At 40.5% G+C, this 70310-nt stretch overlaps 7 protein-coding genes across 9 annotated transcripts in view; 4 read left to right on the top strand and 3 right to left on the bottom strand.

Moving 5' to 3' along the window:
* Positions 1–779, top strand: part of LOC141646654 (chromatin assembly factor 1 subunit FAS1-like) — a 7463-nt gene extending 6684 nt beyond the window's left edge. For both annotated transcript variants that reach the window (XM_074454544.1, XM_074454545.1), the window contains exons 10-12: positions 1–33; positions 155–200; positions 284–779. The exon at positions 1–33 is cut by the window's left edge and continues 105 nt beyond it. In XM_074454544.1, coding sequence (XP_074310645.1) covers positions 1–33; positions 155–200; positions 284–444 — 240 coding nt within the window. In that variant the 3' untranslated portion in view covers positions 445–779. The remainder of the gene's footprint in view (positions 34–154; positions 201–283) is intronic.
* A 9576-nt stretch (positions 780–10355) lies between these two features.
* LOC141646652 (stearoyl-[acyl-carrier-protein] 9-desaturase, chloroplastic-like) lies at positions 10356–14574 on the top strand. Its single transcript, XM_074454541.1, has 3 exons — positions 10356–10726; positions 12757–13261; positions 13797–14574. Exons 1-3 carry the CDS (start codon positions 10596–10598, stop codon positions 14355–14357), a joined length of 1197 nt encoding a protein of 398 aa, XP_074310642.1. The 5' UTR covers positions 10356–10595; the 3' UTR covers positions 14358–14574.
* Positions 14575–15070: 496 nt separating this feature from the next.
* LOC141646653 (uncharacterized) lies at positions 15071–16026 on the bottom strand. Its single transcript, XM_074454543.1, has one exon. The coding sequence runs from the start codon at positions 15926–15928 to the stop codon at positions 15335–15337; it is 594 nt and encodes a 197-aa protein (XP_074310644.1). The 5' UTR covers positions 15929–16026; the 3' UTR covers positions 15071–15334.
* A 1984-nt stretch (positions 16027–18010) lies between these two features.
* On the top strand, positions 18011–25476 carry LOC141646650 (uncharacterized). Its single transcript, XM_074454539.1, has 13 exons — positions 18011–18252; positions 19337–19459; positions 19599–20017; positions 20814–21017; positions 21104–21196; positions 21446–21484; positions 22329–22418; positions 22506–22608; positions 22761–22841; positions 23179–23255; positions 24316–24396; positions 24807–24898; positions 25035–25476. The coding sequence occupies exons 1-13, from the start codon at positions 18213–18215 to the stop codon at positions 25156–25158; spliced, it is 1566 nt and encodes a 521-aa protein (XP_074310640.1). The 5' UTR covers positions 18011–18212; the 3' UTR covers positions 25159–25476.
* A 1643-nt stretch (positions 25477–27119) lies between these two features.
* On the top strand, positions 27120–32931 carry LOC141646651 (beta-glucosidase 42). Of its 2 annotated transcripts, XR_012545588.1 has the most exons (14): positions 27132–27413; positions 28869–28935; positions 29030–29088; positions 29342–29417; positions 29529–29603; positions 29689–29776; positions 30164–30389; positions 30867–30982; positions 31155–31369; positions 31451–31485; positions 31991–32093; positions 32227–32335; positions 32438–32736; positions 32835–32931. XR_012545588.1 is itself a non-coding variant. In XM_074454540.1 (13 exons), exons 1-13 carry the CDS (start codon positions 27189–27191, stop codon positions 32631–32633), a joined length of 1590 nt encoding a protein of 529 aa, XP_074310641.1. In that variant the 5' UTR covers positions 27120–27188; the 3' UTR covers positions 32634–32931. The 2 variants fall into 2 exon arrangements, 1 of the variants encoding a protein (XP_074310641.1); XM_074454540.1 differs by having other exon boundaries at positions 27120–27413; positions 32438–32931.
* A 1346-nt stretch (positions 32932–34277) lies between these two features.
* LOC141646648 (uncharacterized) lies at positions 34278–42984 on the bottom strand. Its single transcript, XM_074454538.1, has 15 exons — positions 42811–42984; positions 40168–40852; positions 39779–40091; positions 39055–39201; positions 38868–38956; positions 38612–38704; positions 37632–37758; positions 37287–37351; positions 37024–37198; positions 36551–36748; positions 36414–36461; positions 36149–36283; positions 35933–36015; positions 35398–35513; positions 34278–34710 (listed from the first exon to the last, which is right to left on the bottom strand). Exons 2-15 carry the CDS (start codon positions 40782–40784, stop codon positions 34631–34633), a joined length of 2286 nt encoding a protein of 761 aa, XP_074310639.1. The 5' UTR covers positions 40785–40852; positions 42811–42984; the 3' UTR covers positions 34278–34630.
* Positions 42985–60519: 17535 nt separating this feature from the next.
* On the bottom strand, positions 60520–63926 carry LOC141646647 (probably inactive leucine-rich repeat receptor-like protein kinase At5g48380). The gene is made up of 2 exons (XM_074454537.1): positions 62562–63926; positions 60520–61809 (listed from the first exon to the last, which is right to left on the bottom strand). The coding sequence occupies exons 1-2, from the start codon at positions 63399–63401 to the stop codon at positions 60793–60795; spliced, it is 1857 nt and encodes a 618-aa protein (XP_074310638.1). The 5' UTR covers positions 63402–63926; the 3' UTR covers positions 60520–60792.
* Positions 63927–70310: the final 6384 nt, after the last annotated feature.

Below are 70310 nucleotides of genomic sequence, written 5' to 3'. Positions count from 1 at the left end.
GAGATAGCAGATTTTGTCCATAACCGTTGGCAGGTCAGTAACTTTTTTTGTTTTCATGTTGCCTGGCGTGGTTACTAAGAAGTAGCATATTGTCATTCGAGATGTTGTATAGCTAATGATCAGTTTATGCTTAATGTTTACTCGGATTATGCAGGTAAAAAAAGAGATCTTGGACAAGCTAGGATTGACTACTACACCAGGTAGGCTTTATGCTTCTCAAAGTTCCCTATTTGTCGACATTGATCTTCCATATCTTCTTGTAACTTTTAGACTGAATTTACAGAGAAAAGCGGGAAGAGAACAAAAGGCATTGCTACATTCTTCTCGAAAAGATGCTTACCACCTACCGGCAAAGCCACCAACCTCTGTGAATCGTCTCCCGAGTCTATGAAGACTGGTTCATCTTCGCAGCAACAGCCGCTGGATTCCACGAAAAATGTGTAATGTCCTTTCTATCCCTTTGTTTTAGGATTTTTGTTCCCAGGTATGTCCTTATTATAACAGCCTCTTTGTGTTGCTAACATAAGGGTAAGGCTGCGTACATCCCCCTACCCCTCAATTTGCGGGAACCATTGAGGCACTGGGGTAACGTTGTTGTTGTCGTCTTCGTTGTTTGTCCCTATTATATACTAGGGCTTGTATCTAGAAATCTCTTACTGTGTAGATCCAAGTGATGATTCATTTTGTTCCTTATGATAGTTACCAAATCTGTATTTGGATTTTCCTCGCTGATACCGGCAAAAACAAAGGTAATGCAGCTGTTCTCCAGCTTTGTTTTTTACTCTTTTAACTTGCACAATTGACTAAAATCTCATACAACGGTCTAATTTCATGCTATATTTCTCATAACATAGTACGAGTAATTAATAATTTTCTTTCATGCATACAACGGCCTTTGTCAATTTTCATTTTTGTATTTGGTATTGTCAGTGTTTACCACTACCTGTTTTTCGGTAAGATTATTCGACAAAGTCGAATGCCAATTTTTTGGTATTGCACCATGTGAAAATTAACATTTGGTGAACGCAGTTTCTGCTACATTTATGTTGTATGCATGTGTTTTTATTTAATTTTTCTCTTTGTATTTTCAATTATGGTGACATAAGTATTTGAGACACTGAGATATTGTTAAAAATTTTAAAGTACTGTGTACAAGATTATCATACACCCCAATTAATGAGAATTTTCAATTTTTATATTACTTTCATGAGAGTTCTGTTCTTTTGGACTTAATTTCAGCTCATTTAAATTCAGTTCAGCTTTATTCAGCGCTGAGCTTAGCTCATATCTTTACATTTTACAAATTAACTCTTACTTCAGTTCATTTTCATTAAGTTAAGTTAAGTTCAATTCAGTTCTTTTCAGCCGAAAAGAATAAAGGCCTTGAGTCCTTGACTAAGTGTTCTAAGACCATTCCCAAGCAAGGTTAATTGCTAAGTCATGACCTTGCTTGGTCACACTAATCAACAATTAACCAAAAAATTAGGGTGATCTTTGGAGAGAAGAGGTCAATTTGTGACCTTTGGTGGAGCAAATTGACCAAACTCATGACCTATATGTGGCGATATGTGATTGATTGACAATATTAATAATTAATAAAAAAATATATATATGAAAAGGTGATATAATGTGGAGAGATATAATTGGTTGGAAAGTGAAAAATAATTGGGTTGACGACCTAGGTCGTGACCTTCTGCTTAGGAGGGTGAAAGTAGGTTAAGATAAATATAGTGAGATTAAGAGTAAAATAGGGTCGTAACCTAATTAGCGCGACCTTTATTTGGGGATGGTCTAAGAGATTTGTCTTCTACTCCTAGAATGTAAACTATTGAAGGAGTCATTAATAGCTGTGTTTTGAAGCAAGTGAAATGCTTGTTTTTACTTGGCCGACATTCATTTTTTACCCTGAAAACAACTTAAAAGATTTTACAGTAACACTCAAGATTATGCTATTCAAGTCAGGGGCCACTTTTGCCACGCCTATTTCATCCACCATCACCTGCACATCCACTGTGACGACAGTATCCGTCATATAATCAAATAAAATCCATATGGGTAGATAAAGTCATATCATTTGCGATTTTAGCAGATTGATTTTTGTCTTATCTATTTATATGTGATATTTGACCCGTCTATAAGAGACTTATTGATGTTAATTAGCATATTGCGCATTATATTTCATCTTTAGTCATACTCTTTGGGTCTCAGACACTTTTAGAAGTATTTGACACACGGGTGCTAGTCTAAGTGTCGGACTCGGCCTATAGTCTGACACTTCTGAGTGTCATACCCTTATCGGAGTGTCGAGTATTGGACAAGGGTACGCCATAGAATAAGAAAAGTCGGAGTAACATAGGTCATACTCGTAAGAGTATTACTCTACCATAACAATGGAGGGTTAATTAGAACTTAGAAGTCGAGTTTCCACGTATGCGGCCTATAGTCCGACACTTCTATAGTTAAATATTACTTCGTACTTCTTTCATTCCATTTATATTGTCTTATTTTCTATTTTGGATGGATAAGAAAAGTTAATAAAATAGAAAAGATTAGTGATTTGTAGTGTAAATACTTGCTAAATTGAGGGGACAATAAAATTGAGATAGAAGAAGTATATTTTACTTATAATTGAAGTAAATAAAAACATATAGTTTCGCAATTGTGCTAGGTAATATGGGAAGGAATTTTCTATCTTGTTTTCATGTTCCTTCTTCTGTCGCATTCTCTTTTTCTTCTCCTTATATGAGATTGCACAATTCTCTTTAAAGGATTAACAACGATGAGTCAGATGATGAGCTAATGCAACATAAGATGGAAATACAAGAATTTGACACAGGATTAAAACTTGGTATTATAAAACACGAATTTTTGTTTTAGACGGTCATTTTTCGCCTCAGACGGGTGTATGTGATCTATGGTTAAAATTAACCACAATGATACAGCCGGTGTTAGAACTTATGGTAACTTGTTTTTCAACAGTGATCACATTTGACTGAAAAAATGGTTACAAAATCCCGTCTTATTGTTTCAGACTAAAATGACCCGTTTAACGCAAGACTAACTGATTATGAAATAGGTTGGTAGGTTAACTTATTTTTTACTTAAATTTAGATTTGTATTTTAATAATTTTATTTTGGAATCCACATATTTTGTTACCAAGCTATCCAGCTTGTCGTAACTGTGGTCGATCCACATGTTATCTATGTATGGATTTTATTATTTTATTTTTAAAGTTCAGGTAGAAAAGCTGATAGAAAAACTATGGGTGGTGTGTGGAAACTGTACAGTGGGCTTTCATTGCTATGGTATATTGCGTGGTATCTATGTGCGGTTGTCAAGATCTAGAAACTTTTGTCTGAAGTATTTCTTCTACTAAAAGTCTAGGTCAAAAGTCAAAGTTTGATATATCCCCAAAATTCATGTCGATTAGCCTGAGACGGGACAAAAAAGATGTGACCATTTTATGATAAATAAGAATTTATGGTTGTTTTTTAATAATAAACTGATCTTAAATCTGCGTATTGCCTATAAAGGTAGAGTTTAGTGGTTAAAGCCTGAGTGAAATTTCCGGGAGATTTAGGTTCAAGCCTTTTTAAAAGTAAAATTTTGTGGAGCATTCTTGACCTGTGTCCATGTCTCATAGACTACGAGCCCATCCTTGAATAGCTTACATGTAGCCATTGTTGTCAGAATCCCGATTCGATTCTACGATCTAAAAATGGTTGACCGATCCTGGATCTTACGATTCTATCATGGTTGTAGAATCTTACGATCCTAATCATTTGAAAATTTCTAGAGGTAGAATCATAATACGATCCTACGATCTTACGATCCTACGATCCGATTTTATAGTAAAAAAAAATAAATATATATTTTTATATAATGACATCGTAAAACTCAAATTTCGGATAAGTTGTAGAAACATGTTCATATAATAATATTAAAATCATTAGTTATCAATATTTATGGATAAATATTAATAAATAAGTATTTTGATCTTTAATAATGTGTTTTAACCAAATAAAAAACTATAATCGGTGAGTTTGTAGAATCTTACGATTCTACGATCCGATTCTACCGATTCGATCCTACCCTCTACATCGATCCAAAGTAGAATTCCGATCCTGACAACATTGCCTGTAGCTGCTACGAATTCCCTCGTCACCAAAAGAAAATGTAATATAAATTAGTTACATAATTCTTTTAAAGAGAATTACAAGTAATTTCAAATAGATTTGTTAAAACTGAACTACTTATAATCATTACCAGAGAATTACATTTTCTCGTCACTATACTATACTTCATGTCTACTACTTCTATATACTAGTACGAGTACAAAATAATGGAGACAAATGCGTTAAAGTGGGAGCAACAAATGCCAAAAATTTGTGAACCTTATTTGTTGAAAATAAGATACCAAACACGTGTCACCCTCTTCCTGTTGGCCTTTTGATTTTTCCACTAAAGTCTTAAGTCTTAGCCAATTCACAAATTCTCAATATAGACGGACACTATTCGTCTATACGTAGAAACGGATATCATTTTTCCTCACAAAATACCCATTTACCATAAAGTGAGAAGCATATGGGGGTGCCCCACCTTGTCCCCCTTACCCATTTTATTAGAGGTTTTTACCCGTCAATATGCCTCACCCGTCTATACCAAGACCTATTGTAACCAATTACAACAGGGACGATCCAAATGTTCATTAAATAAGTCACTATTCACTAATTTTATGCTTAATAATAATAATATTTCCAACGCTTTAAAAAATTCAGAAATCGTTTGACTCGATGTTATATTAGTGGCATTTAAGCTAGAAAATTTTGATACCAGTATAAAAAAGTTTAAGAATAATTGGTAAAATTATAGGAGATTTATATATAACACTTAATTAATTGCTTTCGGTATTTAGTTATTTCTGTTTAAGAATAATTGGTGAAATTATGGGAGATTATATATAACACTTGATTACTTGTGAGTATTTAGTTTTTTTTCTTTCAAAATTCGGGGAGTATTAGTGGCATAGTTAGAAAATTTTGACACTTAATAAATTTTGACACTCCATAAATTTAAAGAATAATTGGTTAAATTATGGGAAATTATATATACCACTTAATTGCTTACGGAGTATGTAATGACTTTTCTTTTCGAAATGCAGGGAGAAATAGAATTATCATATTTTACATGATCATTCAAATTTAATTCCCTTAGAATTACGTATCATGTTTGCTTCTTTATTAGCTGACGCAACGTATATTACAGTATCTCATAAGTCTTGTTTTTATTACATATATTGACTTAACTTCGTTAGTTCATGAATAAAATACAGAGAATTACTATCTACCTTCTTTTTTCTACCTTCTCCTCTCACAACCGATTAAAATATCGTTTCTTTTGCTTCATTCACTTGCTTTTTAACCTCACACGATATATACTAAATTAATCAATTATGAAAGGAAAAGGGAAAAGATAGAAGAGAAAGTTGGAAAGAGAAAGTTCATAGCACCCTCTAAAATACGTAATTATCTAATAAAAAGTTTCTCAAATCACATACTCCCTCTGTCCCGGTCATTTGTTGTCCTTTTTCATTTTGGGGTGTCTCAGTCATTTGTTATCCTTTCTATTTTAAGAATGAACTTGATGAGTAATTTGATCATTCTCATTCAATTTGTTCCACTTGTCATTTAGTTATTGGCCTTTTCCTCATTCCTTAGTCTTTGTGCCAAAATGAAAGGATAACAATTGACCGGGACGGAGGGAGTATAAATTTTGATCATTTTATCTTGATATTTTTTTTTTTATAAATTGGTCAAGTATGAACAATTAGTCTTGCTGAAGACGGGTCGGAGCAAGTGACGGGTAATGTCACTCACAAAACGAATAGGGGGGACAAGGTGGGGCATCTCCATATGCTTCTCTCTCCTCTATTTGGGTCATTTGTGAGAGAAAATGGTATCCGTCACTTCAAAATGACGGATACATGCCGTCACAAATGAGATTTTGTGAAGTATGAATTGCATGTCTCAAGCTAACGTGCTCACTAAGGTAACGTCCATGACAATATGACACCCACACAATAATAATTGTTAGGAAAAAAAAGCATTACAAAAAAAAGACAACCACACATTTAACCAACGTGATATTAACGTTTGATTGCTTCTAACCTAAAGTAGTTTCATATGCTCTTGCATTACGTAATTACCCAATTTCTGCTCTTATTAAGGGTTTCATAACATTCGTGTGTTTGATAATGTAGTGATAGAGCTCGGGAGGTTTATAGGAGCGCTTATTTTCACTGACAGATAATTTTTTTTAAAAGATTTGAGTTAATAAAACTATTTAAATACTCTGTGTTTTTCAAGTGTCCTTTAAATCAATATTAGTTTGGCTTCGCATAAATTTTTCATCTCGCCTAAATTTAATCATAACTCCCCACTGATGAATTGATGCTGATGATGTAGTAATACTCCGTATACTGTACGGAGAAATACGGAACTAATACCAATAACTATAATTTGTCAACATTATCAATGTAATTAAGGCTTAATAGTGACCTCACCCTACTAAAATTACAACAAGTCTCTCTTGTGACGGGTATATCCGTCACAAGTTTGCGGCGGGTCAAATATTATCTATATGGAGTAAATAAGACAAAACAAAATGCTACTCCCTAGAAAATTTGCTTTTGTCTTGTCTCCTCATGTGAGTTGTATTTGGCCCGTCGCAAGCTTACGACGAATATGTCTGTCACAAATGAAAATATGTGCTAAAATTAATGAAAGTAATTATGTATCGATTGTGATATCATTTGTTTATGCCATACTTATGCGATTGGTTGTAACTTGTAAGCTATGCAATTGTATCATATCATATTATGTTGAATTTCTAATTTTTGTGATGTCATTGTATGGATATAATATAATCGTCTCAAATAAGGTTAACCGAAAATCTATAACACTTGTCTGTGTCAAAAAATATCATCTCGTAATTTAATATTTGTATCATTTATTTTTAAAAGTTATTTCATAACAATAATCCATCCTATTGATGGTTTGTAATAATCATTTCATCCTATCAATAATCCCAATTAAATTCAACCTAAACATCATACCTTTTAATAACGAAACAGATATTTTTTTAAGTTTATGTTGGAATATTTGATAGTTTTTTGACAACCTAGTTGGTATATGTGATGTTTATGTGTAATATTTTCAAGTGATGAATCAGGTACTTGGTTTATTTGATACATATTAACATAAAAAAAATCAGCGGGTTCGTTATTAGAATGTATGGTGCTTAGGTTGAATTTAATTGAGATTATTGATAGGAGGGAGTGATTATTGCATATCACCAATAAGATGGATTATTGTTATGAAATAACCCTATTTTTAATGGTTAAGACTTAAATACATACTATGAAGTAATTCCTATAAGATTAGGTATCTTAGAAAATCTTTTAAATTTCATGCCGACTTTGACAAGCACCCTTCCCCCCACAAATAGGATTATACATCCAGTTGTACCATGAGCATTGTACAACCAAAGTATAAGAATCCGAGCTTATATGTATTCTTTCTGAGCTAATTCAAAATTCATGTTTTTAATGTGTAAATGGATGAGTTCAATACTTTCTAATAAAGCTCATATTCTTTAACATAAAGCTCAGATACTTTATCAAAAACTCATATTCTACATCGTACAACATATATAACTAGTTGTATAGTCCATGAATTACCCTTCCCCCCATTTTTTTTTTGCACGAAACCGATTTTTCTTAAAAAGGAAGGGAATCCATGTATAATCTCCTTATTTTGTATAGCAATGCGTAGTGATTTGGATGAAACTCCTTAATTTTGCTTCAACGACATATTTTGATAGCATATTAGTTGAAATCTACTATTTTTGATTATGTTTCTAGTAGAAGCATATTGTAACAACATATTCAATTTAAACATGAAAACAATCAAATTGTCCTATAATTTATTAATTACCAAACACCATTTCTTAATCCTACAAATTTAACTTGATAGTCAAATTAGCTACTAAATCTGCAAATCGTATTCTGCTAACGTTATCTGATATGGCCATGTTTGGTAAATTTCGGATTAATATTGGTAGAAGCAAATTGTAATTAGCAGATTTTGTTGACAAGTTTGACTAGCATATTCGATTAGCGGATTTTGTTAAAAGTGTGGTAATTAACAGATTTAAATCAACATATTATCTCAATCCTTTGTAAAATGACAAATAAGGACATGAATGAACTATGTAATAACACAAATTCTCATTGAAAACATTACATATCCGTCACAAGCTGAAGACGGATACCATTTACCTCACAAAGTACCCACTTTTTCTCTCTCTGCAACACTATTCATGTGGTCCCCTTTCTCCACTAACCCATTTTGTTACCATTTTATCTCACAAAATATCCGTCACAAATGGTAACCCGTCACAAGGAAGACCAATTGATGTAATAAAGGCAGGGTTACATTTTCCAAAGGGTAAATAGGTGAATTTATTTTTTACCCCAATCTACTCACAGAATATACTGATGAAGCAGCATATTGTAAAATAGTAAATCCAACCCCTATCTACTATCACAATATTAATTGGTCAAAATGTTAAAAGTCCCAAATATGCTAATTTTTCGGTATACCAAACACCCTCATTATAAATCAGCTTTCACCGTTTACACAACAAAATTTTAATCCGTTTTAATCTTAAGACGAACACTGTTTCTGATCAATAAGTACTTAGAAAAAGAAAACATTTCCATATATAATCCAACCGGAAATGGATCCTCTCCATTTCCCATCTTAAACTCATTTAATAATATTTTTCCCATCAAACCTCATTATCCCTTTTATTTTTACCTATAAATTTTGAGCTGTTAGACAATGCCAGAATACGATCTTACCATCGAAAAAAAATGGTATTTTCATTTCTTTTTAGGAAATAGAGAGAAATCCTCCTCAATCCACAATTAGTAGTGTTCCGGGTGTAATTCCAGAGCAAGTATCGTTACCACCCTTGGCTTGTAGAATAATGTCTTGAGTTGAACCCTTCTTGCTTCTATCTTTCCTCACGGCCTCTCCTGCAACACTGAACGAACTGAGGGCTTGGATTTGGGCCAAGCGTACTCACTCCGACGCTCAAGTCAGTAAACTTAAAGGATTAAGTTGTGTTACTTGGCTAGGTATGTATTGTAGAGAGATAAAGAGGATATTACCAGATGAATAGTGTATTTAGGTTCAGTTGTGGGGATCCTTTCCTTAATGAAGGTTGAGGAGTATTTATAGGCTTTCACATTTTGTCACGTAGTGGCCAAGTGGCCAAGTGGCTAGCAGGTGGAAAGACCGTTCTACCTTCGGCCGATGGACCTACGGCAGGCCGGCCGACGGGTCTTGGATATGAGTACGCGGATATGTCTCCGCTAGCTAGGTGCCGGTAGGGACCAGTGTGACAGCCGATGGATTGCGTCGGCTAGGCTGTCTGATATGTTGACTTTGCTGTGGATGTCTCTGACCTTGCTCAGTGTGTTGACTTGGTCAACGGTGCAGAATATGCCCCATCAAGTAGATTATACAACCAGTTGTATATAGTTGTACGGTTTAGAATCCGAGCTGTGTATTAAAGTTTTCGAGTTTTGTTTAAAAGAATCTGAGCTATGCTGTAAAGTTTTTGAACTCACACACTTAAACATAAAAAAATAAACTCTTATAAAACTCAGAAAAATTACACATAAGCTCGGATTAATGTATATGGTTGTACAATACTGATACGAAAATTGCGCGGAAGCGGTTTCAAAGAATAGCGAACAATAATGGAAAAGGGATATTTGCTTCGAAATCTGTCTTGAAATCGAAACAATGGGATATTTGCGCGATCTAGACCTATAGATCGAACAATGGTGATTGAATCGCAAGACCTATTGCTATCAATCGGGTTAGAGTTTGAAAACGCGTCAAACAATAACAGTTTCGGAACAAAAACGCGTCGATCCTATGTTTACAGAACTTGCAAACACAAACAAAGCAACAACTTTGATTTTATTAATTCTCAATCTATATCAAAAATAACATACAACGACCTCTTATTTATACTAGAAAATAAACGACCTAGTGCTGCCTTACCTCACAAGTTAATTTTTTCCTAAAATTGACTTTCCTAAACCTAATATAATTACCTTACTTATTCTAACTGCAATTAGGAAATAAATAAACTAGTAATAATCTAATTAGGAAATAAACTAGCCCTAATGATTTATGGAAATCCTTTATTTTGTATCAAATACTTATTATACAACTGGTTGTATAGTAGTATTTGTGCTCAATCCAACCTATCCTATGGGCCACAAGTCTAAACCCACATTTCCCCTCCTCAATTTTACAATTCTCAATGTTCCTTCCTCGTTGAAATCGTCTTCACTATATTCTGATTTTTCCACTCTATAAATTACCAATCTCATTCACCACCATCAAATAAAACACTATACTAAAATCTACCACTTAAAACACTTGCATTACATACACCATCAAAACAAACAAATAAATAAATAATAAATAATATCAAATTATACAAATTAAAAATGGCTTTGAAAATTCAAGCAATGAAATTTCAGTTGCCAAATGATTCAACTTCATTGACTCTACCTCGATCTCATCGTTTCAGATCTCCTCATCGTGTTTTCATGGCTTCTACTCTTGGCATTACCTCAACGTTTGTATTTTTTCCTCCTCTTTTATTTAGTTATTTTTTTTGTGTATTATCATTCCGTGTCAAATGAAGCGCAAGACCAGTACATAGTACAATATATGGGGAATGGGGATTCGAACCTGTGACCTATTATCACGATACCCCTGTTTTAACCACCAAGCTAAGACGTCTTCGGTATTATTGGTTAAATACTCATTTGGTTTTATGTATAAAAGGAACATTTGCGATAAGACGGTCTTATACAATAATTTATCGGTACTTTAATGCATGAATGTAATTTGGTTGTTTTCTGAGTTTAAGAGGATGGTTGAGGTCCAATAGTATTTTGTTGTCAATTTAAGTGTCACATTTTGCTGATTTGCATATTATTGCAGTTAGCATTTGCATGCATTGATGTAATTTTATTATATTATTATTATTTGTACTTGAGTCCATCATTTTGGGTTCACATTATTTTGTGAATTAACTTGCATTTTTTTATTGGTGAAGGCGGTTCTGCAACGTGAGACGGTCTTTTTATGTATGAAAATGGTCATTTACGAGTGTTTAACCAATAAAAGACCGTCTTATTCTACAATTTGTGTAATTACTGATAGGTAATTTGTGTTTAATTATTCAAAATTATTAACATTTGCATGGATATTTTCAGTTTTTATTGATGATTTAGAGAGTGTATCTATCTTTTTCAATTATAAGTCAATTAAAATGACTTAAAACAATTATTGAAATTTGGATTTTTCTGTGGTTGATATAAGTATAAAATATTAGTTGGGAGAAAAATTAATATTCATAATTTTACAGTTGAGAGGTGTCGTGTTCAAGATGTCATTCTCAATGTTGTGTTAAAGGATGGTAAAGGGGGTTGAGAATGTCATGTGGTTGGTCATTTTCCTTAATTTTTCCTTAATTTGGTCATTAATTAGGTTTGATTTTTTTTTTCTAATGTTATATTTTTGGTTGAGGAGGTATAAGACTAAGGGTATATTTGATGTTTTGATAACGACTATTTTGAACTCAGGTCATAAGTATTATATCAGATGTCGTTTGTTAGTCGACCATTTTGATGTGATATTTTTGGTGAAGGAGGTATAAGACTATAAGGGTAGATTTGATGGTTTGATAGCGGCGTATTTTGAACTCAGGTCATAAGTATTATCAAATGTCGTTTGTTAGTCGACCATTTTGATGTGATATTCTTGAAATTGAGGGAGTCATTTTATTGCTTTGATGTTGACGAGTTTTGAACACAAGTCACAATGTCAATAACAGAGCTACGAGAGCAGTTTTGATGCTTTGATCGCGTACATGAGTCATGACTCATGAAATACGGAGTTCTAATTAGGTTAACAAGACGCCGGACATATTCTAAGAGTTGAATTTTTCAACTATCTTTGATTTTTCCCTAGAGATTGGTTTTAAGCCGTTCTCTTTCGTCTGCAATGTGTTTCAGACTTTCAGATTAGAAGAAAATGCAGGACTTTCCTATGTTGGTTACAACTTACAAGCTTTTGTTGATGTTTTATACAGGATAACCTGTTTAATTGTCTTGCCATGATAATTTTTGTCGTCGACCTTGCTTGTTCGTTTCATTTGAAAACGAGATTCAATTGTGAATTGTTTACACAATCAAGTTCCATAGCAGTGGTGCAGCTAGGGGGGCTAGCAGGCCTGGCGGATGAAATTTTCGAAGTTTTTAGTTAATTTTTTGGAAATTTTTTCGAGTGTACCTTATGAAATTAGTCGTTCGCCCCCCTAAGTTCAAATCCTGGCTCCACCACTGTTCCATAGTGTTGTGAACTTTTATGACTTCTGTACATACAGTATTGTTGCTTGTTATCTACGTATATCCTATATGTAGTTAGAGACACACCTGTCGTCTCAAGGGCTCTCGCTAATGATGACGGGTGAGGGAAGGATGTATGCAGTTTTGCCCCTAGGATGTTTTTGCATGAGATCCATGATGAGTTTGAGAATTGTATCAAATGATCGCTACAAATATATTTTTACCGACTTTAATGGCTTTTACAATGCAGGGAGATTCCGAAGGGTAAAAAACCATACATGCCCCCAAAAGAAGTTCATGTGCAAAAAACCCACACAATGCCGCCCCAAAAGATCGAGATATTCAAATCATTAGACAAGTGGGCTGAGCAAAATCTGCTGACTCTTCTGAAGCCGGTGGAGAAGTGTTGGCAACCACAAGATTTTCTACCAGACCCGTCATCAGATGGGTTTGAAGAACAAGTCAAGGAGCTGAGGGAACGAACTAAAGAAATACCAGACGATTACTTTGTCGTGTTGGTGGGAGATATGATCACAGAGGAAGCCCTTCCTACTTACCAGACTATGATCAACACCTTGGATGGGGTTCGTGATGAGACAGGTGCCAGTCTTACTCCTTGGGCTATCTGGACTAGGGCTTGGACTGCTGAGGAGAACCGCCATGGTGATCTCTTGAACAAGTATCTTTACCTTTCTGGTCGTGTCGATATGAGGCAAATTGAGAAGACAATCCAATACCTTATAGGATCTGGGATGGTGAGATATTTCTCCTACCTATATTCAAACCATCTGTGTGTTTTCGTCGACTATTCTTCTACATTGAGTGTTTTTTTTTTTAAGTTTTTATAAAAGAAATCCGAACTTCGATTTTAAAACCTATAAATTTACCTTGACTTTGTATTATGTTTCGCTCTCCCTTTTGTTTTTCATTTTTTTCCTTTTCTATTTTTTTTCGCATTTTGAGGTGTGCGTTCACCCATGGACGGTTCTAACTTCTAAAGGATGATTCATGTCAGCCGACCGCAAATCATTTTGGGATTAAGGCTCTGATGTTGTTGTTGTTGTAAGAAAATACAACATTACAGTTCATGAGAATTATTCAAGTGGTTAAGGTTCTTTGCTGACAAATTACACAGGTTTCTTTGAATCCTAATTCATGGAGATAGTTGTTACTTAGTCCTCGAGTAAGCGGGGATTTCTGGAATTCGCATGTTTAACCAAATAACTTGTTTTGCGGTTTTTTTCCTTTTTTTTCATCTTTGAAAACTTAGAAGCATGAAATCTTTTGCAGGATCCACAAACCGAGAACAACCCGTATCTAGGTTACATCTACACCTCCTTCCAAGAGAGAGCTACATTCGTATCACATGGAAATACTGCAAGGCTTGCCAAAGAACATGGAGACTTGAAACTAGCACAAATTTGTGGGATTATAGCTGCAGACGAGAAGCGTCATGAAACCGCCTACACCAAAATCGTTGAAAAGCTCTTTGAGATAGATCCAGATGGCACCGTCTTGGCTCTGGCTGATATGATGAGGAAAAAAGTGACTATGCCAGCTCACTTGATGTACGATGGTAACGACGATGACCTTTTTGATAACTACTCATCCGTTGCCCAACGCATTGGAGTCTACACAGCTAAAGACTACGCCGACATTTTGGAATTTCTAGTGCAAAGATGGAATGTGGCGACATTGTCAGGCCTTTCCGGTGAGGGCCGTAAAGCGCAAGACTTTTTATGCAGTTTGGCTCCAAGAATCAGGAAACTCGAGGAGAGGGCTCAGGCGCGGGCAAAACAATCTTCCCTTGCTTCATTCAGCTGGATCTTCAATAAAGAGCTGATTGTCTAATAATGTGATTCTCGACATGCTTCCGAAGGTTTTCTCTATGTTTTTATGCTGTTGATGGTAAGAATATGAAGGCCTTGTAGATACTTTTGCTTGTCTTGTGGAAACCATAAGGGTTTTTAAATAGCGAAATTTCGTAGTTAAGTATGGTAAATTGAGCCTGTGGATTTGCTTAAATTAGTTGAAGACTTATAAATGAAGGCCTTTATTTGAAAGTTTCTGTTTGGTGTGACTGTTGTTACTTTTATGCTATTTGAAATTTAGGTTTTATTCATGTGCTTAAGATTTTTCAGTTGAATTTGGTTTCTTCCCTTTTCCTGTTGCGCCCCGGCCTTTCCCGAGGGGCTGCTCCTAGATGAGCTGCAAGCAGGAGCTCACCCAGCGTATTGACAAGACTCGCGAAAAAATGCTCTGCTGGGTGAGCTCCTGCTTGCGTACCTCATCTAGGAGGAATCTTCGCGGGAAAGTTTAAGCCTTTTTCTTTAAGAAAAGGGATCATATTTAAGTGCTGTCAGTCCCGGACAGAGGAGAGACGAGTTGTGACGACCATGGTTTGGCCTGTAACTCGTATAATCTCACTTTTATTCAAACTCTATTCGACTCCATTGTATACTCTTTTCGGTCTTTATGAGATCGCGGACATTGTACAACTCCGCCTTTTCCGGTGTTTATGAGATTTTTTTTGGACATTCTATAATATAAAAAAAAAAAAAAAATGAACAATCACACAAATATCACCAATTGCATAACACATTATTGCTCACTACAACAATTCCAACAAATCAATTAAATTCATAAAATAAAAATACACATTTCCCATTAATTCAACTTACAAAATCCATCAAACCATGACAATATAGCATCAAAGAAGATGCATTACATTCTTCACATAATATCAAGTGCCTCAATGACTTCCGCAACCTGTGAGCTGAACGGAGGTCAGATGTAACCAGTCTTACCCTTCTAAGAAAACTCGATATCTAGACATTAAAGGAGGAAGAGGGGTAAGGCAAGTACCCCAACTCTTCCTCAGAACTTCCAACCTTATTACTCCTCTTAGCATTTCCACCATTATTACCACCACCACCACCACCACCACATTCGACGACAGCGTAATACTTCAAAAAGAAAGCAACAGTCAAAACAATCCACTCAAGCACAAAAATGGCCCCACAAAGCCCACCAGCCAACTTCAAAATCACCACACCATTCCCTTCCATCACATAAGACTTAAGACTGGCTAAGAAATCGTCGGTTCGAGTGAAAATAAGGACTGATATTGATCCCTGGAAGATAGCAGTAAGAACAGTGGCAATCATGTGGGTGATGAACCACTTGGAACTGCCTTGGCCTTGGCCGGCTGCTGCGTGGCAGCCGGCCAAGGCACCTAAAATGGTCAAGAGATGGAGGGAAATGAAGAAGAACCCGCAAAGAGACGGGATTAGTCGAAGCGAAAGGGTTAGGAAAATGCAACTTGATGATGCACCTAAGAGCATGTAGTTGGATAGTAAGAAGAGTTTTTTGGTTTTGTAGTGTGGTTCATTGGTTTGTATTGAGCCTAATTGAATACCCATTTTGTGAAATCGGGATTTCGGAGACGGGTTTTGATTGATTTTGGGAGATTGTGAGAATTTTGGGAAGATTTGGAGATGGTTTAGGGGAGTGAGTGTGGTGGAGTGGAAGAAATAGGGGGAGGGAGTAACGGTTATATGTTTGAAAAGTTGGTGAAATGTGGCCGTTGGTGGGTCTTTTGGGTGTTGGAAATGGAAGATAGTTAAGAGTGCAACGGCTAGTTTAATTGGAAAGAATTTAGATCTAGATTTTTGGTTGAGTTGATGTTTGTTTGGACATGGTGGTTGTTGACATTTGGTGTACTAAACTATTGTAATGGTAGGGCTGTAAAACGAGCCGGTCTGAGTTCGAGTTCGGGTGAGCTCGGGCTCGGCTCGAAGCACATCGAGCCTAAAAACTTGAAGCATGAATTCGGCTCGAAAAAAGCTCGAGCTCGTTTTGACCGAGCTCGGGCCGAGCTTTGATTGAGCCGATTTCAAGGGCTTGTCGAGCCGGCTCGGATCATTTACCGTCCTGGTAATGGGTACAAATTGTTTCTAATTTGTTTATGTACAAATATGTTTCTATTTGAATTGTTTTTAACAATTTTATAGTTTCGCTATGATTATTTAAATGTTGAATTTTACTGGGTATGTTTTTATAAAAGAGTTAAAGTTTTGTTTATTTTTTTCTAATAATATTGAAATGATAATGTGGTGGGATGGTACAAGGCTACAAGCATGAGTGTGGAATTCAATTTCTTTCTTGGTGTCTGGATAGAGAGAGTTGCTTCACCAAACTTATATGTAGAATGGCGTTTTTAAATTGTCATTCATTAGATTATTTAGATATGGTTCGCTCCAACCTGTAAAATAAATACTCCCTCCATACCAAATCCAAAGGTAACATTGACCAAAATGACACTATTCATGGTTGTTGGGAATCTTCGATATTATTCTTAATCTATAAGACAAAATATAGTCATGTGAGATCTTGTTTGATTTATCGTCATAAATGCTATAAGAATATCAATTTTTTATAATTTTTAATAATGTGTAACTAAAGATATTCACGTTGCAAAACGTATCTCGGCAAGTGTGAAAAAGTCAATATTACCTTTGGATTGGTATGGAGGGAGTAATACACTTGTAATTAGACGTGACAAAATTAACTTGACTTAAATGACCTAACTCAATACTTGATTTGAACCAAAGTAGAGAATCCAAATATGACTTCAGACCCAAGATCCAAATCCAATTGGACTTGAACTTTGTTGGGTCCAAAATTGCCCTGGTAGAAAAACACCTCACCCTAAAATGACTCGAAATTACTAAATAAAATCAGTGTAAAATATCAATATATCATCTACATCGAAATTAAAATATGTAATCAATTACTTAGTCTCCCTTATAAATAGGTAATTTTGCAAAACAATCTATTGTAATTTTTATATGAGTACTAAAACCGCTTTTAAGTTTCAACTGCGTATCCAAAAATGATTCAATCCTAAGTGATTCAAACGGAATTACGGAGTACCAACTAAGAAACCCGATAACAACACAACCCAAACATGCTTGAAACTAGACCTGTCAAACGGATCGATCGGGTCGGGTCAGATACAGGTTGGGACACACGGGTCACTGGTCGGGTTAGAGTCAGAATACGGGTCAAGAAATAATTTTTTTAAAAAGTTAAAACATTAAAATTAATATTTTAATCATATTCAACTTTAACATTAAAATTGACTTTTTAGCTGTGTTTGTAATTTTAATTCATGATTTACTTTGACCCAACGGGTCGATCCGTTTGGGTCGGGTCTCGACCCTGTAATAACGGGTCAATTTGGGTTCGGGTCAAACGAGTTGCGAGTCGAAAATACCGGGTTTACAATCCTAAAAAAACAGGTCGGATGGGTCAGATTTTCGGATCTGGTCGAGTTTTAACAGGTCTACTTGAAACACATGTTAACCCATCAACCAATTACCAACCACACTATCCCTCGAATTACTCTAACCTAAACCGATCCAACCCAATTAACCCGTTTACGAGGTCTATCTAGTACGGAGTAACTTTGTAAGGGTTAGCCCAAGAACCAAGACCCGTCTATCCAAGTGTCCAAAGTCCAAAGTCCCAAGTCCCAACTGTCCAGGTCTCCACAAACGCTGCTACAATGGAGAGATGAATTTTGTAATCAAGTACCTGTGTGTTTTAGTGTACTGTTAATCACGACTTACACCCAATTTTTACCATAAAGATTCCAACTTTATTAACCTAAATTGAGGAAGAACAACAATCCAAGATTAAACGATGTCGTCTTCAGTTGATACCTCCACCATTCCTTCTGCTGGTAATTAATTCCCTTTTTTGCTTCGTTAAATTTGTCATTTTTATATGTTTTTTTGATTAATTGCATTTATTTTAGTGATTAGGGAACTGGGTTTTATCAATTATAATGAAACCCTTGATTGAATTTGTTTTTGAAATTTGTGAATGTAAAAACCCTTTTGTTGTTTATGTAATTTTTGAGTATATGATGAAGTTTATGCTGCCATGAATTAGGAAATTAGGGTTTCTGTATCGTTCTTCGAACCTCTTAGGCTAAATTGTACTCGCTCCGTCCCAATCATTTGTTTTTTATTAGAATACTCCTAAACAACAACATTACCCGAGTGCCCGAAGGGCTCCCGCAAGTTGAGGGGTAGGGAGGGGGGTTGGACGTACGCAGCCTTACCCTTGTGAAAACGACACAAAGAGGCTAGCAACGCAAAGAGGCTTTAATTGATGAGCAGCCAGTTTAGTGAGCTGTTTTACTTTATTGCCAAAGGAATTGAAGCTTCGTTTGCGAAATGAAATTTCATGGAAGAAAAGTAAGGGAAAAGAAATGAGAGCGTTGTCGATTATTTGCATTACTGATATGGTATAGACGTATAGTGTATGATTTAATGTGAACCCTTTATCGACTATCCATTTGGATGAGCGACGGTTAAACCGCCTTTATAAAGATGAAGATGACATGATTTCAGGATTAGGAAACATGGGGCCTTCTCTTTTGTTTTCTAGGTTAATGTTTGGAGCTTAGATTTTCTTAATTATGTGATTGTATTTGAGGAGTGGAAATCCTTCCTGGTTGCCGGATGAGCTTATTGGCTCAATGAAGGTGTATGGAACAGGGGTATGGCTTTGATTGAGGACTTGATGTAAGATATAGTTTTGTGAGGGAGTTTTAAACCGAGCTCGCTCTTCATTTGGGTGGCTCGTTCTTGAAATGATTCTTGTAAACAGATGCTCTTTTAGTGGAATTTAGTATCACTCTAGCTTATAAACTATGATCAATTTCAATGTCAGAAGTAACAGAGGTGCTCTTGGGAATGCCATGTATACTATGCTTTTTTTTTTTAGAGATAATAGGGTCTTCACTTTTATTGTACTAGGGGAAGAGAACATAACGAGCCAACTTGTGCAAACGACTAATGAAGCTTATACGGAAGTTGGATGGTATATCCTGGATGCAAATCAGCAGCAGATTGGGCCATACACAATAGCAGAGTTGCGAGGTGAAATTAACCGTCTCTTTTTCTGTCTTTCTCATTTTTAGTTTTATCGCTTGCAATGATACAGTTATGTGAAAACATCTCTGTTTGTACCACACTTCTAAAAACTTGCGTAAATATTTATTCCTCTCCTCTTTGGCAGAACATTTTTTAAATGGATACCTGCCAGAGAGTACCTTTGTATGGAGCGAAGGAAGATCTGAGTGGCAGCAACTTTCTTCAGTTCCTGAGTTAATGGCTGAAGTATATAGGGATAAAACTCAATCTTTGTCTTCAGAACATGAAGAACCGTTGAATGTTGGTCCACAGGAGACAGTTTCTACATATTATGAATCTAGTACAGCTCCAGTAAGCAATGATGATGAGTTTGAGAAATGGCAAAATGAAGTGAAGAAGGCCGAGGCTGAAGCCGAGTTGCTCAAAAATGGCACTGCTTCAAGTCAATTGGAGGGCTTTGAGCATGATAGACCATCAACACCCCCTGAAGGAGAACAAGAATTCATTGATGATGATGGGACTTTGTACAAATGGGATCGTAGTATCAGAGCATGGGTGCCACAGGTTTGTGCTTTATTTTCCTGGTGCTTATATGTTGTAATTGACTAATTTTCAATATATATTTATGAGCACTTGTTGAGGATTGTGCTATCAGGGGTTTTCTTATCATTCAGCTAAGATAACTTCTTTTGGCATGCGAGACCTTTAATAAAGTAATTCACAATTGGATAGATCCATGTTTTGTCCCCCCTCCCCTCCTTTGTAACTGTTTTGCTTATTTTTTTACATGACCAATACTCTCGATGCAAAGTCTCCTGCCTATGGTTAGGAAAGGAGATTAAATGTACTCTACCCTTACCATGTGTAGAGAAAGACACGGTAGACCGACCGTGTTTAAAGCTTGGAAAAAGTTAGGCGGTCAAGCCGTCATGTACAGTTGAGGATGCTGAAGTCTTCGTTATGAATCCAGGTTTTCGTTGTGAAACTGCTCATCATTATTGGGATGATATATTGATGATATCTACGTTACTCGTTACGTTCCTACCTTGTACATATTCTCTCATTACGACATTGCGTCTACTATGCTGCAGATGATGATGTTGATGTTGTTAGTTTTTAACTAGTAGCCACATTTACTGCTTTTCAAGTTCTTCAGTGGGTTTTCTTGTACATTTTCCTCGTTGTCTTTCGAGACTGTTATGTATACGTGTTGGTCTATTTACAATAGCTCATTAATCTCAACTTGGAGGGTTGTTTACATTTTGTTTTTGACCTTTCGTCGTGACACTATCGTTACTGTGGTTCTTTTGGTGGAGTTTCCAATATGATTTTCAATGTATTTTTGATTGTCTTATTGCAGGAGTCTGAAGAGAGTAGGAAAGAAGGGTATGCATTAGATGATATGGTATTTGCAGTAGAGGAAGAGGTCTTTCCAACACTGAAAGTAGACGACGTTCTTGAAAAAGAAGATGACAAAGCTGTTAAAACTGTAGAAGATGTTGAAGATGTTGACACCAGAAAAAATGCTAAGAGGAAAGAGCCTGAAAAGAAAGAGGAGAAGAAGGTATTTGTTACTATGATAACCTTATTGAAGATGGATCAGTGTAAGATGAAGTTAGTCCTCATTCTGTTCGTAACAAACTTTTGCAGGAAGCAAATAAGCCACCAGACAGTTGGTTTGAGCTGAAAGTCAACACCCATGTTTACGTGACCGGATTGCCCGAAGATGTCACAGTCGAAGAAGTACGTTTCATTATAGTTTTGAAAGTTGATGTGTAGATTTTTGAACAATAGGGATGGGCTTTCAATTTTCTCAAAACAAATTTTCTCTGAAAAGTTAGCTTTATATCCTTAAAAGAATAGCAGAACCGTCTAACCCAAGTTTGCGTGTCGTGCAAAAAAGTCACATAGTTTCCACTACTTGTTTTATGCATCTCATGTGTTGTCTGTATGAAACGTTTATTGATGATGCAAGCACACATTTTTGGGCAGGTGGTCGAGGTTTTCTCCAAGTGTGGCTTAATCAAGGAGGTAGGTTTCAGTTTACTAATGCTTTTTTTAGTATTGATTCTTGTTTCTAGTTTCTAAAAACTGCAAACTTATTATTATAACAAGTTTCCAGCTTTAGAAACCATTGCAATTGTAGAGATAGTTCCTCACTTCTTAGCTTTGACTTTTTGCAATGTATGATCATGAGTTTTACAACTATGAGAATTCTAGTGGTATATTGGTTTAATGCATGAACCTAATGCACAAATGCTTATAACTACACGATACTCGTTTTACCTCCCCTATTTATATATACATTAATTGTGTTGCCTGTTCGGCATGACTTTCGGCATCTACTTTGTAGTGAGTAATTTGCCAGGATGTTCATTGCGTCACCACTTGGAGTTGCATGGCCTTCTAATGAATTATGGCCTTATTGAACAGGAGTATATAAATTGTTCTTGATTTTTATACTCTTAACTGATTACTGACTATATCCTTATTGAATGCTTATTCAACTTGATTTTCATGCGTGAACGTATTACGTCCTTACTTTGCTTCTATATTGATTGTTCTTTGCTTCTGCATCATTCTAAATTGTGGGTTGGATCATTCACTGTCTATGAACTCTTTCGAATCTCGGTTGATTGTGTACTTATGTTGTTCACCCTTTTTACCAGTTGTCAGTTGTCACGTGTTGAAATCTAGCCCATTGAATTTTAGTAGAAGTTGAAAGTAAACTAAATCTGCTCCATGGCTTCAACCTTCTGGTGCTAAATGAAGATGCATGGGATGCTGGCAGATTGGATTTGATACTGGCTGACGAAATTTGGACATTGTTTAGAATACATTCCTGAATTCTATTGACTCTTGTATGCATATACAGGATCATGAGACCAAGAAGCCCCGAGTGAAACTATATTTTGACAAGGCGACGGGAAGGAAAAAGGGAGACGCACTTGTTACTTATCTCAAGGTATTAGTTTTTTTTTTTCAAATCTGCAATAAAATTGCTGATGCGAATACTTATTATACAACTATTTTCTTTTGCTACTTTTTATAGGAGCCATCAGTCCCCTTGGCATTGCAGATTCTGGATGGGACGTCCTTTCGGCCTGGAGGGAGCACTCTGATGTCGGTAACCCAAGCTCAATTTCAGCAGAAAGGTACTTAAAATTAGCATGCAGTCCTCCAGATAGCGAGGGCCATTTGTACTCCGTAACATATAAGTGATACGATAGTCTAGACTAGGAACCGGTGTGTATGCTCTGATGGGTTGAGGCTGTTTATTTTGCTGATGAAACTTTAATGTTTTCAGGAGAGAAGTTTGTTCCGAAGCAATCAGATAAGAAAAAGAAAAGTAAATTAAAGAAGGTTGAAGATAAGATGCTTGGTTGGGGTACGTTTCTGTTCTTTTTCATTTTGGGAACAGAGTTTCAGTTTTGCTTTGGTCATTGTTACTCAGTGGTTGAATTTGCTGTTTTTCTGCATGACTGTGTAACATGCACGAATTAAGTTGGTTTAGTTCTCGTTGTTAAAGCTTTCTGTTAAGAGATTGTTGAGAATGATGTGTTTCCGCTATCATCAGGATACTCGTCCTTTTACTTGATAATTTCTAGTTTTTCAGTGTTTTATCTGGACTTCCTGGCATTCATGCACATTTTGCTTCGTTTCCGTGTAATAGGGCAATACCTAGCACTTCATGAATCTAAGTTTTCTTTGTATATATATATCAGGTGGTCGTGATGATTCAAAGCTCATATTTCCTGCCACAGTGGTCCTCAGTAACATGTTCACGACAGCAGAAATGAGAGTAAGTTTTGCATATCGTGATTGTCTTGTAGATTCACAGATTGTTGATGTCATTTTTCTACTCATGAAAGCACACGATTTTGAATCAGTAGTATTATTAACAAAAAGTAATGCAAGATTAAGTTATACGGAGTATCTCACTATTTCCAAATATAACCATCCCTCCAAGTAGGGGGGTAGGGGTGTAAACGAGCCGAGCTGAGCTCGAGCTCGGGTGGGATCGGGCTCGGCTCGAATTTTTTAGCTCGAGCTCGGGCTCGGCTCGAAGCTCGTCGAGCCTAAAAAATTGAAGCTCGAGCTCGGCTCGGGAAAAGCTCGAGCTCGGCTCGGGAAAAGCTCGAGCTCGGCTCGAGTTCGAATCGAGCTCGTTTTGTCATTATATATTTTCCCTTTCTCACCTTTTAAATCTAACTAAACATAAATATTTTTTGAAAAATAACTAATTATAAAATAGTAAAAAATATTATATCATAATATACTTATAAAAATGTCTAAATAACATATAATTTGAAATAAAAATAATACTACAGTATAAAGATTATACAAAAAAAATTTATAAACGAGCCCAAACGAGCTTCCGAGCCGAGCCTTGCTGAGCTCGGGCTCGGCTCGTATTTAGCCAAGCTCGGCTCGAGCTCGAGCTCATTTTGACCGAGCACGAGTCGAGCTTTGACCGAGCCGATTCCGAGGGCTCAACGAGCCGGCTCATATCATTGACAGCCCTAAGTAGGGGCACCGGGGCAGAGCTAGAAATAAATTTTTAGGGTAGCAAACTTTTGGTATTGTATCAGGTGGTCATGTAGTTCGTTTCAATCGCTATTACTCAAAATAGACTATAATTACAACAATTTTCATATGATTTTGGTAAATCAAACATGACAAATTTGACATTGCATATATTTGGAGAGATGAATCGCCAAAGTTGATAATCAAAGTCAAAATAGACAATAAAAAAAGAGAGAAATTTAGTGTTATCATTACACACCATTATGTTCCGTTATATTTATCTTTTAGCCGAGCCAGCATCATAAAAAAAGATTTAACGGAGATTGCATTTCCAGGAAGACTTGAATCTACGTGAAGAACTTGAGGCTGATGTTCGTGAGGAATGTGTGAAACTTGGTCCAGTGGATTCAGTGAAGGTAAAATAATTCGTAGAAACTTGCTCACCCTTATTAGTAAAAGATACTCGTAAATGAATTTTTTCTTGTTAAAACTATTGTCTATGTAAAAACTTTCTTTTACTTTGTCCACATGTAAACACACACACACACACACACACACACACACACACACACACACACACACACACACACACACACACACACCTCCTCTTGAATTGCTCGATACTTGTTCTATACTTCCACGAGTGATAAATTGAACCCCTTTCTGTCTCAATTCCAATCATATCTGGCTTAACAACTTGCCACCGAGAGGTGAAGCTCGCTTTCAGTTTGTATTGCTGGCTTGTGTTGTTTTTTTTTTTTTTTTTTTTTTGTACTATATATTTAATAACTTCTAGTCTTCAACTCTGATTTGTATTTCATCGCAGGTTTGTGAAAATCACCCACACGGGGTTGTCTTGGTAAGGTACAAGGATCGGAAAGATGCACAGAAGTGTATACAACTAATGGATGGAAGGTGGTACGTACCGGGATTATTCAGTCTTTACATTTACAAGGAAGAACAACTATATTGTTTTTTATTTATGCTGATAGAAATTTCTGTCATGAACTCGGAACTGTGAGTCTTATACGTAAATGCTATTATTTGCTTGAAGGTTTGGTGGTCGAGAAATACACGCGGTTGAAGATGATGGTTCTGTGAACCATTCGTTAATCCGAGACCAGCATGCTGAGGAAGAGCGCCTCGAGAAATTTGCTGCAGAACTCGAAGCTGAGTGACAGTGTCAGATGAAAGTGTCGTTAAAAGAAAGAATCTGCTCTTGGAAAACACGAGGTTTGATTTAGATGTTCGGAATATACTTAGGTACACCGGTATACCACCTCGCTGTACAGTTCCCGTCAATCCCAAATTTTCATCTGTTTTGATATAAGACACGTCATGCTGGGTCCAGTAGACGGTAGTATTAGGTGGAATATTCGTCAATCTTTTGGCAGTTTTGTCACGCGTACATGGCTAACTAGTGATGATCAGTTCAGAGCACGGATTTGAATCAGGAATCATACCAAATTAATTGATGACGAAATTTAACTTTGAAGATATTGGGGCGGTTTTTAAATATTTAGTCCGTTAACTACGTGTTTCCTAGGAAATTCGTTGATTACATGGGATTTTTTCAGCAGCCTAATATTTTACGAGGATGACGAAATTCAACTCTGAAGATATTGGGGCGGTGTTTAAATATTAATCCGTTAACTACGTGTTTACCTAGGAAATTCGTTGATTTTGAGATTTTTTTCAACAGCCTAATATTTTACGAGGATGACGAAATTGTTAATTAAGTACTCGAATTATAAATACGTTTGTCATTATAAAATTGTAAAATTGTACTCTGTCCGTCACATAATACAAACAATTTTTATTCACGTAAATTCGCGGTGATGATTCATGCCGTTAGCACATAAATGTATTTGGATTGTGACAAACAACTAATTGAATTGTATTCACATCAATGTGTCATAGTAGTACGTCAAAAAGTGAAGAAAAAACGGACCATCAATGTCATACACACGTAAATTCGTAATGCATGAGTATGGCATTGTTGATAATTTGTAGACGTATTTTATGAGTAGTTATGAGTCATGATCATCTTCTTTTTAATCTTTGATCAGTGTTTCCTTAATATGACTATATCCGTTTCAGGGTTTAATCGGTCAAGTATTACATTGTTGATAATTTGTTTGTGATGTGAGCTGAGTATGATTCGAATTGTCATAGAACAATTGTTCACCCTGTCCGATCCACAAAATTAACGGGTAACGACAAGACATTCTACAAATATCGGACCCTCTAATCCGTTCTACACTAGCTTATCCATGAGCTAACTCCATCTCATATCCTACCCAAATTCGCACTCTATTTTAGACCTGACAAAACAGAGCCGACCGATAAGGTTGACTCTAACCTGAAAATGACCCGAAAAGTGTGACCCAAACTTGACCCAATAGAACCGACCGGAAATTAACCCGACTCGAAGTGACACAAAATGACACGCAATGACTTAGTTAAGGCAAAATCCTATCTCAAAACAATTAACCTGAAAAATGATCCAACCCGATAAATTATAACCCAAAAATGATCCGACCTGAAGTAACCCGATCCAAACCCGACTTAGAATGAGTCATTTGCTTGGTCTACCCTATTGAAGCCTATTCCATATGTCAGGCTAAGCGATAGGCGATAGCTATATGCACCAAAGAACAATTAGTTTCACTATAAACGGATATATCCGTTTAAAATAAAAGATGGGTCAAATATGCTTAAAGTGGTGATATTTTTGGACCCCGCTATATACCTTGCTGCTTATCTTATGCTTAAAATGGGTGGATATTTGACCGTTTATAACTATAGACGGATATCGTCTATAATGAGAATTTGTGACCAAAGAATGTCACCATTACAACTTTTCCGAGTGAGTATGTCTCCTGAGAGACGGTCGCTTAATAAGCTTTATTGAGAGACCATTGTACAATTTTAAGAAAAAGTGGTACTAAAGGTAATAAAATAGGTACAAATCATGATTAATGATAAAATGGGTACATTTATTATGTAAATAGGTACAAAATTACTATGTCACGATCAGCAATAAAAGGGGTACGAAATACAAATAAAAGGGTTCGAAAATTTGGTCTCTCAATAACTTAGTGAGAGACCGTCTCTTCCAAGTTTTAGTGTTTCCGAGTACATACACACTATTCAAAGATTCCCAGTTTTCGCAATTTTCTTTTCCATATAAATACTCTCCACATCAATGTCCATTTTATCGAAGACTATTGGATCTTCTTCCTTGTATTTTACTCCATTAATACTACCCAACTCAGTTATTGCAATAAGCTCAAGCAAACGTAATTTTACAACAATGGCGAAAAAACCCACTAATTTAATCATCACTGCTCAAACTACTAATTCATCAGATGTTTCAAGAACCCTTTTTCCTCCTCATTTTGTCTTTGGTGCTGCCACTTCTGCTTATCAGGTCTACCCTTCTTTCTCTTTTTCTGGATCTTGTTAATTTAATTGATAAATTCTGATATTTTTTTTCTGATTTTTTTGGGTTTTTTTGGTTGTTTGTATGATTATTTTATGATATTTGTTTTAGTAATTATTGGTATATGGGAAAGTAGCTGCGTAGTGATTAAGACGGAGGTATTGGGTACAAAAAGGTCTCAGATTCGAATCCCGTTCTGTTGTTTATCAGTTTTATAGTTATGAATGTTTGATGAGCTTGATTATATGTCATATGTGCATGTGTTAGTGTTACTAATTTTTATGGATTAAGAACAAATGAAGCTGTATTATTTCAGTTTGACTTTTTTTTTTTTTTTTGAAAGAAAGGATCAATTCATTAATAAATAGTCATACGACATCTACAACATGTGACAAATTTGAACGGATACAACTCGATTAGAACCAAATGAAATAAAATCTTGTTCAAAGAAAGATCTGTAAACTTGAATTGCTCCAAAGCACGTCCTCTATCATATCGCCGCAAACAGCTTTTCACAAGAGGATCATAGGATCTTGAGCCTTGACGAGAGACGATTTCATCTGACCAAATTGAGTGCAACCAACAAATTGACAACATATGTAATACCATATAACGATCTATTACGAAACCGATCTTCTGCATCTTCACCATATGAAGAACGACCAAAGCGCTCCAGTTTGACTTTTTATTGATGATGTAAATTTGGATCGTCTACATTTCTTCTCGAACTCGAGATTTTAGTCTAAGATGATCTACAGGTCGTAATCTTATCCTGAAAGCACAAATTCGGTATTTGGGTATCCGTTTTATAGTTAAAACGGATCAAGTATTGCTTATTTAAATAGACAAGGACGAAAATAAATAATCTAGGGAATAACAATAGGAGAAATACTTGTGTCCTCGGGAGTGTAAGGAGGACGTCCTCCCAGAGGACACAAGTATTTTCCTAACAATAGTTTGTCCTATCTATTTAAAAGGTAGTACTTGGCCCATTTTAATTGTAAAACCGATATCTCCATCTTACGGGAGACTAATTGATTGAAAAGTAATTGTGTGATGACTTGGGAAGGGTTTATTATCTTAAATGATTTTGTTAGAGGAAATGGGGATGGAAAGAAATGGGGAGGATCCATGCTCGTTTGGTTTATCACGAGAAAGAGTAATAATTAGTTTTCATTTTGTAGGAACTTTTTATAGGAACTTTTTATAATTATTAAATTAGTAGTTGGTCTACTATAAGATATTAAGATGGTTATATGGAGTACAACATTACAATGGTCTTGTGATAACGTATGCACCTCATTTAGTGATAGTAGTATATGTACATAAGCTATTTTAAGGTCGTTGTATGATGTACAACGATCTTATTTGAGAATTTGCCTTAAATTAAAGGGTGATGTCTTAACTTCAACTGATGATCATGGCCTAGTTGGTGTTATATAGGTTGAAGGAGCATGGAATGAGGGTAACAGAGGTCCTAGTATTTGGGACGATTTTGCGCATACTAAAGGTAATTTAAGCTAGTCTTATTAACACGCGTTTTAAATTTACTTTGATAAGGTTTTTTTATTTGATCAATGTTGTATTTATGGCTGTTGATTTAGGCAAAATTGTTGACGGCAGCAATGGGGATGTAGCAGTTGATCAGTATCATCGCTACAAGGTTCGTTTTACTCTGTTCCCTTTTCAGTTAATGGACAGAACTGATATCAGTTCACCTTACCTCAATGCGCCTAGATTGGCGTGTGTCTAAAGTCTAAACAAATAAGGTTTGATTAGTTGTATGTAGTTTCATCCCTGTGAGTAGAAACTTGTTTCGGTAATATTTTGAAGTTGTGATGTGACATGAATTAGGGTTATAGGTAGAATTAACTTCTCATAGGCATGACTATGTATGTATGTACCCTGGTTGACAGGAAGATGTAGAACTCATATCTATGATGGGTTTCGATGCTTATCGGTTCTCAATATCCTGGTCCCGTATATTCCCTGGTAATAACATACTTTTGCATCTATCTATTCAGTTTGATCCTCGTTATGAATATAGTCCATGAGTTCATGACTTCAAGTTACATGTAATGATGCTCTTCTCTGTGTTTCCAGATGGTCTTGGGACTAAGGTTAATGATGAAGGGATCAATTACTACAACAATCTAATTAACGCTCTTCTTGAGCGAGGTATGATCTATTTGATGTACGGGTACCTAAAGATATCTTTCAGCTCAACAGTGATTTGACGTAAAGATGTAGTTTTCATTTGCAGGTATTCAGCCTTATGTTACTTTGTACCACTGGGATCTTCCGTTACACCTTCAGCAGTCATTGGGAGGGTGGTTGAACAAGGACATAGTGTAAGTCCAGTTTACAAGCGTTTACTAGTTTTTAGAGACGTCATTAAATGATGAGCTTTTGCTGCTGAAAATTTGATCAAATTAACAATGTACTGGATTAGAATAAATTGCATTTTACATTTTAACCCAAACTGTGCTATTCCATATTGTTTCTAACAATGTACTAGATTAACAATGTACTGGATTAGAGACGTCTTTTTTTCTTGGTAACTGAAAATCATTTTGATTTTCTGTTACCGCTCTCATCCGCAAGGATGTTATAGGTTGATCTCAGATTAACCTAGTTTCCTTTCCTTATCAAAAAAAAAAAAAATAGTTTCTGCCAAAATAAAAAGTTTCACTTATGTGGAGAGATGACGAACATACTTAACAAGTGGAAAATTCCAGCAAATACTTTGCGCTTTATGCAGAGGCTTGCTTTGCAAATTTTGGGGATAGAGTGAAGAACTGGATCACTTTTAATGAGCCTCTTCAAACTGCGATAAATGGACATTGCATTGGAATATTTGCTCCAGGGAGAAAAGAAAATCCATCTACAGAACCGTATTTGGCTTCACACCACCAGCTTCTGGCCCATGCTTCCGCTGTTTCCATCTACCGGAAAAAGTACAAGGTATGAATTTTTTCTAGAAATTGAAAAAGCAAAAAGGCGTTGCTGAATGACTACGAGTTGAGTTCATTCGTATTCCACTATTCCCAAGTAGCCAAATTACTAGATTGCCTCGCAATAGAGTTTTACGGTTACCTGTGTGTGCACCAAGTATCATAGGTCCCCGTTCTTTTGGAATTAATTTCACTTTAGGTTAGGTTAAGTGGGGTCCGGTTCTATAAGTTTAGTTCAGTTTATTTTTGTTCTTCACTTCACCTCTGCTGACTTGAGCATTTTCTGTAGAGTATTCCTTGCTAAATATCATGGTTACCGGATTCGCTATGAATACGTCCTTACCAATTCGCAATTCGCTCTTACAGAATGTGTGATATGTATTTTCAGTAAGCAACATGATAGAATTCGCTTTTAACAATTCGCGATTTGTAGGGTACCGAGCGAATTCGGTAACCATGCCTTACTGACTGCATTCTCTTCATATAGGAGATGCAAGGAGGACAGATTGGGATGTCACCAGATTGTGAATGGGCTGAGCCTCTATCCGAGAGTGCGGAAGATAAAGCTGCTGCACAACGACGACTTGATTTCCAGCTAGGATGGTATATGAACTGATACTACACTTTACTTCAGTTATTAAGCTTAGAGTTCCCTTCTCAAATGATTAATCAAAATTACTACACGAAAGACGAACTTAAGCACGATTTTACCTTATCGTTCAATTCCTATGTTTTCTTTTTGTTTACAGATAATCAAAGTTTGTGTTTGGTGTAGGTATTTGGATCCAATATTTTTCGGAGATTATCCCCTTACGATGCGTGAAAGACTCGGAGAGCGGCTTCCTAAATTCTCTGACGAGGAGAAAGATCTGCTCCTTAACTCTGTCGACTTTTTAGGCTTAAACCACTATACAACTCGGTATATTACTCACTCAACCGAGAATTCTGAAGAACATGACTTTTATGCAGCACAAGGAGTAGATAGAATAGGTAATAGAATACTGAATCCCTTTAGAAGCTTGTTTCCCGATACATCTTCTGTTCTTATTGTCTTCTTGTTCCATTGAACAGATGAGTGGGAAGACGGTGAAAAGATCGGTGAAAGGGTATTCATGCATCCTTTACCAACTTTTTTGTTCGTTTATTTTTTGGGATAGTCTCTCGTGTACCCCTAAACTCTTTCGTTTTCTAAGGTGTACCCCTCGTTTTTCACAAAAAAAACTTTGACCGACAATAATTATCTGTTACGAGTTCAGAAAACGGTAATTTTTTTTTCAAACCAGTTATCTCGTAAAGGCCTTGAATTTGAAAAAAAAATCACCGTTTTTTGAACTCGTAGCTGGTAGTTATGGTTGGTCAAACCTTTTTTTAACGAATAAAATTTGACCGACCATAATTCCCGACTACGAGTTGAGACGTCGGTGAATTCTTTTTCAAACTGAAGACCTATTTAAGACGGTCAATTTGAAAAAAAAAAAAAGTTATATCGTATTCTGAGCTTGTAGCCAAGAGTTGAGGGGTACACGAGAGAATATCCCTTATTTTTTTTTTAAATAAAATAAAAAATCAAGGCTTCCAGTTTTAATTGATTCGTGTCCAATTGAATGGCAGGCAGCATCAGAATGGCTTTACGTAGTACCTTGGGGAATCAAGAAAACGCTTGCATACATATCCGAAAGATACAACAATCCTCCAATTTTTGTTACGGAGAATGGTATTTGTACTTTCTTAAGCAGCCGTATATTATATCTACCAATTCTACAACTGAGGCCGAGAAGATCATGATTCTTGTTAGCTGATCTCAAATTTCGTACTGGGCTAAATTCCAAATGTTGTGTGATTGTTAGGAATGGATGATCAAGATGACGCTTCAGCGGAGCTCCATGAAGTACTCGATGACAAGATGAGAGTCAACTACTACAAGCAATATGTAGCCGCCGTTGCAGAGGCCCTCAAGTATGAATCTCATTTTGCTAATATAAACATTGTGCAAAGAGTGTGCCGGAAACTGTAAGATTGATTCCATTGTAATCATATCCGACATATTTCCATATGCAGGGATGGCGTAAATCTGAAGGGATATTTTGCATGGTCATTGCTGGATAACTTTGAATGGCAACAAGGTTATACCAAACGTTTCGGTTTAGTTTACGTGGATTACAAGAACGGCCTCACTCGTCACCCTAAATCCTCTGCTTACTGGTGGATGCGTTTCTTAAAGGGCGGCAAGGGCAAAGACGGCAAAGAAGAATAACTGTTCCATCATGGACTACAAGTTTACAACCAGCCAGGCCACCATGAAAAACGAGAATTTTTTTTTTTTTTCTTTTCCTTTTTTTTTTATAAATGATTACGAAGTACTAATATTTATATGACTTGGCATGTTACCGATTCACCATGCCTTCTTTATACCACAAATTCTCATTGAAGACGGACACTATCCGTCTTCAATGAGACGGACTGTCTTTATACCGTGAGGGCGTCGTTACATACAGTTCTATACTTGCATGAATAATCACTCCATTTCTTATCAACTATCTCGAGTCTCAACTCCACTTTCAACTCGTGATTGAAATCAAGCTGTCAATCGAGTCCTTTCTTCTCAAAATTTGTGTGGCTGCTTGAGCTGACCCGACAAATCGTCTGTACGATTTACGGACGTTTTTATCCCGGAACCTGAAATCCCGAAAATCGTAAATTTGAGCCGTTTGGAGGTCATAGGGTCATGTTTCTTTTCTTCCCAGTTTTTCTACCACGAGTGGTCGCTTCATGAGTATTGTATTCGATTTTCAGCCTAAGTAAGAAGTATTCATCTATTTTTAAGTACCTGATTTTCGTTCAAGACTCGTTTATCGCGTACCTTCACCCTGAAATGTCCTCTGTTGCTTTTCGAAATTTGTTTGGTAGTGTATTATACACTTAAGTTTGAGCCGTTTGGGAGGTCGTACCGGATCGTGTTTGTTTTCCTCCACGTGTCTGGGGTCGCTTCATGAGTTACCGTATTCGATTTCAGCCCTAAACAATAAGTATACATCTATTTTTAAGAAGTAACCGATTTTCATCCAAGATTAGTTTATCGCCTACCGACACACTCAAATGTCCTCTGTTTATTCTCGAAATTTGTTTGGGAGCTTTAGCTTATCGGAGGAACCGTCCGTATGATTACGGACGTCCGGGACATTAAAATCCCGAAAACCGTGTATTATACACTTAAATTTGAGCCGTTTGGGAGGTTGTATCGGGTCATGTTTCTTTTCCTCCCAATTTTTCCACCACGTGTCTGGGGTCGCTTCATGAGTTCTCATATTCGATTTCAACCCTAAATAACAAGTTATCATCTATTTTTAAGGAGTACTCGATTTTCGTCCTACACTAGTTTATCACATACCGGCAAACTCAAATGTGCTCTGTTACTTCTCAAAATTTGTGACTACTTTATCTGATCCGAGGAAACGTCTATTAATAACAAGTGTGGATCCTTTGTCTCGTTAGTAAAACAAAAATGGGATAAAGAATCCGTTCTCATAACAAACATGTTATCTTAGAACTGCCTGATCTATACTTTCAAGATAACGAGATATTGCACACATTCAACCACCTTATCTCACTAGATACAGGTGAGGCCTTGTAAGACTTCTGGCAAGTGATGATACCATTGTAGCATAAGAATGTATACCGGTTGTAACCAAAATACTAGTGGTCAAACCATCTATGTTTAGAATGCACCAAATCGGAATGAAAATAGCAGCACCACCAAGTAAATCGAGCATAAATATAAGTAGGGTTCTGGGTTTTGATAGGGCAACAATTCGGCTTTCAGTACACCACAGATAGTAGATCCAATACTCACGCAACCAGGGATAACAAAAGCTATTGCTAAAACATACGCAACACTACGAAGTCCAAACCCTAAATACTTGAGATTAACTGAGAAAGAAGAGTTTCACCACCACGTTAGCCTATCCGACTCAAATTCCACATATCTTATAGAGTTATAGCCTTATATGCTAAAAATAGTCGTAACATACCGTTTCTCTTCATGTAACCATCTATATGGACAGCAGTTAGTTACCAACTAGCCTTAACTACTTATTACAAAGGCAGAAAGAAATGTTGCAAAGCACAGATATTTTTAGGCAGCACAGCAACAAAATTGGATATTTTTAACGATATTCTGGTAATAATATGAAGTAAATCAGGTATCGACCAAAATAATGGAGTCAAAAAAACCTTGAATGTGAATTAATCAATTCATCTGTTTGATTCAGCTGTCCCATCATCCTCTTTTTGACCAGCTAGCTTAACAATGTCTTCGACGAGTATCTTTCCATCTGGTCAAAAGGTAAATCGACATTTTCAGCAAGACGCAACAGAAAATCACAAATGCTACTAGGTCCTCCTGGTAACTATGACAGGCATACTTGCTAAATGCAAAATGGTTTTATTGACCCCATTTACCCAAAGGTCGTTTCTAAAAAATTACAGAGAATTTGTTCAATCGTGGAAAAGTGGAAAACTAAAACTAGGAAAGAAGGATTTATTTTATCAAAGATAGAAAGAGGTCTTTTTTTTTGGAACAACTTGATGAAAATGAAGCCACCAGAAGTAAAACGGAGAGTATATAATACTCCCTCCGTCCCGGTCAATTGTTGTCCTTTGGTTTTGGCACAAAGACCAAGAAAAGGAGAAGGGGCCAATTACTAAATGACAAGTGGAACAAATTGAGTGTGAATGATCAAATTGTTCATCAAGTTCATTTTTAAAATAGAAAGGACAACAATTGACTGAGACACCCCAATATGGAAAAGGACAACAAATGACCGGGACAGAGGGAGTACAAGACTGAAAGTAATAATACGATATACTGTATTTTTTTAAATCCATGTGTTCTTTTTTGGGATATAACCATAGCACAGGTGAAATAAATGCTGCTAGTCATGCAAATGGGTCGAGGATCGGAGGTTGGAAAGTATTTGTGTCCGCACGTTTAGGGGAAGGGTGTGTGTGGAGGCACATACCTCTGTCTTTCGATAGCCTGCTGATTATCTCCTGAATACCATCTTTGTTCAGGGTGTCTTTGAGGTATGCAGCTGCAGATGCTACTTCTTCTGGAGTTACCTTCCCGTCATAGTCCCTATCAAATCATTTACATCGTGAACGACACTTCTTACAAATAACAACAATATATGGCAAGTAAAAGAACTAACAAAAAAGGAGAGCAGTCAAGTGGTTAATGTATTTTACTTGTCCAATCTTGATTATTTTTCTGCCTAATCAAACAATGAAACCTTTTGATAAGGTGAACCGTCAAGGTTACCTGACGCTAATCATCGGAAATTAACTTCGACAGTACCAGTTCTGTCCAAAAACTTATAGCCACCAAGTTCCCTACATACTGCACGTGTTGTATGCCATTTTATGGGGCCATACATTTACAACAGTACAAGTGCAGTATATCTATCCGAATAACGTGTAAAATGGGGCCATGAGAACATTACATCAGTCGGTAGTCCCATCATAATTTAGTGAACAAAAAGAGAAAGCAAATATAACCTGTCTAGTAATCGCCAACGATCACCAATTTCTGCATCAACATCATCAATTTCTTTCTCAAGCTTTTGAAGCATAGCATCCACCTGATATAGTCAAACAGAGAAACCCAATCAATTCCTTTTACAGGTTAAGATATTAAATACATGCTTGATTAGAAGAGGAACTTCAGATTAAACAGGACTAAACGGCTGAAACCGTTGAGGGATTCCACACTACCTTATCTGTAAGGGCTGAAGTAACTGCAGTTGTATCTGAATCTTCCTCATCGACCTCTCGAGCAGCTCTATATGCCTTTTCAGCTTCTACCTCCCCTTCTTTTCCTTCCTCTACCATGCTATTGTATAACTCAATCTGAAAACAGAGTTAAACATGTGAGCCTATAAGGCTACAATCTACAGTCTCTAAGAGAGAGTCAAAACGTTTTTGACTAATAACAAGGGTGGGACGGTGGAACATTTAATATAACAGAGTATATACTAACCTCCTTATTGACAAGCCTCAGGAATTCCTCGCGTTCCCTGCTCACCGACTAGAATAAATAAAACAGATACCAGTCAGTTATGCGAAAAATTCTACCAGTCCAACGTAAATATTCAATACCACAGCAATCTGCCTTACAGATGCTGAAGCTAGCACAGCCAATGCACGACTGAGCTCACAAAGTTGGTTGTCACTGTCTAGTAGTTCAGCCTTCTCACGTTCTTTCGCCTCTCTAGGAGTTGGATCCACCATCATCTCAGCTGAAGCCAAATCCTTATGGCTAGTAGTAGACTCTTTCAATTTTGCTCTTTCCTTTTCTGCTATTTTCTCTTCCTCCTACAAGATCAAATGTAGCAAAACCTCCGAGTGACACTATGTTCAGAGAAATAAATGTTGGAGTTTAATAAAATTCGCATTTTTTGGAAACCCAGATAATGGTTTAATATGCTAAATTCAAACAAACGAAACGGAGTTCTGGTGTAGTGAAGAGAGCATAGGACGCTGCATCAAACAAATTATAAGAACGCTAGGAGCGAATTCCGATTAGACAAAATGTATACATTTTAAGCCCTTGCCATAAAAGGGTCAAAGAAGGTGAAAGTAACAAAGACCTCGATTAATTCTTCCTGCATTTCAAGGAACTCCAGCTTTCTCCTCCTATCTGAGACGGTATCTTCCGACGGCAAAGATGTGGCTCCAACAGTATCAACAACCTCATCTGGCAAAGAGGAAATTGCAAATTCCACAGCTTCCTCGGGCTTAATTTTTCCAGATATGTTGAAGGATCTGAAAGAAAAAGGTTAAATCATGAGTCACAATATCGAGAAACTAAAAAATCAGGAGAGAGCATATAAGAGCAACTCATTCCTCTTACCTTGAAAGAATTAAAAGAGATGACGGAACAGAGTGATTCAAAGATAAGTCCAACCAGTCCCTCAGCTGTATATATGACAACTTGAATTATTTAGAGTTGGTAAAAAAAGTACTACATAGATAGGCAACAGCTGATAAGAACCACCAAAAATAATTAAACGACAAACAGAAGTTCTTGCCAGTTGCAATGATTCTATTGATTTATGTGAATTCAAAGTGACTTCACATCTGATTAGGTAAAATAAGTCGCTTAAAATCTCTGTAATTGACAAGTCACAGTACCATCACTACATAGCCTCCTAGAGTGATTTGATAATTGGCGAACAGATAAGGGCCAATAAGAAACCTGTTGGCGCATTTCTTCAACGGAAAGTAAACCAAGTAACCCTCTATCTCTACAGGCTTGGCGAAGCTCTTCCTCTGAAAGTGACTTAACGCCCTCAGCTTGAATCATTTTATCATCTTCTTTAATCCTTCCAAGATAGAATAAGCAGTGTTTTAGTGAGTAGCTACTATATGTACCTTGATAACTTCACTTAGAGAGAGATTAAGACAATAGAAGCAATCTTATCAGCCAAGTACATGTAAGATTTCCCAATTTTAATAGGACCAATTGAACTGATCCTAAGGAGAACTGATCCTAAGGAGAATTCTAAGAGCTGGGAAGGGATAGCTTCACTAATTAAAAACAGGTAACATAACAAGTAGGATGGTAAGTCCAAAACATAAAATATAAAGATCAAGAAACATCAATTTAGCTTTTCACGAGGATGTATCCTTGCCATAATCAACCATTCAAATTAACTTCTAGCTCTTCATAGGGTTAATCCCGAGCAAAATGCAAAACGCAAACTGCAATCCTGCTTCATTTAACAAAGCAAGATGTGGCCTTGCTGTTTTTACTTTTTAGGGTAAAGCTAGAGATCTAACTTGATAAGCAAAAGTGGCCGAACATAAACAATCACCACCAGCAACTCTAGGTGTCTTACCCAGAGAACTACACACACAAGGAACCGGCACATGGGATATCTAGTAACGAAAGGCATAACACACAGAGATCGACAACATAAGCCATGAGTCGTGTCGTGGGACTGACACACAATGACACAGCACTAATCATGTCACTGACAGAAGCATTACTGTATTTATAAAAGAAACCCTGCAAAGCCCCTCTATGATAGTTTTTACAGTTTATTTTGGACTTCAAAGATATAGGTAATTGCAATTAACATGAAGAGATCAAACACAGTGTTGAGTACTATATTAACATGATCAATAAAAAAAAGTGAGAGAGAAAATATATATATATATATATAGATCACTTACTTGCGGAGCTTGTTGCGAAGCATAAAACGCAAGTATGCATCTGTTCCAAAAGGTGTGACACCCATGTATTTGCACATGCTAATTAACCGGGGCCTGCGCGAATGGAAACATAACATAATTATAAATGTAATGGGGAAGCACAAAGTGAAAGAATAATTGTTACCGTCATATCAAATTATGATATAAAGGATAGTTTGTGGACTAAAAGTAGGAAATGAGGGGTGCATGATGACGTAAAAAGAATGCAACCACTAACCTGCTAATGTTATCCAGAGTCAATTCATCATTAAACAGCTTAGCGAAGCCCAAAATTTCTTCATTGGACACATCTTCACCGTTCCTAACCTGTTTACCATTACGGTGTGCATTATATCCTAGAACTCCTAGTGAAATTAATCATTAACAGAAAAGACTGACAGAATATGTAAACATTGCATCCTTACTTTGTTCATGAATTCATCAAGATCCTCTGCAGTTTGCTTAACTTCTCCACTACGTGAATTTTGGACTTCTTTCGCCATCTCTTTCACCGTTTCCTGAAGAAACTTGGCATATTCTATTCTAGCATTTAGCCTCCGTTTCAATTGCTCCTGAGAAAGAGTACGAAGAGTAGAAATCAATCAAGGTCTATAATGTGGCACAGAAGATTTAAAAAATCAAACCAACTAATGCACCTATCATTTCCCAAAAACTAAACCAAAGGTAATTATTCTTGGCCGCACATAATCATTCAAAGCAATATTCAATTATTCATGGACCAGTTGTGAACAATTCATAGACATTACTAATAAAGTTATACGCAATATATTTTCATACTACAAACAAATCTTGAATGTTAACATTTACAATGCAGAGGTGATCACTTTTCTTTAGGAATAGATCGGAATAAATCAAAATGGTACTCTAAGCTGTCAACACTTATAAAATGAGCTAAAGTAAAATTACTCTCTAAACGCAGAACACTTCCATACATCTGAGTGATCCGACCCCCTTCCCTCTCCATTGGCAGAAGCTTTTAAGGCAATTGTGTTAATTGTTGTCATACCAAACGCTTCTAGACTATAAGCAGTCTTCATGGCAAAAAAATAAAAGCTGTCGTCTTCACGAAAATAAAGTAAAAACAGTAATAACCACAACATGCGAATTCAAATGCCATTATGAGTTCACCTGTTCCTTCATCTTGTCTTGGAAAGTTGATGGCAACATATTTGGAAACAACTTCAGAAATACCGGCAACAAGAACTCCATGAAAGGAACTATAATGAATACTGCAACCGGCACAAGCCTGAATATGTCTGCCGTAGTACGGGTTAGTTGCTGTCTCTCTCTTCTTGATAGACTCTTTCCACCAGCAAGCTTCACTAAAAGCCTTGAGCATATCCTCACATCAGCCCAAAGTAATTTTGTACCCAACCAATAATGTTGTGCGCCTTCCACAATATGATCCTTCCAGTGGTGTATCTTCTTAGCCCAGTCCGCTCTGAGGTAATTAAAAACAATATCAGCTTTACGGAAAATTTCAGAACGATCTTTTACGTATAAGGTCAAGGATATACCTGCTCATGGACGCAATAACCCTCAAGGCAGGACCAATTCCCAAAAGTCTTGCCCAGAGTTTTTGGAGCAGAGCTTTTTCAGTCTTTTGAGATTCTTCCTGCAATTGCTTAGCTTTGGCTTTCGCTTTAGCTGAACTGAGACCCTCAACTGCTTGATCACATTCTTCAGGTGACGGTTCCTTCTTCTGAGAGGCAACTTTTTGTTCATTTTTTTTGTTACTATTTTTTTTGTTACTATGCCGAGACTTAGGTTGACCAGCAGCTGCTGTTGATGAATACCGCAAGCCTTGTGACATCCAATTGGCTCCCAAAGATGATCCATAGAACGGGCGTTTATAAACTGATCTGAAAGCTGAAGTTCCACCAAAATCTTTCCGTAGAAGCCCCGCAGCAGAGAGAAGCTCTATCTTTTCTTTGGTTATCAACGATGACTCCTTTTCTTTTCGTGAATCAGAATCAAGAGACGGTAAAGCAACTGACCAACTTGAATTCCATGATTTAGGGACAGAAGATGACTGTTCAAGTCCAAAACAAGAAAAACTCCGATATGAGCCACTAGGCTGACTTAGTGCATTGACAAGGGCTCTCCTCTTTCGCACGATTGTTCTGGTAGCCATCAGCAACGTCTAACACACGGTATTGGAACTAATTTAATTCTCCTGTAAGGTCACTAGTGTACTGACATCTGAATCTCATGAAAACAAAAAATCAGCAAACAGTATGAAATTATATATATTGCCTAATGCTACACATTTCAGGCACATCAAATTCCACCACTAATATGCAACATTACCATTTTTTAATTTCTTTTAAGGATTACGAATATACTGGATAGAGATAATGGGGCAAACGAAACAACAACAACAACAACATCAGAGCCTTAATCCCAAAATGATTTGGGGTCGGCTGACATGAATCATCCTTTCGAACCGTCAATGGGTGAACGCACGCCTCAAAATGCGAATAAAAAGGGAAGATGAAAAAACAAAAGGAAGAACGAAAATGTAATGGGGCAAACGAAAGAAAATATAAAAAAAGTATGTGCAATTTGCATAACAATGCACATCGCTAAGTGCACTTTCTACCAATAGCACACCTAAGGCGCGCCGAGCTAGTGCTGCATTGAGTCTTCAGCTTAAGCGCACCCAAAGCATGCTTTTCAAGCAAAACCAACTTGTTTGATTCAATATAGAACGCAATTTCCCATGGAGTTTCCATTACTAAGTGAACCCAAAGCACGCTTTTCAAACTAATGGAGTTGTTACTCCCCTTCTGATAAAAGATTTGTCAACGAGACAACTCACTTTTAATACGTCCTGGAAATTCATATTTTCTAGTCAAACAAGCTATCACTTACAGAGTAAAGCGTCACAATTAAGATATGTGATCACTGGCTTACGTTATTCCATGACACACAAAATCCCCAAACTCGCACAATGTACATAGTGGTACACAGAGCTCCAAATAGTGAACCAGTAAGCCAGAGAATGTTATATGCCAGCGCAGTAAAGCAAACTCCTATGGAGTATACGCGGTATCAACGATTATTGACTTAATTTACTTGACTAGTCCAAACTCCAATCAAAATCCGCAGCCGTTTCCAGCAAATTACCTGGATGTACTATGCAGAAATGGATGTAGTAACTTGCTTAAACTGAAGCACTAATGAAAATTTCTCCGTCGATATTGCAGTTAGTCTGAAGGTAACTAGGTTAACTGAAAAAGTAGCTCAAACCAAAAGCACAAAAATCTCTAGCAATTTCTACGAACAATATTCTCGAACACAAATTCTTAAGAGAGACGGATTAATGTTAGTGAGAGACCTCTCTCATAATAGATAGAGAGCATTTTTATTTAGTTTTTATCTTTTTCTTTTTAATTAGTTCTTCGTCAATGCAGTGAGAGACGGTCTCTCATCAAACTTACTGATTCTCGAACACTATGAAACTGAAATCATTTTGCCGAAACTAATAGCGCGATTAAACAAAAAGTAATTCAACGAAAACAAAATCTAAAACGGATAATTACAACAGTCGTTCAAGAAATCGCCGCTTTTTCTAGCATCTATGATAATTGTTCTACGAACAGATATTATTCCAAAAAAAATGAAATAAAAATCATTTCTCCAAAAATTAAACTCAAATAACTAAACTAAACATCGCAATTACAGTAAAACTGATTCAATAATTGCAAAAAAAATAAAAAAATAATAATAATACAATCACATTAATTTTCCTCCAAAAAAATCGCTGCTAATTCTAGCGTCTCCGACATCAAAATTAAACTTATTTCGCCGAAAATTAAACTCAAATTACAACAATAAACATCGCAATTAAACTACAAATAATTTAATAATTGCCAAAAAAAATACAGTATAATACAATCACATCAATTTTCCTCCAAAAATCGCTATTTTTTCCAGCGACTCTAACAATAAAATTGAACTCATTTCGCATAAAATTCAACTCAAATTACAACAATACGCATCACAATTATACAAAAAATTACTCCAAAATCTGTAAAACAAAATCTAATACAATCACATTAACAATTGTTCAAGAAATCCGTACATTTTCAAGCATTAAACATAAAAATAATGCATTTAATAAACGAAATTAAACATCAAATTATAGAAGAAATTACCTAAAACGAGAGAATGTTGAAGTGATAATATGAAATATTTGAGATTACTGTGTAAATTTATGTGCGATTTTATGAGATTTTACGAAGGAGAGATGAAACTTGGAGGAAAAGTCAGTTGAGTGTGGGAGGACAATGAAGTTTGGGAGGGGTTTTAGGCGCTGCACGAGGTTTTATGTTTTGGAATTTTATTTTTGCGATACGCATATACTAATATCGTAAATAGGTGAATTGGGCTGGATTTGGGCTCGGATATGTCTATCCGCTTTATTTTCAATTGAGACGGGTTGGATTATTTTGAATTTTGGATTAGTTTCGGATATCGTTGTAGGGTTATTTAGGGTTTGGATCCCTTGGATAATTACTAATCCCAAGACCGCGAACCAGGTCGGTTAGGAAAGGACCCGGACCAGAACCCTTTACGTTCGATTTTTTCCAGATTTGGACAGGAACGGTTCTACCTTAAAGAGTAAATTGAGTTTTTTTTAGTGTGGACCGGCCAGTCCGGCCACATTGTTTTTATCATCACATTTTCTAACTAATACGGAATAGTTATTCGGTAAACCGTCATATATAAAACGGGATATGTATTGAGAGTAATAAGCAATGAGAACCAATGAAAGAATCAAATTTTATATGGTTTTATTAAATTATTTGTGTTTTTTTTAGAAAAGTTGTTGGACTTTTGTCATTAATAACAGAGAATCGTTGATTGATACTGAGTATATAGTAGATCTGTTGGTGGTTATGAAAGTGGCAGTGTAATTCCGTTTTCTAGTCAGCTATGATTAACTATAACTCTCAACTACGATTTCAGAAAATATGTAATTTCTTTTATCAAATTCACGTACTTTACGAGATCGTTAGTTTAAAAACAAAATATTACACTTTATAAACTTGTTCCGGGTGTAATTCCAGAGCAGTTATATGTTATCACCCGTGCTTGTAGAATGACGTCTTTAGTTGAATCCTCCTTGCGGTCTCCTGAAACGATGAACAAACTGAGGGCTCGGCTTTGGACCGAGCGAACTCACTCCGACGCTCAAGTCAGTAACTTAGAGAGGTAAGTTGTTGTTACTTGGCAAAGTACGTATTGTAGAGAGATAAGGAAGATATTACCAGATGAATAGTGATTCTTAGGTTAAATTGTGGATCCTTTACTCAATGAGAGTAGAGGAGTATTTATAGACTTTCACCTTTTGTCACGTAGTGACCAAGTGGCCAAGTGGCTAGCAGGTGGAAAGACTGACTTACCCCTCGGTCGAGGGACCCATGGCAGGCCGGCGGGCCCTGTTGACTCACCGCCGAGGGGTCTTGGATATGAGTTCGCGGATGTGTGCCCCATTTGTTGGTTGCCCGGCCGGGACCCATCTGACAGCCGACAGTGCGTCGGTTAAGTTTGTCTAAGCCGTTGACTTCTTTGTGGATATCTTTGACCTTGCTCAATATGTTGACTGGTCAGCGGGTGCAGAATATGCCCCATCAATTTGCCCCCAGCGTAGTCTATGCCGTGGTATGGGCTCCGATGTATGTTGAGCGTATATTCTGCGTAAGACAAAATTTTCTGCCCCGGCTTCTTCTACCTCGGCGTGGCTCTGCTTAGGCCGTACCATATCCCCCCTCCACATGGTTGTGTAATGGACATCCGATGTGGAAAAGGCAATGACGCTGGCTGAGACCAGGGTGGAGAGTGCCGGTTGTTTCTGATTGCCCCCTGGCCGGTGCTTTCTGGCTTGGTTGATCATGTGGCCGGCGGAGAAACGGATACTTAGGATTTTGTTGAGGAAGATGAACAGGCAGAGAGATATGAAGGGGCGTGTTGAAGACGCTTGGTCACTGTTGCATTGATTGACATTCAACTGTTGCAACGATTGACATTCCGTGGTTGCATGTCCGACACGTGTCTGTTTGTTGATTGGCTGACGTTTCATGGGCTGTGCCCTGATTGGTCCTTCTTCATGGGCTTTCCTCTATAAATAGGGTACTTAGTCCCTGAAATTGGCCACCAATTTCATTCTCTCTAAAATTCTCTTCTCTCTAGCCCTTTTGACGAAACCTCTCTCTAGCTCTCAGAATCATTACTCCGGCGTGGCATTTTTCTTCAAGGTAAACAAATAAATTTTCTCTTTTTAACTCGTAAGTTTTGTTGTAACATGTCTTCTGCTGGTGATGGACCTAGTAAGCCTGCGCCGGGGGGTTCCCCGTCGCGTCTTGATGAGGAGGAGATACTAAACGCCATCCCGATAAGGTTTGGGGGCCCTAGGTCTCCGTCTCCTGAAGTGGATCCAAAAGCTCCGGAGGGTTGGGAGGATGATGATGTTGATGATGACTGTGAGGAAGGGATTCCTTCTGGTGAAGAGAGGCCGCATATCCTGGATCACGGCGAGGCGTGCATGACTGGTCCTGACCGTGCCTGGACCAATAAATTCGCCGATTGTTCGGTGGAACTCGTTCGAGGGTCATTTCTACTTCGGTGAGGGGTACAAAATTGTTATCCCTGGGGAGGGTCAGGCGGTCTGTTGCCCTCCTCCGGGTCATATCGGCGTATATATCAGGCATCTGGAGTATGGCCTCCGGTTTCCTTTGAATAAATACGTCACGGCCATCATCAAAGCTATGAACGTCGCCGTGGCTCAACTGAATCCGTTGGCCATTAGGACGATAGTTGGCTTCGTGTGGCTCTGTCTTTTCAAGGGGGAGGTACCTACAGTTAATTTATTCCGTCGGCTTCATCATCTTCGGGCATCGACCCCCGGTAAGGTGGGGTGGTACGGCGTGCGAGATGGAGCGGGCGTCCTCTCTGTTGATAAGCTTTCTTCCGCAAGGATTTGGAAGGGGCGGTGGGTGTATGTCGAAGTGCCGGATGACTATCCGCTGCCCCGGTCCTTCCAGCACCAAGTCAACTTACGGTGCGAGAGTAAAAGGGAGCGTGAAAAATGGGTCTCCCAGAGTAAGCACAAGATGGATGCCAGCAGGGTTCCTCTTGGCGCGGACGAGGAGCGGGCGATGCAGCTGTTTGATGCTGAGAAGGGATGGGTGCCCCCGACTCAGATTATTCTTCAGGATGAGCTGTTTTGCCGCGTCGGCCTCATACCGGCCCTCAACCAGGGTGAGTAGGGTCGGTGTGAAGCCCATCTTTGCCTGTTACGCTCCTGTTTTTAGAGCTTTGTTTTACTACTTTTATGTAACTCTTGTCTGGTTTCTTGCAGACCGGTTTGGGCAGGATCTGTCTGAGAGGACCTTGAAGAGGTTAGGGCTTGATAAGGACGGGAACGTCGTTGAGCGGCACCCTCAGGCTGACGCGCGTGATCGTAGACTGGCTCCCAACGAACTTATGGATAAGCAGCTGAAGGCATTGGATCCGGCGGCGGCTCAAGCACGGGTTCTCGGAGGCGTGCCGAAGAGGAGACCAAAGGCACCGTCCAGGTTGGCCACGGCGTCGATCCCAACTCCTTCTTCGACCCCAACGGCCCAGAAGGAACATGTGGAGGTCATCGATGTCTCCGAGGAAGTGGTGACCGTTGGGAAGGGCCCTCCTCCTCCGAAGAAGAGAAGAGAGCCACTGCCGGCTTCTACCGTCGCCGGGGAAAAGAAAGATTCACCCGGTTCTCCGTCTAAGAGGGCCCGGACTGGTACGGACCTAACCTGTGGTTCAGACTTAGCTGGTTCGTTGTGCATTCCTGATGACAAACTCTCTGATGTGTCAATGAATGTTGATATGGATGCGCTGTGTAAATTTTTTGTAGATCCGTCGTCGGCATCCGCCGTTCTTACTGAGCGGCAATTGGAGAAGCAGCCTGAGAAGGCGGGTGATAGGAATGTCACCGTTGACTCCGTACTCCAGAAGGTTCCCCCCGCCGAGCTTGTGGCAGAGGGTACAAGAATATCCAAGAGGCTGGCGAAGTGGACTCAACTGGCCGGCTCCTACCTTATGGAACAAGAACAGGCCATGGCCCAGGCTGGGCCACTGATCCAACGGCTTAAGCTTGATCTCTCCGCTGCAAAGGGAGAAGCCGGGAAGGCTAAGCTTGACCTCCTAGCTGCTCGGAAGCGTGCGGAGGAAGCCGAGAAGCAGCTACTGGCCGAGAGGGCCAAAGTTGAGGCTGCTGATGCCACCTCTGCCCAGTTGCTGGAGGAGCGGGACAGGTATAAGGGAGGCTACGACGCCGTTGTTGCCAAAAGGGAAGAATGGAGGGGGATGTATGAGGCTCAGTCGGAGGCACTTGCGGACACTAGGGCTGTTCTTGCCCAAAGGGAGAAAGATATTGAGGTGCTTCAAGATAAGATCCTCCCTGACCTGTGCGCTCAATTCCGGGATCAGGCCGAGGAAGCGACCAGGGAGGCAATCAAGAGGCTCATTCCTGAAGACTCCTTCCCGTGGGAGAAATTTGAATAGCTTCTGGACGAGATGGCCGATGCCGCAGAAAAAGCGGTTACGGAAAAAGAGGAGGCGGCGAAGGCGGCTCAGATAGCCGAGGCCAAGGCGGCCTATGATGCAAAGGTGAAGGAGGCCGAAGAGGAGGCTGAAAGGCTGAAAGCATGTGGAGATGGCAAGCTTTCCTCTGGGCCGGCCACCGAAGTTGACGCCGCCTGCTGCCGATGGTGGGGCATCAGCGTAGGGAGACGGGCGGTCGTCACCAGACTCACCCGGCGTCTCGGATAGCTTTAGCTGTTCGGGGGCCAACTACTGAGCCTTTCCTCCCTGCCATCTTTTGGCGCTTCAAATATCATGTCTGTAATCTTTTGCTTTTCTTTTCCTTGTTTATGTAAAACTTTGGTAGGTTGCGTTTTGGCTTATCCTTATGGGGACGGCCGTCGTCTGCATTCTTCTCGTCTGTAATCTGTTGTCATTAATGAAAGTTTGCTTGTTTTGCCTCTGGCTTGGCCGAGGTCTTTTCTTGTCTTCTTGCGTTATTAATTGAGAGCGCTTTTTCATTTTTACCTTCGGCTTAGCCGAGGCAGCTAGAATGCGTATCTCAACTGCGTTTAACGTCTTTTTCTTGAACATGTTAGCGTATCGACCGTTGTGTCCCCTACCAGGCCATCGGCGGACCAAGACGACTAGGGGTTACGGCGCGATAGCGCACGTTAGCGCATCGATCGTTGTGTCCCCTGCCAGGCCTTCGGTTGGCCGAGGCGACTAGGGGTTACGACGCGACAGCGTAAGTTAGCGTATCGATCGTTGTGTCCCCTGCCAGGCCTTCGGTTGGCCGAGGCGACTAGGGGTTACGACGCGATAGCGTAAGTTAGCGTATCGATCGTTGTGTCCCCTGCCAGGCCTTCGGTTGGTCGAGGCGACTAGGGGTTACGACGCGACAGCGTAAGTTGGTGTATCGACCGTTGTGTCCCCTCCCAGGCCTTCGGCGGGCCGAGGCGGCTAGGGGTTACGGCGCGACAGCGTAAGTTAGCGTATCGATCGTTGTGTCCCCTGCCAGGCCTTCGGTTGGCCGAGGCGACTAGGGGTTACGACGCGACAGCGTAAGTTGGCGTATCGACCGTTGTGTCCCCTGCCAGGCCTTCGGCGGGCCGAGGCGACTAGGGGTTACGGCGCGACAGCATTCTTGGGGTGACTGCCCGGCTTGGGCCGGGGCGTCTACCTCGATATGACCGCGGAGGTGATAAACACTTTGATGGAAAAATTGGGTGATTCTTCATTAGATGTGAACATGCGTTGGGGTGCCAACAATTGTTTTGGACACCTCCGCCGCTACACAAAGTATTTCCTGAGATTGTCAGTGTTCCAATGGCTCATCAGAGGCACACCCTCCATGTCGGTCAGCCGGTATGTACCCGGCCTCATTTCTTCAACCACTTTGTAGGGACCCTCCCAGTTGGCCGTTAGTTTACCATGAATGTTTCCCTTGTTGGTGGCGGCCGACTTTCTTAGGACTAGATCCCCTACTTTCAAGTCCCTTTTGTGGACTCTTCGGTTGTAAGCTCTTCTCATTCGGTTTTGGTATACCGCCAAGTTGAGGCGTGCTGTATCTCGACTTTCTTCAACTAGGTCTAGGGAGGTTCTTAAGCCTTCCTTATTTTCAACCGGGTTAAAGGTGGCCGTTCTGAATGTCGGCACCGTTGCTTCAATAGCGGGGGCGCCGGACCGTAGACTAAGTGGAATGGATGCACCCCGTTGCTTCTTTCTCCGTGGTTCGCAGGGGACCATAGGACGCCGGGTAGTTCATCGGCCCATCTTCCCTTTAGGTCTTCAACCGTCTTCTTCAAACCATTGAGGATTGTTTTATTGGTCGCCTCCTTTGTCCGTTACTCGTGGGTAAAGACGGAGGAGTATGCAAATTTGATACCGAGTTCTTCCAGCCAGCTCATTATTGTGTCACTCCAAAACTCTCGGCCGTGGTCGAATACCATGACTTGGGGTAACCCAAAACGAGTTATGACATTTTCCAAGATTACCTTTCTTCTTACTACGCCGTCGTCTTTGCAGGTACCGCTACAACTTCAACCCATTTGGTGAAGTAATCAACGGCGACAATCAAGAACTTTCTTCCGCCGGATGCCGTTGGAAATGGCCCTAGTAGATCCATCCCCCACCGTGCGAAAGGAAGGGGATTAAGTACCATTTGCTGCAGGTCTCGGGACACGCATGTATCACCGGAGCATGCATTTGTGATTGTTGCATTTTTTGGTCTTGGCTCGGAATCCGCAAGCATGGTGGGCGAGAAGTAGCCGGCTCGGAGAGCTTTGTGGGCTAGTGTTCTTGCCCCCATGTGATGGCCGCAGATGCCTTCGTGAATCTCTGTCGATTAGCTCCGCGTCGGCTGGATCGACGCACTTTAAGAGTGGCCTAGTCACGGACCTCCTGTACAATTCCCCTTCAAACACCAAGTACCTTGCTGCGATCCTCTTTATTTTCTGCGCGAGACTGCGGTCCTCCGGTAGTTCACTTGTCAATTTGTACTTCATTATCGGAGTCATCCATGTTGTCTCGGTCTCTATGTTACCCACCATGTCGACGGCCTCAGTAATGCTCTTGGCATTCCTGATGTCCACCAGCACGGTTCGGCTGACATTCTTGATGGTTGAACTGACGAGTTTTGAGAGAGCGTCGGCTCGGTTGTTCTAAGACCTGGGAATGCATTTTATCTGAAAAGATTTTAACTTTGAGGTGTCAGCTTTTACCCTTTCCAGGTATCTTACCATTCCGTCGTCTCGAGTCTCGTACTCTCCTCTGATTTGATTAGCCACCAAAAGTGAATCTGTTTTCAAAATGATGTGCTCCGCCCCTGCGGCCCTAGCTAGCTCGACTCCGGTTATCACCGCCTCGTATTCGGATTCGTTGTTTGAGGCCGAGAAGGTAAATTTCAAGGCGTACTCGAACTCGTCCCCGTTTGGGCTTATGATAAGTATGTCGGCTCCTGAGCTGTTCGTTGTGGAGGACCCGTCGGTGTATACCTCCCATACCCCGGGGTTTTGCTCTTCTTGGTATGTGCATTCGGCCAGGAAATCGCGGTCTGTCCCTTTATCGAGGGCCTCGGCTTGTCTTGAATCGAATGCCGAAGCCGGATAGCTCTCTCGCCCATTTGATGAGCTGCCGGATTACTCAAATTTTTCCAATGCTTTCTCCAACGGCCTGGTCGATTAGGGACCGTCACGGGATGTGCGTCGAAGTAGGGTTTCGGATTTCCTTGCAGCGACGACGACGGCAAAGGCTTCTTTTTCAATCAGCGGGTAATTTCTCTCGGCGGGCAACAGTGTATGGCTGACAAAGTAGATTGGTGTCTTGTTGCTTGTCCTCTTCTCGACGATCACGGACCGACCGTGGCCGAGGTAATCGCTATGTACGAGATATAGTGTTTCTCCCCAAAGATCGGCCGGACGGGGTTGGGAGAGTCCGAAGATGAGCTTTCGTTGTTTGAAAGCCGTGCTCGCTCCCCCCCCCGCCGAAGTCTTTATTCCCCTTCAACACCTTGAAGAATGGGGTGCTCTTGTCGGCTGACCGAGGGATGAAACGGGCTAGAGCCGCCATCCTCCCGGTCAGCATCATGACCTCCTTTCGATTCCTCGGCTCCGGCAGGTCTAGGATTGCTTGGACTTTGTCTGGATTGGCATCAATTCCCCTGGCGCTGACAAGTACGCCGAGCACTTGGACATTGACCACTTCGTCCTTTTCATTCTTTGAAACGAGCTTATGCGTTTCCCCCCGGTCCGAGACATACATCAATGTCAGAGCCCGGATGGACATTACTGCATCGGCCTCGCTCAGGGTGACTCGGCCTATGAGAACGTTGTAGGCGGACGAGCCGTCAATGACCACGAACTCAGACATAACGTTCTTGGCCGCACTTCCCTCGCCGAACCTCTCACCGACACTGATTGACCCGAGGGGTACCAGGCCGGCTCGAAAAAGTCTGTACGAGCGGGTTGGTGCGGGGCTCAAGTTTTCAACCTTGACCGAGGTTGAGAAAGCATTATTTGTACATAATGTTTGTGTAGGCGCCTGTGTCAATCAGGCACCTCTTCACCAGGTGGTTGGCTATGTCCAAGTGGACTACGAGTGGGTCGCTGTGAGGGGCGATGACTCCCTCGTAGTCCTTCTTCCCAATAGTTATATCGGGGATTTTGGAAGCGGGGGTCGCTGTGTTGGGCACAAAGTTGATGGCCTGATACAGCTCGTTCACGTGCCGTTTGTGCCTATGAGCGGACCCACCGTTCTCATTGCCCCCGATGACAACATGGATTACTCCTATCCGTTCGAAGATGGATTTCTTATCTGAACTGTCGGCATCAGTCTTTTGGCCTTTGGCAACATACTTGCCGAGGCTCCCCTTCCAGATCAGTTCTTCAATAGCATTCTTCAGATGCCGGCAGTTGTCAGTAAGGTGACCGGTATGGCCGTGGTACTCACGATCTTGGCTCGTGTCACCGTCACTCCTCGGCCGGGAGGCCTCTCCCACTTCCCGACCCTCGCTCTTGCTCGGGGCGAAAACCTCGGCGGAGACACGGCCGGGGGTGTGATCATTGTACCGCCTCGGCGGTTCGTTCCCGAACTCCCCGGGCGTCCGCCGAGTTCATTTCTGGTGGACCTGTCAAACCGTGACCTATTATCGTCACGTCGTCTTTCATCCGGGTTGTCCTCCCGGCGGCTTTTTTTTTTTTCGAGTGCTCGGCCTCGGGGCCTACCAGTCTTGTGGTAGTCCTCCACCTTAATGGCTTGATCGGCCATTTTTCTGGCGGAGTCTAACCTCCGCCGCCGCACTTGATGAGCTCATTTTTAGGTCTCTCTCGGGAGGCCTTTCATCGCCGCGAAAGTCGCGGTTATTCATTGCTCACTCACGGATCTGCTGAACCTTGGCGTCGAACCTCTTCACATAACTTCGGAGAGATTCGCCTCCTTCCTGTCTGATAGTCAGGAGGTCCGAGGTCTCCACGGCCCTCCTCTTGTTGCAGGAATACTGGGCTAGGAACGTGTCTTTTAGGTCGGCGTAACAGTATACCGACCCGTCGGGTAGCCCCTTGTACCAACTTTGTGTCATCCCATGCAGTGTCGTTGGGAAGACTCGGCACCAAACCTCATCGGGTTGCTCCCATACTGACATGTGAGACTCGTAAGCCTCGACGTGGTCGGTTGAGTCGCCTTCTCCTTTGTATGCTATAGGTGGCAACTTGACTTAGTCGGACCGGGGTATCTAGGACGAGGCGCCGGGGGCTGTCTGACCACGTGTCGAATGACACGCGGCGATCGGCTCCTCACATCCCTAGTCCGGCTCCTCTCCCCGTGGCGGGAAGGGCTTCTTCTCCGACTCTGGTGAGTCAGGCTTCTTCTCCGACGCTGGTGAGTCGGACTTCTTTCACTTCTCTGGGGGGTGCCTCGTCGGCGCTGCGGTGACGCCGTCCTCTCGCGAGTGCGGGAAGGACTAAGGTCTACCGAGCGCTCCGGGCTCCCCGGCGTCTTGACAGGCCGCTTCTTCCAGTGCTCCATTCAAGTCTCTTGGAGTCACATTCTGGGCCCTGGTTTCTGGGACGGGTTCCGCCGCTCTTGTCGGTGTGACGTGTGTGAGCGGCGTGCATCGGCAATTATGTCCAGGAGTAGCTTCAGCTTTTTTGCATCAACCACATGTCCCATGATGGTGACTGGTCGGCGGCAGCGGCATATCTTGTTCCTTCGGCGTCCCGTTCGTCGTATCAGTGATACGGCCGGTGGGGGACTGCCCGATTTCTGAGTTGTGGAATGTGTCGTCTTGGTAGAATTCGTTTTCCACCAACACCTTCTCTGGTCGTTTCGACATCTTCTTAGCTTTTTGGGTGGGTTTTTGTTTTGGTTTTTTTTTTTGTTTGGGAATGAATGTGACTAGCTTCTAGTATCTTTCCCCACAGACGGCGCCAATTGTTCCGGGTGTAATTCCAGAGCAGTTATATGTAGGGATGTCAATGGGGCGGGGTGGGTGCGGAGGAGGGGTAACCCGTACCCGCCCCGCGAGTCTATAATGCGTACCCACACCCGCCCCGCGACCCGCGGCGGGTTGAACTTTTAAAATCCGTCTCCGCCCCGCGGGGACCCGTTGACCCGCCAAATTACCTATCTCCTCATAAACAATTTTTAAAAATATAAATCTAAAATCTAAAACATATTAGTCGAGTAGTCATACTACTTATACAAATAAGTTTTCGCAAAATATACATTCAATTAACTAGTACACAAGTTTTTCAAACCATGAAAGAGTTTTACAAACAATGAAAGTATGAAACGCATGTCCAAAGTAAACAAAGCTGCTTGATCAAATTAACAGAGCTTCACTCATTGTTCCCTCAAATCATCTAAAGCTCCGTTAGCATTCTTACCAAGTATCATTGGTTTGGGCTTTTTATCCTCTTGTTATAATTTTCTTTTATTATTATAGTATAATTACTACTACTTATTATAGGTGGGTTGGTGATTTGGAGATGAGTGAGGCGGGTATAAGCGGAGCGGGGACATGTGGAGCGGGGCGGGCGGGGCGGGTGTGGGGCGGGGTGGGTATGGGGCGGGTTTCATGTGATACCCATCCCCGCCCCACGACCCGCGACGAATGATACTTTTGAAACCCATCCCCGCCCCATGACCCGTCAAATCATTACCCGCGCCCGCCCCAAGTGGGGCGGGTGCGGGGCGAGACCCGCCAAAACCCGCCCCACTGACATCCCTAGTTATATGTTACCACCCGTGCTTGTAGAATGACGTCTTTAGTTGAATCCTCCTTGCGGTCTCCTGAAACGATGAACAAACTGAGGGCTCGGCTTTGGACCGAGCGAACTCACTCCGACGCTCAAGTCAGTAACTTAGAGAGGTAAGTTGTTGTTACTTGGCAAAGTACGTATTGTGGAGAGATAAGGAAGATATTACCAGATGAATAGTGATTCTTAGGTTAAATTGTGGATCCTTTACTCAATGAGAGTAGAGGAGTATTTATAGACTTTCACCTTTTGTCACGTAGTGGCCAAGTGGCCAAGTGGCTAGCAGGTGGAAAGACTGACTTACCCCTCTGCCGAGGGACCCATGGCAGGCCGGCGGGCCCTGTTGACTCACCGCCGAGGGGTCTTGGATATGAGTTCGCGGATGTGTGCCCCGGCTGGTTGGTTGCCCGGCCGGACCCATCCGACAGCCGACAGTCGCGCGTCGGTTAGGCTGTCTAAGCCGTTGACTTGCTGTGGATATCTTTGACCTTGCTCAATATGTTGACTGGTCAGCGGGTGCAGAATATGCCCCATCAAAACTAGTAGCCGGAAAGTTCTAAACCGTCGATGTTATTTTTTCCTCTTTAGCATAAAAAGAAGCGTAGTACATTATAAAATGCAAATCAAATGAGTTTGGTGTAGTGGTTGCTCACTTCAACTCTTGGAGCAAACTCTTTAGCCAACCGTTTACCTTTTTGTGAGAGCATCTGCAGCGAGTGGAGACATCTCGATTTACATTATAAAAAAAAAGGTTTTTCTATGATATACCCCTATATTATTTTATTTTCTATGATATACCCTTATTTCTGAAAAACCTCTCCTGTACCCTAAATTTAGTTAGTTATTATAAACCGTGACCTTAGTATAACCACAAAATCTCATTGAAGATGGCGATATACGTCACAAACTTGTGACGGATACCGTGTTTCCTCTCACAAAATACCCATGAGAGGTGAGTGAGGAAGCACATGGGGGCTGCCCCACCTTGTTCCCTCTCCCTTTTTGTGAGAGGCGTTCAGCTTGTGACGGGATTAGCCTATCACAAGCAAGACGCTTTGTAGTATAACGCTTCCCTCAAATGCTTAGTTAACTTCCCATGTGGACTGATGACATGGCTCCAAGTAGATTATGATGTGGCTGAGAAATTTAATTGAATTAAGGAAAAAATGGCAAAATACTACCTATTAAAGTTCGAAATTTTTATTTTACTACATATTATACTTAATTATGCAAACTACTACCTACAAAGTTGCAAATATACCCAGCGTACTACCCATCCGACGGAAAACACAACTTGAAGCACCAAACTTACCTGAGATTGGCTGAGTTCCACTTTTGTTTATGTTTGCATTAGATTTATACCCATATTACCCCTTATTAATATCCTTAATAATCAAACCTTTCTCTCCCTCCATTATCATCTTTACTCAACTCACTTTTTCTCTCCTCCATTAAAGGTAAGCTTTCTCTCTATTAAATTCCTCCCACACAACATATACCAAACCTCAAACTTGTCTGTTTTCACCAGTTTTGTAGCCAATACCAACTTACTCAGCTAATTTGATATCTATTTCATCAAATTCAACAAATCAGTAAATTTAATTTAGGCGTTTGATTTATATGGGGCATTTGGGCACACTTTTGGTGTGTTTTGTCTTGAGTTTGGCATCTTTTTGCTGCTATTTATGCAATTAATCATCAAGCAACGAAAACCCCCAAAATATAACCGATAATGCTGACGATTATGAAATTAGGGTTTCAAATTTGAGACATTACCAAAATTAACAAGATAAACAGGTAAGAAATTGAAGTAGCTGACTTGAATATATGATGGAAAGATGATCCAGGATGATGACGATGATGAAAAGGGTTGGATTTTGGAAATTGTAGGCTGCAATATTGGTTTACAGGCTTTATGTTGAAAGTTAAAAAAGATGAGTAAATGTGAGGTGGTTAATTGTTGGAGGGTGTTAAGTAAGGGTAGAATAGTCTTAACACAAGCTCCGGCGACTTATTAGTAGCAAACTCGCATTTTCCGTCTAAGGAGTAGTAGAATCTATTTAGTTGTAGTGTTTTAGATAGTATTTTGCAAAAATAGGTATATTAGGTAGTAATTTAAAATTTTCTGACTTTAATAGGTAGTAGTATGCAAATCGCCCTTCTTGAATTAATTTGACCCTACATCAAACTGTAAACAATAGGTCTCATGAGAGACATAGAGAAAAAAAAAATAATGGATCCCTCACCTCCGTTATGTATACTCTGAAGTCTCAACACTAACAAACTAAAAGTTTATTCCTCTTCCTCTGTTAAACACCCTCACTCGCTAGTCGCTACTTCCTTTTCCCTAAATGAAACCCTAAATTAAGCCCCAAATCAACTGCTACTACTCCGTCCGTCTCTCACCTCTAAATTTCATGGTATGTACATCCATTTACCTCTATAATCTTATCAATTGCTTTTTTAATTTTTGATTTTTGAAATTCATTTTTGTTGGATGATCATGGATTTTTATAATACACTCCACTGTTAATGTTTGTAGTCTTAAATATGGCCAAGTTTTTAACTTTTGGTTGGATTTAGTATGATAATCAATTGATTTGCATGATAGCACAAATGTGGGTGCGTGGATGTTAGGATAGATGACTAAGTTTTTACAGTAGTTATTGCGTAAGACGGTTTCATACTATGAGACGGTTCCATTGTGTAAAAAGATAACCCATTTATTAGCAATAAATGAACAATCTTTTTACAAAAGTCGACTGTCTTACGATGTGAGACCGTCTTACACTATAATTTGGGAAGTTTTTAACTTGAAGTAGTACTTTTTGTTGCATTCTAAAAACTGAAAATGCTTTCCGAAAAGAAACTTTTGTACTGTAGTATTTTTATCTAGTTATGAAAACACTGGGTACAATTTTTGTGGGAAGTAACAAGTGGCGGAGCCAGGATTTGAACTTAGGGGGCGAACGACTAATTTGATAAGGTACACTCGGAAAAATTTAAAAAAATTTAACTAAAAACTTCGAAAATTTCATCCGGGGCGCCTCAGCTCCACCACTGCAAGGAACCAAAATGTGGTTAATGGTATAACTTTTTGTAATTAAACTTAATAGTTTGATCTTTTGTTAATGTAATGAAGCTCTTAGTAATCAAACTTAATAGCTGGAACAATGTATTGGTGCATCTTTATAAAATGAAGGCTGAATATTTTCTCATCATAATAACAGTAAGAGGGAAGAAAAGGAAAATATACAAGAACAACAAAAAATAATGGAAAAGGTAAGAAAATAAGAAGTGGGTATTAATGAGCATTTGACGGAAGCATTACACATTTACACTATGGTCACGGTTTATAATAACTAACTAAGTTTAGGGGTATAGGAGATGTTTTTCAGAAATGAGGGGTATATGATAGAAAATGGAAAAACACACATTTTATTATTATAAAATGCAAGGGTCTAAAGAGCAAGCAATACGACCAGGAAAATCCCTTAAAAATAACAATAAATAAATAAATACTCCGTAATACATAAATCTTTTATTTTTAGAGTATTACATCAACTGTGTCCGTAAAAAAAGAAAAAAAACACACACACATGAAACTCAGCAAAAGAAGCAAAAGAAGCAAGCAGGGGCGAACCCAGAAATAAAATTTTGGGATAACGAATTGTTTTTGATGTTGTTTTACACTTATGTTAAGGTGCATATTTAAAAAAATTGGGGTGGCAAAAGTCGATAATCTTAATCATTTTTTGGGAATTTGGGGTAGCGAGTGCTACCCTTTGCTACTATGTAGGTTCCCCCCTGGAAGCAAGATGGGTTAACACAAGGATCAAGATCGGGTTGACATAACTAGGGGTGTAATTGAGACGAGACGAGCGAGTTCATTAACACCCTCGAGGTCCCTTCATGCCTAGATTACACAATTCCTTATTCCCTCCTGTAAAATACCTGCCAAGTACCGCCCCGAAACTATTATGATTACTTGGGGTATCTACATAAGGGGTTTGAACCACACAATCATATTTACTTAAGGAGATTTCTGGATAACAGTTTTTTTTGACTGCGCGACTGATGATATCAGCAGTCAGGAAGTCAGTCGTGGTAGCGCGACTTGTGACCGATTTGTGATGAGTGATGTTACAGAAACAGCTTTGTGGCGGAGATTCTACGAGTTTAGATAGCTGCTTGCAGCAACTTACCGTCTGCGGGTTGTTACTGGCGGATTTTGGACGAACTTTGTCCGCTTCTGATGCCTTTTGGTATTCTTCATAAACGGTCATGTTACAGACACAACTTTTTGGCTGACCTCTACGAAACATCATTGGGGTTCGGCCCAGCTGCTTCTGGACCGCGCAGCAATTAATCGTCTTCTGGTCAGCGTCAGATATTGGCTTGGTGTTGTTAAATGCTGCTATTGCCTCGTTGATCATGGGAGTGCATGTCTTTACCGCGTCTTGAGCTGTCGTCTCACATTTGTCGAACAACAACGGTTTTTTGTCGCCCTGGTTGGTGGGTTTGGGGCAGAACTCTTTGACATCCACATTGAAACCGAGGCATCCGGCGGACAATGTCTTACCCACCGCGTCTACTTCTGCCAAGAAGTCGAGGATATCCTTGGAAGTAGAAACAGTAGATCCAAGGGAACAGGCACAATTCGAACCCCGAAATCTCTCTAGCTCGTAGCAGCACACCGCGGACTCTGCCTTCCGCTTTGAGTCAACCCCTGACCCACTTCGAGCCTTGACTACTGTAGACCCGCACATGTCCTTCAGATTCAACGCGGCTTTGTCGCACTGAGACGACATTGCAAAATCCTCCTGCAGTGTCATCTTTTGAATTTCAGCCTCACGCCTTATCGCCTTGGCGACCCCAGAACAATTGTCTTCAACGCCATTCAGAGCAGCGCAGCTACTCAGCAGCTGCTTATTGCTGCTAACCGCTTCCAGCAGTTGCAACGTCTTTTTATCATACGAGTTCACCTCCGAGCTAGGAGTTACTCGTCCGACTTCCCGCAGAAGACAAAAACAATCCTGCCCAACTTTAGCTGAACCGACCTTTTTGCAGCATTTCTTCAGCGACTGGTCGTCCGCTTGGACATTATTGTTCAACAAAAACTTGCAGGGCGACAATAAAACACTACGTCTGCAAATTCGTAGCCGACTATCAAGAACATTGCGCAGTTTTCGCTTATCCGCGCCCTCCGTGCATTGCAGAACCAATGCAGTGCAGCAGATTAGCAACATAACTGTGATGATGTTCCTCATTATGATTATTAAAAGAATTTTTTTTGTTTTTTTTTTGTTTCTCTTTAAATTGGTGTTTTAGATGATGTTTTTGATATCAAAATAAACTTTGCTATTTCCATTTTATAGGTAATTCGAAGAACGAACATGCAGAGCATTAATACGATGTGCCATCCATTTTTATCCCAAAATATTTTGACAAATTCAATTATGTTTGTTGGACTGCAGTTCCATTACAATAATATTTAATGTGTCCCATGAATTAAAGAAACAAATTAATAGTTCCAGGGGTTGGAGCGAGGAGGCTAGCAAGGACGCTGGCCTCCGTTGGAAAATGAAAAATCCGAAAATTTAGTTAAATTTTTGAGAATTTCTCAACTTTTCCTTGTAACATTCATTACTTGTTCGCTCCCGCTGAAATTTTTCATCTTCTCTAACCGTAAATTCTGACTTCGTCAAATATTTGGGATAGAGTCATAGAGATGGGTGGCACATCGTATTAGTGCTGCATTAGTGGTAGGCATGTTGAATGTATGCGTAAAGTTGAGCTTGCCTATAATATAAAATATAAAATGAAAAATGAAAAATTAAATTTTGAAATTTGACATCCAAAACACTTCAATTACTTAATTATCAATTTATCATCATCAAGAGAATGTCTCAATCTCCGAAGCTGTTCATCACAGTTACATTACTTTTCTGCAGCATTGCAGTGCATTGGCAATCCACAGAGGGACAAACCAGTGTAAAAGACCTGCAAGATTTGATTCGAAATCGGCTAAATGAATGTGACACTGCTGCAAAGCGAAACAAAGTGGTGTCTTCCTGCAAATATTTCGAGTACAATACCATCAATCCGGCGCTGAAGAAATGCTGCGACAAACTCGGAGTGCCAGAATTTGGACAGGAATGTTTTTGTCTTCTTCGCCAAAAGGGACGGGAAACCCCTGTCTCAGACTTAACCAAGTACCAGAAGAAGAGGTTGCGAGTGCTGGAAACGATTAGCAACAAGAAGCTCTTCATCAACAGCTGTGCTGCTCTGAGCGGCTTTGATGACTGCTCCGTGGCTTCCAATGCGCTCAAAACCGCTGCTTACCTTGAAGAAATGACATGATGACTCAGCTATTTTCCGTCTTTGGTAGAAATTATAACAATCCTAATTTGAAGGAAACTTTTTTCGCTTCAAACTTCATACATTCACGACATTTCTCGAACCTTTTATTAAGGATTAAACACTAGGAAAGTACAGAAAGTACACATCAGATGTATAATCCACTTACTGAAATGCAAGGGATGAAAGCATAAACGATACTTATTATCATTAAAACACCGTATATTATACAAGAGTAATAGATTAAAACACATATTACAAATTACCCTAAGACCTTAACAATGAACTAGAGATCCCGATGCACAAAATCATACTACAAAAATCGAAAACATGTGGTAAATTGAGTTTACGTGTGACAGTTTTTCTCGTTTTAGACGCATTAATATTATCACCATAATTTCTATACAGAGATATTAAAACTACTAAATGTTGTCTACATATGGTTCACACTACCTTCTATGAATCGTTGCGGGAGACGATGAGCTCGTCCGGGAAGTTGGCATCGGAAGTTTCTGTAGGAATCATGATCTCATCATCTGCTGTAAAATGGTATTTTTCTCCAATGGCTCTCAGCAGTTGGTACACCTCGAACATACTCGGTCTCTCTTTAGGCATAGGAGTAACACAGTTACAAGCAATCTTAAGGAACTGAAATAGCTCATTATCGACACCTTTCTCAAGGAGACGCTTGTCAATGGCGGAATGGAGATCTGAATTTTCCGACAGTTGAGAAATCCAGTCGACTAGATTACCCTTAAAGGTTTCCGGGGCATTAGACACCTGAGTTGCCTTTTCACCGGTGATCAATTCCAACAAAACAGTCCCAAAGCTAAAAACGTCTCCCTTTGGGGTGGCAACAAGCGTCCTTGCATACTCTGGGGCCACATACCCCAAATCTCCGAATTCCCCGTTCACAAAAGTACTCAAATGGGTGTCTATCGGATTCATGAGCCTAGCTAGACCGAAATCAGAGAGCCGGGGATCAAAATCCTCATCCAACAAAATACATTTGGAACTTATGTTTCTATGAAGAATTCTAGGGTTGCAATTATGATGCATCCAAGCTAACCCCTTGGCGGCTCCAATAGCGATTTTTAGCCGTGTGGGCCACTCCATCATTTCAGGCGTGAAGGCCTCAGGGTCTGAAGGGTGAAGTTGGTTATATAAGTTTCCATTAGCCATGTATCTGTAGACTAGAAACTTCTCTTTCTTTGCCAAACAATAGCCCAAAAGGGGAACCAAGTTTTGGTGCCTCACACTGCCTAAAGTGTTCATTTCCGACAAGAATTCTTTCTCGGTCCGCTGTGAATCTTGCAATCTTTTAACCGCAAGGAATGTACCATCAGGCATCACTGCCTTGTACATTGCTCCCGTCCTTCCAGAATTGATGATGTTGTTATTGCTGAAGTTGTTTGTGGCTTTCATAAGGTCGTCTAATTTCATTTTTGAAGCCGACTTCTCAAACATAGATACCTGAGCATCATAAAAACTTTATTTAACAAAAGTACGCAATGACTAATATTTTTTACACAGATTTATTTTGTATATAATACTGTCTTGTTGTGATACCAGCCGAAATCCTCGGGAACATTTGATATTCGCATCATTTCATCAAGATGAATAACAGGGTAGGTTACACTTAAACACTAACACAGTCTTATAACAGAATTTGTTTAAATTCATAAGAAGAACGAATGTTGGCGATATAGCGGACAAATCACCAGAACTTTCACCCAATTACTCAAATTTAGAATATACTTCTCTAGTATTATCAAAAACGTGTGTCATGTAAGCAGTGGCGGAGCCAGAATCGTTTACCTGTGGGGTCTATTCTAATGTAATTGTTATTCATATCTTATTACTGGGTCTTAAAGACATAAAATTTTCAAAACAGGCAAATATTAATGATAAAAAACGTCAATTGTCGAAAAATTGTGGGGTCTTAAGACCCCACTACTCTATATGTGGCATGTAAGTGACTACTGTATCTTGTAAGAAAATTTATGTTTCTAATAGTCGGATAAGGCAAGGGTTAACATTTGAGGATTCCGTTTAAATGAACAGGCACCCCACACCCATAATTTATCGCCACAAAAAGAATACCAGTGACAAATGAATGCACTAATGTGAACGATAACTTTCTAAATTCTAATATAAAACAAGTTGACGAAGTGAACAAAAGAAGTTGAATAAGCGAACAAAATAAGTTGAAAGAGTGAACATACTTTGACAGCTTTGACGCCCTTCAATGTTTTTGTCCATCTGTTACCTTCGGGATCCTCCAGTTTCTTCCTAATAACCTTCATCCGTGAAATGTAAAAGAATGCTATACCCGCTACAACAATCACGAGAGTAAATCCTCCAGCAGCTCCACCAGCGATAATCCCGGTGTGAGACTTGCTAGAAACAGTACATTCCTTTAGTGGTAACCCACAAAGCCCGGGGTTATTGGCATAGTTATCTACGGGAATGTTTGCACTAAAATGAGGAATCTGCCCCGTCAAATTGTTGTTGGCAACATTAAAACTCTTAATCCGACCAAGATCTCCTAGTTCCAGGGGAATTTGACCAGACAACTGATTATGATCAAGGCTGATATCATTCAAGTAAATACAATCTGCAAGACTTTCCGGGATTGTACCAGAAAAACTGTTGTCTGAGAGGTCAAGTGTTGTCACAAACGGGATCACTTTCGAGATATTTGAAGGAATTGGACCAGTAAAATCATTACCAGATAAATCCAATCCTGTCATACTTGTACATTCCTCGATACCAAGCGGAAATCCACCCTTTAAACCCATATCACTTAACTTAATATTCAAAACCCGACTCTCTTCCGGGTGCCAACATTCAATGCCAATGAACTTACAAATAGAACCCTCAGTTTTATTACCAAAATCCCATGTTCCATTCAAGTATCCATTAGGGTCTGTAACCGATTCCCGGAGCTTTTTCAAACAATTTACATCAGTTTGAGTCCCAGCAATACCATAATCACCCAATATAACAATCAAACATCCTAAACCACACACTATTGAAGCAACTAACCTTCTATTAATAACCATTTTAACACTTCAAAAATTGCAAAACCCTAACAAATATTCCCAACAAAAATCACAGGATCATGATTTCAATACATAAATATAACATTTAGAGCTCAAATTCACAATATTCAACCTAAAACTTCAGCAATTAATACAAATATCAATACTTTAATAAAACCCTAAATCAAACTTAATTCTACATAAACCCTAAAATTGATCAAAACCCAATTCAATTCAACACAAACTAATTGAAATTAAGAAGAATTGAAACATACCCAGATGACAAAATTGAATCTTTGGAGCTCAAAATGCTTAAAAAATGAGGGGAAAATGGGTTAATTAAGCAAGAGAGTCAAGAAATGGGCCCACTTTTAAGTCAACATAGACGACTTTGGTGAGTTGCTTGACTTGTTTATCAGCGACCCATAAGAAAAAAATAACCAAAATAATTGATTTTGTGTGTTGAAAAATCAAAGTTTAAGTGATAGTGTGAAGTGCACCAAAGGGGAGGGCAAAGGGAAAAAAAATGATGATTTTTCCAAGTGAGAATGAGATTTAAAAAATTTGGAAACTATTTTGTTTCAACAAATTTTCACACTTGGTTTTATCACTTTCTAGGTCTCTTGAGAGACGATCTCTTAATAAGCTTTGTTGAGAGATCATTGTACAATTTTAAGAAAAAATGGTACTAAAGGTAATAAAATAGGTACAAATCATGATTAATAATTGATGGGGCATATTCTGCACCGCTGACCAAGTCAACATATCGAGCAAGGTCAAGGGTATCCATAGCAAAATCAACGACTTAGACAGCCTAGCCGACACAATCCATCTACCACTGTCACTGGTCTCGGCTGGACAACTAGCTAGCCACGGACGCATATCCGCGTACTCATATCCAAGACCCTCGGCTAGCCTCCTCGGGTCCATCTACGAGGGTAAAACGGTCTTTCCACCTAATGAGCCACTTGGCCACTTGGCCACTACGTGACAAAAGGTGAATGCCTATAAATACTCCTCAACCTTCATTGAGGAAAGGATCCACAAATTGACCTAATAACCACTATTCATCTGGTAATATCTTCCTTATCTCTCTACAATACACTCTTAGCCAAGTAACAACGACTTACCTCTCTAAGTTTACTGACTTGAGCGTCGGAGTGAGTACGCTCGGCCGAAGCCGAGCCCTCAGTTTGTTCATCGTTTCAGGAGACCGCAGGAAGGATTCTAGCAAGGACATCATTCTACTAGCTACGAGTGGTATCAAACATCTGCTCCGGATTTACACAGGAACAATTGGCGCCGTACGTGGGAATAGACACTAAAAGCTAGTCACATTCATTCCCAAAACAACAAAAACAAAAACACAAGAAAAAACCCACCCCAAAAGCTAAGATGTCAAAGCAACAAGTAGTCGTGACCGACGAAACCGAGCCACACCAAGATGATACATTTCACCATTCTGGAGTAGTGCAAACCTCCACCGGCGGAATAATCCAACCGGAATTCGGAATGCCGAGCATTCACGGACACACCGCCGCCCATCAACCAGGTCACCATCATGGGACAGGTGGTTGACATAGCGAAACTGAAGACACTCCTAGACACGATCGGAGTACACCACTCACACAGTACGCCAACACAAGCGGCGGCCGCCCAGAGAACGGGGCCCTTAACGTGACTCCAAGAAACTTGAACGGAGCACCGGAGAAGCAGACCATATCAAGACGGAGGAGGAGCCCAAGGTGGTCGTGGTAAACATAAGTCCATCTCGCACTCGGGAGAGGACGGGCGCCGCCGCAACACCGACGAGGCACACCCCGGGGGAACGGCGAAGTCCGACTCATGAGAGTCGGAGAGGAAGTTCAAATCAAAGAAGGAGTCCTTCTCGCTACGAGGAGAGGAGCCGGACGAGAAATGCGAGGAGTCGGTCGCCGCGCGTCATCCGACACGTGGTCAAGCAGCCCCTAAGCGACTATGTCCTAGACATCGCCGTGCCACCCAAGCTGAAGTTGCCGGCACTCACATACAAAGGAGATAGTGACCCAACCGACCACGCCGAGGCCTTTGAGTCTCACATGTCGGTATGGGAGCAGCCCGATGAAGTCTGGTGCCGGGTCTTCCCAACGACCCTGCATGGGATGGCTCAGAGTTGGTACAAGGGGCTCCCCGACGGCTCGATATATTGTTTCGCCGACCTAAAGGACGCCTTCTTAGCCCAGTATTCTTGCAACAAAAGGACGGTCGTGGAGACGTCGGACCTCCTGACTATCAAACAGGAGGAGGGCGAGTCTCTACGAAGCTACGTGAAGAGGTTCGACGGCAAGGTCCAACAGATTCGGGAGATCAACCCCGAACTAGCGGCTTTCGCACTGATGAAAGGCCTCCCGAAGGGAAACTTAAAAGACGAGCTCATCAAACACGGAGGTTTGGGGCTGAGTGCCGTCAGGAAAATGACCGATCAGGCCATCAAAGTAGAAGACTACCACAAAACCTGGGTAGGCCCCAGCGAGACTGAGCCCTCAGAAAAGAAAAGCCGACGGGAGGACAGCCCGGAAGAAAGGCACCGTGGCGACAATAGGTCACGGTCCGATAAACCCACCAGAAATGAGAACTTGACGGGCGCGGGGAGTTCAAGACCATACTACCGAAAGCGCAAGACAATGATCACACCCCCTGGGTTGTATCCGCCGCAGAAGTCTTCGCCCTGAGCAGGAGCGAAGGTCAGAAGTGGGAAAGGCCCCCTAAGCCAAGGGGCGACGGCGACACCAGCCAATATTGCGCGTACCACGGCTCCACCGGCCACTTAACAAACGATTGTCGACATCTGAAAGATGCCATTGAGGAACTGATCCGAAAGGGGAGCCTAGGCAGATATATCGCCGGAGGCCGAAGAACGGATGCCGGCGGATCGAATAGGAAACCCGTTTTAGAACGGAAAGGAGTAATTAATGTCGTCATCGGGGGCAACGTGAACGGCGAGTCCACTCGTGGGTACAAGCGGCACCTGAATGAGCTATATCAGGCCATCAATTTTGTGCCCAACCTAGCAACCCCCGCTTCCAACATCCCCGATATGACCATCGGAAAGAAGGACTACGAAGGAGTCGTCGCTCCTCACAGCGACCCACTTACAGTCCACCTAGACATAGCCAACCACTTGGTGAAGAGGTGCCTAATTGACACAGGCGCTTACACAAATATTATGTACGGAGAATGCTTTCTTAGCCTCGGTCTGAAGGTTGAAGACTTGACCCCCTGCACCAGCCCATTGTACGCCTTCTCGGGGCCGGCATGGTACCCCGGGGTCAATCGGGATCGCCAAAGTGATGTTCGGAGAACGAGGTGCAGCCAAGAACGTTATGTCGGAATTCGTGGTCATTGACGGCTCATCCGCCTACAACGTCCTCATAGGCCGAGACACCCTGAGTGCGGCTGACGCCGTGATGTCCATCCGAGCTCTGACATTGATGTATGTCTCGGACCGGGGGGAAGCGCATAAACTCACCTCGAAGAACGAGAACGACGAGGTGGTAAATATCCAGGCATCCGCCAGAGGGTGCGACCTGCAATCCTTCAAAACGGCGAAGAAATCAGAAAAGGGGAAAAGCCCATCCTTGCGACAGGATGGCAAACCCATTGATACCACCGTCGGCATGGTAGAGGGAGCGGAGACCGAGGAGGTAGAGATTGATCCAGGCCGCACCGTGACTATCGGCGTCGACACGGAACCAAAATTCGAGCCGCTCTCCTAGATCTGCTGAGGGAGAACAAAGACGTCTTCGCCTACTCAGCGGCCGAGATGCCAGGCGTGAGCCGGGAGGTAATCATCCACAAGCTAAACGTGCTCCCCACCGCTCGCCCTGTCAAGCAAAGGATGAGAAACTCCTCAGCCGAGAAAGATGACGCCATCAAGGCCGAGGTAGATAAATTACTAGAAGCGGGCTTCATCACGCCTTGTACTTACCCTGAGTGGTTAGCCAACGTCGTAATGGTAAAGAAGTCATCGGGGGCATGGAGAATGTGCGTAGATTTTACCAACCTTAATAAAGCATGCCCCAAGGATTGTTACCCTTTGCCTCGGATAGATAGCTTAATCGACGCCACGGCAGCTACACCATCGAGCCCGCTAGACGCCTTCTCGGGATATCACCAGGTATTCATGGATGAGGAGGACATGCCTAAATGCGCGTTCATTACCGCGAACGGCACATACATGTACAAAATGATGCCGTTTGGTTTGAAAAACGCCGGTGCAACGTACACGGATCGGTGGACAAAGTTTTCCAAAGTCAAAAAGGGCGAAACATCGAGGCTTACGTCGACGACGCTATTGTGAAAAGCAAGTCCGACAGCGAGCACTTGGCCGACTTACGGGAAACATTGATTCACTAAGGAAGTACAGGATGAAGCTCAACCCAATGAAGTGCAACTTCGGTGTCCGAGCAGGTAAATTCCTCGGTGTACTCGTCAGTGCCAGAGGCATTGATGCCAACCCAGATAAAATCCAAGCAATCTTAAAACTGCCGGAACCAAGGAACCGAAAAGAGGTTATGGTACTGACCGGGAGAATGGCGGCTCTCGCCCGTTTCATCTCTCGATCAGCCGACAAGAGCACCCCATTCTTCAAAGTGTTAAAAGGGAATAAAGACTTCAGCTGGGGGGAAGAACAGAGCACAGCTTTCAAACAACTAAAAGCTCATCTTCAGACCCTCCCGACCCTGTCCAGGCCGATGCTAGGGGAGACGTTATACCTTTACATAGCAGTTACCTCGGCCACGGTCAGCGCCGTGATCATCAGGGAAGAAGACAAACAGCAACATCCAATCTACTTTGTCAGCCACACACTGTTGCCAGCCGAAAGGAATTACCCGCTGATTGAAAAAGCGGCTTTCGCCGTCGTCATTGCCGCAAGAAAGTTAAAACCCTACTTCGATGCCCATCCCGTGACGGTCCTAACCGACCAGCCATTAGAGAAAGCACTGGAAAAATTCGAACAATCCGGCAGACTCGTCAAGTGGGCGGTGGAGCTATCCGGCTTCGGCATTGAATACAAACCAAGGCCTTCGATAAAGGGGCAAGCACTTGCAGATTTCCTGGCCGAGTGCACATATCAAGAGGAGATACACCCCGGTGTATGGGAGGTATTCACCGACGGGTCCTCCACAACCAACAGCGCAGCGCCGCATCCTTATCATCGGCCCAAACGGGGACGAGTTTGAGTACGCTTTGAAGTTCACCTTCCCGGCCTCAAACAACGAATCCGAATACGGCGATAATAACGGGGTGGAACTAGCCAGGGCACGGAGGGTAACACATTGTGTTAAAGAGAGACTCACTATTGGTTACCAACCAAATCGAGAGGAGAGTTCGAGGCGCGAGACGATGGGATGGTAAGATACCTGGAAAGGGTAAAAAAGCCACACAAAATTGAAGTTTTTCAAAATTCAGTGCATCCCCAGGTCCGAGAACAACCGGGCCGACGCTCTCTCCAAACTTGCCAGCTCAACCATCAAGAACATCAGCCGAACCGTGCTGGTAGATATCAGGAATACGAAGAGTATCATCGAGGACGTCGGCATGATGGGCAACGTAGAAACCGAGACAACGTGGATGACTCCGATAATGAAATACAAGCTCACAAGTGAGTTCTTGGGATAACCGCAATCTCTCGGCCAAGCTCAAAAGGATCGCCGCCAGGTACTTGGTATTCGAAGGGAACGTATGAAGGTCCGTAATAAGACCACTCTTGAAATGTGTCGGTCCAACCGACGCAGAGCTATCTTCGACAGAGATTCATGAGGGCATTTGCGGACACCACATGGGGGCAAGAACGCTAGCCCACAAAGCTCTCCGAGCCGGCTACTTCTGGCCCACCATGCTTCAGGACTCCAGAACGAAGACCAAGAAATGCGCAAACTGCCAGATGCACGCCCCGGTAATACACGCTCCTTCCCGAGACCTGCAACCGGTGCTTAGCCCCCTCCCTTTCGCACAATGGGGGATGGACATGCTAGGGCCATTTCCAACGGCCTCCGGAGGAAGGAAGTTTTTGATCGTCGCCGTTGATTACTTCACCAAATGGGTTGAAGCTGTAGCGGTACCGGCGAAGACCACAGCGGCCGTCAGAAAGGTAATCTGGGAAAATGTTATAACCCGTTTCGGATTGCCCCAAGTCATGGTGTTCGACCACGGCCGAGAATTTTGGAGTGACACGATAATGAATGGTTAGAAGAGCTTGGCATCAAGTACGCATACTCCTCCGTCCGCCACCCACGAGCAACGGACGGGCGGAGGCGACCAATAAAACGATCCTCAACGGTTTGAAGAAGACAGTGGAAGACCTTAAAGGAAGGTGGGCCGACGAACTACCCGGCGTCCTATGGTCCCTACGAACCACGGAGAAAGAAGCAACGGGGTACTCCCCTTTCCACTTAGTCTATGGATCCGAAGCAGTCCTACCGATTGAGGCGACGGTGCCAACATTCAGAACGGCTACCTTTAACCCGGTCGAAAATGAGGAAGGCCTTAAAGCCTCCCTAGATCTGGTCGAAGAAAGCGGGATACAAAGACGCCTCAATTTGGCAGTATACCAAAATCGTATGAGAAGAGCCTACAACCGAAGAGTCCACAAAAGGGACTTAAAAGTAGGAGACCTAGTCCTAAGAAAGTCCTCCGCCACCAACAAAGGAAATATTCACGGCAAACTGACGGCCAACTGGGAGGGTCCCTACAAGGTGGTTGAAGAAATGAGGCCGGGTACATACCGGCTGACAGATATGGAGGGTGTGCCTTTGATGAGCCATTGGAACACCGACAACTTGAGAAAGTACTTTGTGTAGCGGCGGAGGTGTCAAAACCCAATGTGGACACCCCAACGCGTGATCTTAAATAAAGAAACAACCAAGTTTTTCCATCCAACTGCTTGTC

The sequence above is a fragment of the Silene latifolia genome, chromosome 3 (genome assembly GCF_048544455.1).
Source record: "Silene latifolia isolate original U9 population chromosome 3, ASM4854445v1, whole genome shotgun sequence".
NCBI lineage: Eukaryota > Viridiplantae > Streptophyta > Magnoliopsida > Caryophyllales > Caryophyllaceae > Silene > Silene latifolia.
The sequence above is the reverse complement of the archived record's forward strand: the minus strand, read 5'-3'. Positions and strand labels throughout refer to the sequence as shown.

Coding starts and splice junctions, on each gene's coding strand:
- LOC141646652 (XM_074454541.1), top strand. CDS start 10,596: ATGGCTTTGAAAATTCAAGCAATGAAATTTCAGTTGCCAAATGATTCA. Junction 10,727..12,756: donor ACTCTTGGCATTACCTCAAC/GTTTGTATTTTT, acceptor TTTACAATGCAG/GGAGATTCCGAAGGGTAAAA. Junction 13,262..13,796: donor ACCTTATAGGATCTGGGATG/GTGAGATATTTC, acceptor AATCTTTTGCAG/GATCCACAAACCGAGAACAA.
- LOC141646651 (XM_074454540.1), top strand. CDS start 27,189: ATGTCCATTTTATCGAAGACTATTGGATCTTCTTCCTTGTATTTTACT. Junction 29,777..30,163: donor TGGTTGAACAAGGACATAGT/GTAAGTCCAGTT, acceptor GGAAAATTCCAG/CAAATACTTTGCGCTTTATG. Junction 32,094..32,226: donor AATTTTTGTTACGGAGAATG/GTATTTGTACTT, acceptor TGTGATTGTTAG/GAATGGATGATCAAGATGAC.
- LOC141646653 (XM_074454543.1), bottom strand. CDS start 15,928: ATGGGTATTCAATTAGGCTCAATACAAACCAATGAACCACACTACAAA.
- LOC141646647 (XM_074454537.1), bottom strand. CDS start 63,401: ATGGTTATTAATAGAAGGTTAGTTGCTTCAATAGTGTGTGGTTTAGGA. Junction 61,810..62,561: donor AGGGCGTCAAAGCTGTCAAA/GTATGTTCACTC, acceptor TATGATGCTCAG/GTATCTATGTTTGAGAAGTC.
- LOC141646648 (XM_074454538.1), bottom strand. CDS start 40,784: ATGGCTACCAGAACAATCGTGCGAAAGAGGAGAGCCCTTGTCAATGCA. Junction 37,759..38,611: donor CTTCGCAACAAGCTCCGCAA/GTAAGTGATCTA, acceptor CTATCTTGGAAG/GATTAAAGAAGATGATAAAA. Junction 36,749..37,023: donor TGCAGGAAGAATTAATCGAG/GTCTTTGTTACT, acceptor TTGATCTTGTAG/GAGGAAGAGAAAATAGCAGA.
- LOC141646650 (XM_074454539.1), top strand. CDS start 18,213: ATGTCGTCTTCAGTTGATACCTCCACCATTCCTTCTGCTG. Junction 19,460..19,598: donor CACAATAGCAGAGTTGCGAG/GTGAAATTAACC, acceptor CCTCTTTGGCAG/AACATTTTTTAAATGGATAC. Junction 22,842..23,178: donor AGATAAGATGCTTGGTTGGG/GTACGTTTCTGT, acceptor TATATATATCAG/GTGGTCGTGATGATTCAAAG.